The 71,915-nt window shown below is 43.6% G+C and overlaps 3 protein-coding genes across 3 annotated transcripts; all 3 read right to left on the minus strand.

Annotated features, from left to right (window-relative positions):
- Positions 1-2,003: 2,003 nt before the first annotated feature.
- LOC145799633 (uncharacterized) lies at positions 2,004-3,533 on the minus strand. The gene is made up of 3 exons (XM_082889234.1): positions 3,157-3,533; positions 2,284-2,624; positions 2,004-2,194 (listed from the first exon to the last, which is right to left on the minus strand). Exons 1-3 carry the CDS (start codon positions 3,531-3,533, stop codon positions 2,004-2,006), a joined length of 909 nt encoding a protein of 302 aa, XP_082745360.1.
- Positions 3,534-3,559: 26 nt separating this feature from the next.
- On the minus strand, positions 3,560-4,540 carry LOC145799634 (uncharacterized). Its single transcript, XM_082889235.1, has 2 exons — positions 4,228-4,540; positions 3,560-3,909 (listed from the first exon to the last, which is right to left on the minus strand). Exons 1-2 carry the CDS (start codon positions 4,538-4,540, stop codon positions 3,560-3,562), a joined length of 663 nt encoding a protein of 220 aa, XP_082745361.1.
- A 14,488-nt stretch (positions 4,541-19,028) lies between these two features.
- Positions 19,029-57,215, minus strand: LOC145799635 (uncharacterized). The gene is made up of 11 exons (XM_082889236.1): positions 56,872-57,215; positions 56,712-56,763; positions 56,043-56,120; positions 55,354-55,452; positions 53,995-54,075; positions 41,178-41,339; positions 40,527-41,090; positions 40,342-40,440; positions 39,849-40,056; positions 19,313-19,412; positions 19,029-19,119 (listed from the first exon to the last, which is right to left on the minus strand). The coding sequence occupies exons 1-11, from the start codon at positions 57,213-57,215 to the stop codon at positions 19,029-19,031; spliced, it is 1,878 nt and encodes a 625-aa protein (XP_082745362.1).
- Positions 57,216-71,915: the final 14,700 nt, after the last annotated feature.

Below are 71,915 nucleotides of genomic sequence, written 5' to 3' on the forward strand. Positions count from 1 at the left end.
ATATACAAACGGCCTTAGGCCCATTTTAGGATTTTGTTGTACATGTCAAACTGCCTTGGGCCCATTTTAGATCCTTATCAAACATATCAGACGGCCTCAAGCCCATTGCATAATTTTGTCAAATTTATCAAACGGCCTGGGGCCCAATTCATATCAAACAACCTCAAACACATTATTTCCCATACTCATATTTATGCGCATTTCATATTCATGATATCATGATCACCTTTCTGTTCAAACGGCCTTTGGCCCATTACATTCATATTCAAATGGCCGTTGGTCTATCAAAACATTTTAACGTATCAAATGGCCTCAAGCCCAATTCTCACATATTAAATGTGTCAAACAGCCTCAGGCCCAATTCATATCAAACAACCTTGGGCCCAAACCATGTTCTTCACAAAGCCTTATACAAACATTAGTCATATCGAATACTCATTCACAATTCAAATCAGCAAATCCATGAAACTTGTATAAAAGTAGCATTTGGCCAATACTATATCTTTACTAAGATATTACTCACAGTGGTCCATCGATGGATTTGCCCTCGTGGTTGACCCTACACATTTCATAACACATTGGGTCACAAGCAATTCAATCCGTTCTTAACTTGTTTATTTCTATTAGGCCTCTTTCTAATTCTTTTAATTCATTTACAATGCCCAATGCATGCCTAAGAGTGTTTAGAAATAAAAGATAGTGAAAAATAGAACATGAAATAACTTTTCAAAATTTCAAAAATAGGGCACTCTACTCTAGTGCAGCTTTGGTCGCTCGTGCATACTGTAAAACTCTGCAAAAGTATTGGTTGCTTCATTTTCATGCTCGAGCATAGCTTTTCTCACTCGAGCCAGGACTCAAAGATGTGAGTGGTCGCTCAAGCGCAACTCTTCTCGCTCAAGCTAACATCAATGTCTACAAAACTTCTGGTTACCTTTATTTTACATTTGAGCAAGAACTTCCACGCTCAAGCGAAGGTGTTGAATTTTGGAAATTTTAGCTCATTGTGTGAGCTTCAAAACACATATCTGAGACCAAAATCATGCATGACTTACCCAAAAACTTCATAAACATGTATTTGAACACTAATACTTGATGAATTACATTTCTTATACACAAAACTTCATGAATTTGGCAAATCATTGTTGTAACTACCATGCAAGCATGAATCCAAACTTAAACTCTTTTCTATCGTCATCAAGATATGGATTTGAGCTCTATAGCTTCAAAAGTCATGCAACCATGTTCCATAATCCTATAATTCATGGATGCATGTCTAAAATAACTACCAATTCTACATGTTTAACATGCTTCAAGCTCAAATGTACATAATCATGGTGAATACATACATACATGTATATACAAACTTCAATTTCATTATATTAAAGTCAAGTCTCATTCTTATCTTTATTTTGTTTTTGAATTCACATAACCATGATCTTGAACACATAAATTAGAGTTTAACTACTCACTTGAAGCTTCAATTCTTCCAAATTTAACTAATCTCTTGAGCCTAGCTTCCAAATTCCCAAGCTTTGAGCCAAAATCCACAACTTGTGCTCTCTTTCTCTCTCTCTCTCTCTCTCTCTAGAGTGTAATTCAGCCAAGTATGAGAAATGGGCTCAAGTGTGAGCTCATATATTAATCTCCAATGCATTTATAAGCTAGACTAACCAACATTACTAATCCAAGCTTAGTATTAATGAATTAGGCTCAATTAATCATTAAATTAATCTAATTATTTTGATCCGAATCAATTTTTAATTAAATCTCACCGCAGGCTTTAAAAATCATGCTAATCGCAAAACTACGGTAAATTTCTATTTTTGTCGCCTCTACGGCCTTCAATTTAATCTTATTGCAAAAAATCAAACAGATTTTTCTACAGTGAATAGATAGAAATTCAAAAACACATATAGTCATATAATTGGCACTCAAAATCATATCAGGCGCATAATCACAATCATAATTAGGATTAATTAACATAACACAGAACAGGGTTATCACAAATGGATAGGAAGTTGAATAATTGCCAAGTAATTCACAATGTAAGTGAACCACAGAGGATTTACTTGTGACACAACCAAAAGTTGCTCATCTGGAAAGGAATCGTGCAAAGATGATAGGTCACTAGTGTACTCAATCGAAATACGAGAGAGATGATCTGTTACCACATTCTCAAAACCTTTCTTATCTTGACTCTCAAGATCAAATTCTTGTAATAAAAGGATCCATTTAATCACCTAGTTTTAGTCTCTCTGTTGGAAAGTAAATGCCACAAACCAACATGATCAGTGATGGCTATAACCTTAGAACCAAGCAGATATGATTGAAATTTGTCTAGGGCAATGACAATTGCTAGCAACTCTTTTTTAGTGGTGGTATAGTTCAATTGGGCATTATTAAGAGTCTTACTAGCATAGGAAATGACCTGAGACTTTTTGTTTAGTCTTTGGCCTACGATTGCACCAACCACATAGACAGATGTATCACACATGCTTTCGAAGGGTAAGGACAAATCAAGTGACTGTAAGATTGGGGCTACAGATAGAGCAGCCCGTAATTTTTCAAATGCTGCTAGACATGCATCATCAATGACAAAAGGGGTGTCCTTAATTAGAAGACTGCACCAAGGGCATGAAATCTTGCTGAAATCTTTGATGAATCTACAGTAGAAACTAGCGTGCCCTAGGAAAGAACGTACTAGACGTACAAAAGTAGATAGGGGAAGGCTAGAAATTAGATTGACTTTTGCTTTGTCAATCTTTATTCCTCGCTTTGGCAGAATGTGACCGAACACGATACCCTCTTGAACCATAAAATGACTCTTCTCCCAACTAAGGACAAGGTTGGTTTGTATGCAACGCTTAAGAACCTTAGTTAAATTTTGAAGACACTACTCAAACGATGGGCCAAAAAATGAGAAGTCATTCATGAAAATTAAAAAAAAAATATTCTACCATGTTAGAAAAGATAGCCATCATGCTTCTTTGAAAGGTCGTTGGTGCATTACACAAGCCAAATGGCAAACGCAGGTAGGCAAATGTACGGAAAATGCAAGTGAAAGTTGTTTTCTCTTGGTCATCTGGAAAGACTAGCACTTGATTGTATCCAAAATAGCCATCTAGAAAACAATAAAAACTCTGACCCACTAACCGCTCAAGGATTTGACCAATGAAGGGCAATGGAAAGTGATCCTTCCTAGTTATGGAGTTGAGTTTTCTATAGTCAATACAGATGCGCCACCTAGTAGTGGTACTTGTAGAAATTAGTTCACCGCTCTCATTTTCAACCACTGTGATTCCTAACTTCTTAGGTACAACCTGTGTAGGACTGACCCACTTGCTATCAGAGATGGGGTAAATCATACCCACATCTAACATTTTCACCACTTCCTTTTTCACTACTTCTTTCATGTTGGGATTCAATCTCTGTCGCATCTCACGTGAAGGTTTTGCATTCTCTTCAAGATAAATGTGGTGCATGCAAACAGAGGGATCAATTCCCTTCAAATCAGCCACTAACTGCCCCATAGAACTCTTATACTCCTTAAGCACACTTAAAAGGAACACTCTTGCTCACTAAAAAGGTTAGATGCGATAATCATATGAAGAGTGCCATCAGCCCCCAAGAAAGAGTATTTAACTGAAGCTGGAAAGGGTTTCAACTTAAGTTTTGGTGGTGACTCAGTGGAAGGTAATGTTGGCTCACTAGAGATGGTAGGTAGAAGCTCAAATCGGGGTTCCCAGGGTTGAAAGTTCAGGTGAGCGTCAAGATAACCATTGACCTCCTCAATGGATTTGTCAATATCATAGTTCTCAAACCTAAAATGAGTAAGACATGCCTCTAAAGGATCTGTTGAGATGATAGACAGAAGAGCGTCATCAACCAACTTATCAACCACATTAACTACATAACATTCTTCCTCATTAGATGGATGTTAGGATGCGTGAAACACATTCATTTTGACTTGCATGTTTTCAAATGATACTTCTATTACACCTGTTTTACAATTGATGTATGCATTGGTTGTGGCTAAGAAAGGTTGCCCTAAGATGACTGGGATTTGTTTCTTATCAGGTATGATAGGTTCCATGTCAATGACAAACAAATCAATAGGAAAATGGAACCTATCAACCTTAACCAGAACATCCTCAAGTATGCGACGAGGAGTTTTAAGGGAATGATCAGCTAACTAAAGAGTCAATGATATGGGTTTCAACTCACCAAGCCCAAATTCCATACACACTGAATACGGAAGAAGATTGACACTAGCACCTAAGTCAAGAAATGCCTTATCGATCAAGTGATTACCAATGATACAAAAGATGGTAGGTGCACCTGGATCTTTAAGCTTAGGGGCAATGTTGTTGGTCAGAATGGAACTCATTTGTTCAGTGAGTAGAATCTTTTTGGTCAGATCGGTCTTGGATTTACGCTTTTGCGTGCACAAGTCTTTGAGAAATTCGGCATAGGAGGGTACTTGTTTAATCTCCTCCAACAAGGGGAGATTGATTTTCATCTGTTTGAACACCTCCATTATTGCCTCAATAGATGCCTTTTTCTTACTGAAGGGAGAAGAGGCACCTAAACATTGTGGAAATGGTGCTTTTGGCACATAGGGTGCCATAAGCTCGCACGGTGGTCTTGAGGAAAGGCTATTGTTTCTAGTCTTATCACTTTGTTCTGGTGGGTTTGGACTTTGACTACCCCTTTCACCCTGTTTGTCATAGTTTCATTAGTTCGGTTTGGTATTTCTAGACCACTCCTAAGAGTCATGATCAATTGAATTTGTTGTATGTTCTTGTCATTAGATAATTCCACCCCATACTACCCCTTTGGATTTTTGTCTAGCTAACTAGGCAATTGTCCTTCCTTCTTCTTACTTAATGTGTTATCCATTTGGCCAATTTGGGTCTCAAGTTTTGCAATGGGCTAGCCATAAGAATGGACAAGCTGGTTTGTAGCTTGCAAGAGTTGTAACAAATTTTCCTCAAAAGGTAAATTTTTTCTAGGAGGATATTGGTGTGACTATTGAGACACAGAATGGTAGAAATGGATTAGCAAAATTTTGAAAATTCTATCTTGTTGGAGGTGGAACATAGGAATTTCCGTGTGATTGTGAACACCGAGAAAAGTTTAGATGGTTTCTCTATCCAAGGTTATAGGTGTTCGAGAATGGATCATTACCTGATTTAGAGAAACTGTTGACTACATTGACATGCTCTGAATCTAACTTGGGACATTGAAGTGTTGATGGACACTCGGCCTCACAGTGCATGACACTTAAACAAATTGACAAGCCTCTTGGTAAGGAGGTTGTGCAAGTTGCGAAGAAATGTGTCCTATTGCTAACGGTTGATCCAGTTTTTTAGATAACATTTCAACTTGATGAGCAATATCAACACTATGAGTTACCTCATATAAGCCACTTCACTTTATACCACTAGGGGTTGGTTACTTTTCATGCTGACAGGAAGATGCACCGTGCATGGAGTTTTCACTCAGATTTTCAAACAACTCCCAAGCCTCTACGTCACTCCTATTCATAAATGTTCCACCGCAGCCTGAATCGACCATTTGCTTAAATGAGTCGGTTAGACCATAATAAAAGATGTAAACAAGTTGTTATTAGGCTATCTCATGATGAGGACATTGATGTAGTACACCCCAAAACCTTTCCTAAGTCTCATGGAAGTGCTAATTATCAATTTGAGAAAAATTGTTAATGCAAGCAATAACTAATTGGTTTTTCCCATTTAAAAATATTTGTCCAAAAATCTTTGCCTCATTTGGCCCCAGGTTGTGATACTGTTTGCGAGTAAGGATTTTAGCTAGCGCTCAGCCTTGTCCTTAAGTGAAAAGGGAAAGTGTGTGAGAGTTGAGGCATACATAGCATTCAAACATCTAATTATGTTAAGAAACATCTTCATCTCATTAACATAATGCATATGGTATGTTTTCTAAGTAGAAATTATGAAATTATAAAGGAAACTTTGGAGACTTTGAAGAGTTTTAAAGTGGGAAGCCGTAGTATATGATGGAGACTTAGGGAGGTTACTTGAATTGCTAATTTGAACATCTAGGTAATTTAGATAACCTTAAGTGAAGAGCTTAATGGACTTAGTCTAATGAATAGAGCCTTATGGGTGCTTAATAAAAAATAAAGTAGGATTAGTGAAAATTAAACAAGATTGGTTTGAGCCTAAATGAGATTAATTAGACCAAACTAGAAGGTAATTGTTAACTAAGCATGGTTAATTAGAATAAAGCTTGATTAATTAGACTAATAAGGTAATTGTTAACTAAACTAATCAGGTAGTACAAAAGAGAAGGAATTTGAAAGATGGACAGGAATTGAGAGAGTTGAGAGCCTTGAGAGCTCGAGAGAAAAGGAGAAAAAGGATAGAAAAATAAAGGAAAAATCAAAGGAAGCTAGAAGCCTAGAAATCCAAAGAAAATCACATAGAGGTAAAAAATCTAACCCTCTGTCATTGTATGTAATCAAAATACAACTATAAATTCATTTAGGATGAGTTTTGAAAAGATTAATGGAAGGAAAAATGAAATAGATTGAAATGTAGGAAAAGGTTTGATGAATGGATGTGAGAGCATGTTTTGAGTTGTTTTACCAAAGATTTGAGCCATAGAAGTGTTAAGTCATAAGTTTCTACCAATTCATCACCCTTAGGAACCCTTGAATCTTGCTTTGAAAGATTAAAAAGGAAGAGGTGATAGAAAGTTAGGAAAGATATGAATTCTTGATCAAATCTTATCTTTTCATTGTTTTTGCCCCAAAATCACTTATATAAATGAATTTTTATACATCATGCATGATAATTATATGTTTAAGGACCATGCATATCATGTTTGGGGGTTTTAAAATGCAGGAGATCCAAGTAGAACTGCCTAAGAACAGCCTAGAATAGAGCAGGTTCGCAAACTGTAAATTCTGCTCTGCAGATGACCGCTTGAGCAGTGGAAAGACCGGCCAAGCGAATTAAGCCAACTTCTAGCACTTTGTTTCATAGACCTGAGATTTTGGGAGCCTTGTTTTTAGGCTCGAGCCACCATATAACCACTTGAGCTAACTATTTTCATATAAGCCCATCGCTCGAGCACTTAGATGACTGCTCGAGTGGTCTGTCTAGGCCAGCCCAATTTTGACAAACACTCATATGGTCATATTTTCTTTCCTTATTTCTTCTAAGCTTTTGTATACATGATTTATAGTCAATTCAAGACTTGAATCAAGTTAGAAACTGATTAAAACCATGTTTAGTTAGGAAAGAAAAGCAAAGAAAAGATAGTTAATCGTTTTGTTTATGTTTCATCAATGTTTGCATTTGAATTATGTAGGTTGAGTCGTAAGGTGGTTAAGTTGAGCACGAGCCATCTGTGAGTAATATTATTGTAACGTTATGTTCAAAGATCGTTTTAGAAAGCTTAATACTATGCAATGATTTATGAAATTCTATTTTGCACATGAATGAACGAATGTCCTCTATTTTGTTAAAATTATGGATGGCATCCTTAGATAGTCCCAGTCATTAGGGGACAGTCTAAATATACCATAACCTTATTTGAGCTCCATTGCCACCAAAGTGTGGATTGCCTAATTGTACCCGAGTCGATTATTCCATTAAGAGGCTCTTTGGATGTACCATTTATCATGAAATGTTTATGAACGCTAAATGCTATACAAAATGTTTTGTGAATGCTATAATTTGTTCATTCACCATCTTACTATAGTATTATTCATTGGGTTTGGCTCATCTTTTATATATGTATGTAGGTGACCAAGAGGAGGAGCATCGGTCGTGGCCGTGGACTTGTTATGGAGTATTTTATTTTTCTTTTAGTTCTTTTGATATTTTGGAAGGGAAGTTTCAGAAGACAAGCTTTATATGTAAACAAGTTTTTGCGTGTATGGATGTTTCGTTATACTTTCTTTTGTATTTATAAATGATGTAAATTATACAGGATATAACCAATAAAGTCGTGTGCTTCTTATGATACTTATGCACTGCTCTATGCAGCTTTCTTTTTGTACTCCTCTCGGATACGATAGCCCTACAGTTCAGACTCCCGTAGTTCTGAATCTGATTTCACAAGTGCAATGTGAAATAGATAAACATAACTAAGTCCAAATTCGGCAAATCTTTTGGGAAATCAATTTTGAATCAAAATGCCAAAAATGGACTACTTTACTAGATTACAGAGTCACCCCCTAAATATTTCTAGAAAATTTAGGAAACCTACGACTTGTGCCAAAGGCCACGTGTTCGACATCATGAAAGTGCCTCGGCTCGGGAACTTAGGTATGAGAGGGGAAGGTCATGAATTGAGCACCCTACTCACCCGATCAAAGATCGGCCTCTACTAATCATGATGTGATTTTTATTTACATTATATGCTCTTGTTCCGATTATTAGGCTAATTTACAATTTGTTGCACACAAGTATAAACTAATTTGCAAAAGTTGGAACACTTTGATCTTATGTTTGTTTTGAAAAGTGTTTGAATATGCACCACTTGAAAAAGTCATCTCATATATACTTTAAACAAATTACCCCAACTTAAGCAATTAGCTTTCATCCACAGGTGTAGAGAACCCATTTTTTATGGCCCCTACGACTTGGACGTCATCGCTTGCACACCCAATGATGAGTCTATATGCTTGTCAAGTGCTCGAAGTCCTCAGCGGAATGCCATAGCTTTGAGCCTTTGAAACCTTACACCCCTGTTGCCTTTGTTTTGGACCAAACCTAGTGGCCTTTAAGCCTGCAACCTCTGGTGGCATGTCGACCACCTCTCGGGGCAACCGGCCATCGCTCTTAGTTGCCGGCCACTGATGTGGCCTACCGGCCACCAGTGATGGTCGGCCTACCACCAATGTGTTTTGCGGATATTTTGTGACAGTTGTGTCAGCTGTTTGCAAAAATGCTTGCATCTACTCCCACGTGTATGGCTGGATGTTCTCTAGACAAATTCATGTTTTCTATATATAGAGGACCTCCCTCTCATGTTTTAAGGCCAGAAAAAGTTTGGAGCAAAATTTTTCCTCTCTCTCTTGCAAATTTCTACACTCTTGCCTATATATCCTTAACCTTTGCCTATACACTCTAAACTAAGCCTTCTCATCTTTGAGTTGAGGTGTCTTTGAGCTTTGTTGGAGCTCTTGAGGATGTGTTTGCTTGATTTTATTGCTTGGAATTGATTTCCTCTTCCAGAGGTATAAGGCTTTGCCTCTTTACTTGCTTTAACTACTCTTTTTCTTGCAATTTTCCAGGTGTTTTTGGGCTATAAAAACTCTATATTTTTGGGCTGAAACTTGGGTTTTAAGGCCATTAATGGTTGAGCAGTGGTTTATCGTTCTTTGCACTTTATTTTGAAGGCCTTTTCCCTTGCGTTTCCCATCCCTTTACCATCTGATTTTGAGCTTTTAAACACTATTTTTCAAAGTTATTTTAGTAGCCAAAATCATGTTTTAAAGTCCAAATTTGGAGGGGTTAGCCTCCCCTCCTTGTGTTTTGCTTACTAACCTAGCTTGTGCTATGTTTTAGCTTATTTATCTAGCTATTTTTGTCTTAATTCTAGCATATTTTAGGACTGTTTTTAGAATTTTTTTAGCACTATTTTTGGTTGATAGTTTCATTTGAGCTTTGGTTTGCATGCTTGCAGTGTAATTGTCCTCATGAGTTTGGTGTTTTAGGCATTAGACACCATCTTATTTGAGTTGATTACACTTATTTATGGCTTTCCATACTTGTGATCACTCGTAATCATCTATGCAACCTCCCTCCTTTCTTGGCTTTTGTTTTGCTTTGAAAGTGGTTCAAACTACTTGTTTGTTTAAGCATGAGATTGAGATGTCATGCTTAATGGTTTAATCCCTTTGTGGGTTCATTACCAATGGTATGATGTCTCTTTCATGCCCAAACAAACTCTTGGTTTGAGCCCTCTTTCCATTCGAGGACCTTAAACTCACCTTTGGACTCAATGAATTAAAGGATAGTTGGTAATTAAAAGGAAGTAATTAAAATGTGACTAAAATGGTGCAACATAAGAATTTGTTTTGTGTTCAATTTGACGTTAATTGAACACATGGAAGCTTGAGGTATTTCATACTCATTAGTGATGAAATAGTTCAAGTTTTCAAGGTTACCACTTCCCTTGATCAATTCATAAAAGGGAGGAGGTTAGAGTCGTATTTTGTTGCATTTATTAAACTTGCACTCCTTGGTTCATAAGCCATCATGCAATGAAATTGCTTAAGTTTATGATTTGTGGACCAAGCTTACTATTCATTTGATTTGTTCATCATAAGGAGGGGTGACTTGTGCAAACAAACCCTTGAGAATACCCTGTGCATGCTCTATTGCAAAAAGATGAACAATGCAGCAGTGGTCGATAGGCCATCACTGGTGGCCGGCAGGCCATCACTCCTGGCTGATCAGCCACTAATGTAAAATCCAGCAGTGTATTTTTGAGCTGCTATTCTGGAAGTGGACAAAGGTGTAAGTGTTCTACTGCACAACCGAGACCTTCTTGAAGCAAAACAGTGGCCTTTTCGGAAGGAAACCAAGCACGTGCATAAGCATTCCTCGCATACCGAGCATGTTTAAATTTCAATATTTAGTTTAGATATTTGTTGTAATTAATTAGTTGTAGCTAGTTAATTTTGTAAAGTGTTGTAATTAATTAGTTAGTTAACTAGTTGTTCGATTTTGTCTTGTAATTATTTTAGTTAACTAGAATAGTTAATTCATTTGTTGCAATAATTAGTTAAGTAGTTTAGCTAATTTACTTTGTGTTGTAATAATTCGCTTAGCATTAGCTAGTTAACTAGTTAGTTCATATTCGGACTCTCCTTTGTGAGAGCACAATGTTGTGATAACTTGTATGTCTTCCAACCCCATGTCTTTCTCCCTTTTATTTACTAGCTTATGATGGTTAGTTTAGGGACATCATGTTTTGTTTAGCATACTTCATGCTTGCATCCATTTGTATTGCATGCACCGAGGCTCGGTTCATCATTCTAACTTGCATTGTTAGTTTAATACTTCTTTCAATACGTGCTTAGACCACATGCTATCAACTCGATTCATATGCCATATTAGTAGCTGAGCCTAGTAATTGCATATCGCATGTGCTGCATTAGTCGTGTTGCATTAGTTAGAGCATGCATTTTTCTAACCTGTTGTTTTGCCTTGCCTTAGAGTACTAAGTGAGCATTTTTCGCTTTAGCATGATTGTCACACCCCAAATCCGGGTATGACCGGCCGTGGCCCACAGGGCCTTAGCCCATGGCACACGTAAGCCTAAACACGAATCCATAAACACATTGAATAACTATACAATAGTCTAGTAATAAATAACCAAAACTCAATCTAGTGACATGCCACAAGTATAAACGGCAAAACCAACCGTAATCAATACCATCCAAACTTATGGGATATAAACAGCCCACATAACAAAATAATTCTAAATGAACCTCAATAAAAAATAAAAAGAAGTATGCACAAACTTGGCATAACAATCTAACACAAAATAAATGTTTGTCCTAGAGGTCCATGCAATCGAGTCTCAGCTACGCCATGAGTCCACCCTAAGTCCTTCTAACACCTGGAAGTGATAAAAACTAAGTTAGCTGATAGCTCAGTGAGTAGCAACATGGATAGTAAATATAGTTTTGAAAACATGGCTCAATTCCAAAATAAGATATATATCACAGAAACTAGATTGGCATACAGTTTGGTAAATACAATCTATTTCAAAAAAAAAAAGTTCCACAGTTCAACACTTAAAATACTCATGTCTCGCAAGAACATGATAAATAACATTTTCCACTTAAAACAGATTATAACATGAACACCAATAATTTTCTGGGTACCAATGAAAACAAATAATATGCCACACAGTTCTCAAGGCTATAAGCCCTGTTGGATCCAATACCAAACTAAGAGTCATCCTCAGGGTGGCACCTGGGCCTTTTCTCAAAGACGATCCGATTGAAGGTCACCTAGCTTTTTTTTAAGGACTTTTCCTTACAATCGTTGAGCACTAGGGTCATCATGGCCCAACCCGAATCTGTTCCCTAGTGGCCAGAGTCACCACACACAGTGGAATAATTTCCCTGGACTAAATACACATATGGTCCCAATAATCAATACACATCAGTTTTGCAAAACATGGCAGTTCATCATTATAAACATGAGACCAAAACAAATAACTTACGGTATGCCAAGTTCACACATGTTTCAGAAATAATTTGATTCAATTGATAATATAATAATTTATCAAAACAGTTTAGTCATGAAACAACAATTTAATTTTCCAACAATTCAGGGTAGGGGAACACTTATAAAAATATGTAGCATGAAACTACTCACCTGAAAACGATATCATATAATCCTCGAATAAAGTATGAAAGTCCAACTAGTGCCCTGAACCAATATGAAAACTACACGTCACTACTAATGTAAAAATACTAAAAATAAGAACTAAATAACCCTAAACTAAAGCGCACTAACACGGCTCAACCCAACTCACCGTTACTCTTAAATATTACTTAAGTTCATGTTCTCCAAGGTCTAAAATCACCCAAGACATGGGTTCAAATCAAAATTTAACTAAAAATAACTTTAAGATAAAACAGAGTTTTAAACAAGTTTTCCCAATCTATTCGCTAACTTTGAAAATTACAAAACCCACTCCACGCTATTCGAAAAATTTCAAAAACCTCTAGATATCAACTAATATATTCTAAGTTTCAAACCCAATTGGTTTCACTTGATTTGCTTATCAAAATAATTATCTACAATTTATTATATCCAAACAGGTTATTTTCTGCAGCACTTTAAAGAAATTGCCGCTTCTCTTAACATACATGAGCAATCAATGCAAGCCCAAAAATTTAAGAATCTAGACTCGTAACCGGTTCTAATGACGCTGATTTGATAATTTTTGGATTTATACCCAAAGAGAACACACTCCCGAATTTATTGTTTAAAACCAGTTTTCTGGACAGATTTGAACGCATCAGTTTTTATGGATTTTGACTCCCCAAAATTATGAAAAAATTCATATCTGCAATTCAATATGTAATTAATCTACTGTAAAAATTTTAGTTCAAAATTCATTCGTTTGATATGGTTTCTTGATTTTTAAAGTTTGTGATTCTGTGCAGAATTTTTATCCAATGACTTTAGCTGCCTAATTCGCTTTAAAATTTTGCATGATAATAATATACACAAAACATTAACCCAATCAGCCAAACCGTTCCTTTTCTTCCAACAACTCTCGACACCCACAAGCACCATAACTATGTAAACAATAATCTATAATAGAACAAGAATAAACTGATTCTTACCTTAGAGTTGTTCAACCACAAAGTTGCTGGAAACTTCTCTCTCTCTCTCTCTCTCTCTCTCTCTCTCTCTCTCTCTCTCTCTCTCTCTCTCTCTCTCTCTCTCTCTCTCTCTCTCTCTCTCTCTCAGCTGCTGCTATATGTTGAAAGTGTAGTACAAAGCAATTATAATAAGGGTTAAGGTTTTTGTTAGGAAAACTAGGGTTGTTCTATATATATCTAAACAAAACTCTAAATAATTATCTAAACAAAAGGTTTTAAATTATTATCTCTTTATATTATTTTAATTTCTATCTCCGTTAAAATATAAATATTATTAGATCAAAATATGCTTACTAATTTGGCACTTAAATTTATTTTTTATTTTTTATTTTAAATAATAAATCTTGCCTCTAAATTAAAGACTTTCACCATAAATTTATTTTAGCTTTTAAAATTAATTAAAAGACCCTCCAATAATATTTAATTTGCACTTTAGGATTCACCACCAAAATATTTTGAGATTGTAATATTATTATTATTTAATTATTTACTTAATTTTTATATTCGGGTTCTCACAATGATTGCACGAATATGATTGTTGCCATGTCTAGCATGCTTTCCATGAGGCTAAATGCTTAAGCGCCATAAATTGCTTGAATGCATGTGGATGAAGGCTAGTTGCTTGAATTGGAATAATTTAAGTAATGTTTATATGCCATCACTTTTTCAAGTGGTACATATTCGAAACAATTTTCAAATCAAACGTGAATCAAGTGTTCCAATTTTCACAAGTTAGTCTATACTTGTGTATGCGCATCTCATAGTAATGCTAGCCTAATAAACCAGAACAAGAGCATATAATGTACATAAGATTCATATCATGATTAGTAGAGGCAGATCTTTGATCGAGCGAGTGAGGGTGCTCAATTCATGACATTCCTCTCTCGTACCTAAGTTCTCGAGCCAAGAAAATCTTGGTAATGACGGACACGTGGCCTTTGGCACGAGTCATAGGTTTCCTAAATTTTCCAAAAAATATATTTAGGTGGCGACTCTGTATTTGGCAAAGTAGTCCATGTTTGGCAATTTGATTCAAAATCGATTTTTCAAAAGATTTGTCGGATTGGGACTCTTTGGTATTTATCTATTTTACATTGCACTTGTGAGATCAGATTCAGAACTACGGGAGTCCGATACAGTAGGTCTTACTCGTCTCCCAAAAGGGGGCACGAAAAAGTCGAGCTATAGTTTCTAGCAACTCTGTTGGGGAATTTAGAGAAGTTGACTTGAAATTCATGATAAGAAATTTTATCTACACTTATATGTTTCTTTGCATTGCATTTGCATTGGTGCGTTTAAGTCACTGTGTTTGCCATCTTTTATTCCTGGATGATTTGCCGAAGGCTTGCCCGAAAAGCTTGCCAAAAGGCTAACCGGTCACGGGCTCTGCCATGATGGGAACACAACCCTTGGATCTGGACTACCACTGTACCGTTTGATCCTCCTTTCACTTCTCGGTGTTAGGTGTGAGAGGTATATTAGGTAGTCTTGTCGAGGTATCCTTCTGACCATTTGGCCTAGTTGCATATTGAAAAGTCGTAGAGACTGTTCCAAACTAGGACAGGATGCTTACCTGAATACAAGATTGCGTGAAACTGCTTTGTTTGAAGAGTGAATCGTAGTTCTTGACAAAACTAGGACAGGGTATCCCTACCCCCTCATAGGGGTGTTTTGGCTCTCACATTAACTGGTATGTGCTTTACAGTGAAACTGTACAAGAATGCGCGTATCAATTGCAAGTTTGGTATCTGTTTTGGGAGACAGAATTCAGTGTTAAGTGCTGTCTACAACTTTGATTACATCTGTGTGTTGTTAACATCAATAGCTAAGGTGTTGTACGGTTTCTGATTACTGCTTTCCTTTTGCTTTATTTCTTTTTGCTAGGTAGTATAACACCATAGCTTCAGACAATTCTGATATCCCCCAAATGCTCTGGACCCGAGTCAGAAGGCTTTGCAAAGTTGAGGATCTTGTTAGGGGATAGCCCGTGTTTACTTCGCTTCCACCAGTTACTAAACGAATGAGAGTTGGACAAAGTTCACCGGTCTAATTTTTACAACAGTCACCCATCAATTCACCTACATCCAGTCAGGCTCAGGGACAGTCTTCGACATCTAGTCCAGTACAAGATCACTCGCCCATTCTGATGGCACAGTATCCCCCAGTTAGTATAAAGGAATTGATCCATCTCCTTTAACAGGCAGTTGAAACCCTGCAGCAAGACGTTGCTCGTCAAACCGAGGTCACAGCTTGTCAAGTTGAGGTGATAAACAGGCTGCAACAACAACAACCATAACCGGCAGCAGCTTTTACATCTCATGCACCTCCTACAGGTATTCCAGCACCTGGAGCCACTGCCTATATTGCTAATGTCCAAGAGAATCAGGGCAATCCAGCAGAGCCGATCCCACCACAAGCCTCCAAAGCACCTGTGTATCAAACTGAGGCTCCATTTGAATTTAAGGTTGACCCAACTGTACTTAAGGTCAACAAGATGGAAAAGCTATTCAAGAGGGCACAGGGTGTTAACTCCATCCCCGATATAGAAGATGGGTATACCGACCCTGCAGTGACATTGCCAAATCGTTTCAAAACGCCGCACATCGATAGATTCGATGGCTTCGGAGATCCCATGGCTCATATACGGCTGTTTTCAGACATCCTGCGGCTGATAGGCCTAACTAGATTGTAGAAGCTCTCTCTCTTTGGCCGAACCATGTCACGAATAATAACCATAAGCTATGGAAACTTGGAGGATTCTGTGAAGCAGAACTGGGAGGAAATGGCTGAGGCCTTTATTGCTCAATACTCATTCAACACGCAAATCGAGGTCACAACTTTTGATCTTCAGGCAACGTGCCAGGAGCCAAATGAGGGCTTCTAAGAATTGGTGATGAGGTGGAGTGCTAAAGCTTCAATGATGACCACACAGCCTTCTGAGAAAGACCAGATAAGGATGGTAGTCCACAATCTGCACGAGAAGTTGTTGCAGAAAATGATCGTCTTACCTCTGTTCACGTTCACTGAGCTCCATGAGATAGGGGTTCAAAATCAAGATGCCATGAAACAAAGGCTGATTACTGATGAGAAAGAGCAGGCAAAGAGGCCTTTTGTGTGCAGTTCCAATGCAACCACCAATGGTGGCACAGCTAGGCGGCCGTCGGATGTGATTGTTGTCACCACCCCAATCAAAACCACCAATCCCTTTACCAATACAACTCCACAAACTTCAGCCAACTCTGCCTAATCCCAGAGGACCTTTACCTAACTCTACATGACCCTATCTCAAGCCATGAAGGTATTGGTCAAAAAGGGGCACCTCAAACCATTAGAGCCTCGCCCACTACCTGATCCTCTTCCACCCAAACACAACCCAGCCAAGTATTGTGTGTTTAACCAACAGTACAGTCACGATATCGACCAATGCTTCAGACTGCGTCATGAGATTCAAGACCTTATTGGCAACAAGGTGATTGCACCACCCCAGAAACCAAATGTAACTACAAACCCTCTCCCGGTCCACAATCAAGTTCCTCCACCTTAAAATCTAAACCTAATCCATACACTAGCCATCCCCTATGACCGCAGTGTATATATTACCCCTTCCCACCTACCCAGACCGATTGTGTTCATTCCTAAAAGCACAGATTTTTGCATGATGAACATGTCCACACTTCAACCTAAGCCTGTGGTGGTGACAATTGCCGTAGAAGGGAGGTTGGCCTTAGAGGAGAGTATGAGTCCATTGCTTGAGTGTTGTAAGGATTTGTCTAAAGGGGTGCACGATCCATGCTGTTACATTGTGCCAATTGATCAAGTCAAGCCAGAAGTGGTATTTCCAACTATAGTAGAGGTCAATATGGTTAGGGAGGATGGCCCGAGCCATGGTTTGGATGATCTGGCAAAACTTGATGAGGACTTAGACAACCTGCAGTTCTTCAACAAACGAGATCATGGGAATATGCAGATTGACTGGTTCGATTTGAATGTATCAATGGATAACTCTGGGTAGTTGAGTGATGAACTGAATAGGGAGGAAGGAACTGAAATGAAATCGGAAGAAAATGAAGCAGGAATTACTGTAGTGGCCGAAAAGGCCGATAAAAAGGGAAAACTGCCGGAAAACACTGGTATGGAAAATTCAGCTCTGGAACTGGGCGCTATAAGCACTGTGGACACAAAACAGAAAGCTGCGGTAAAGTAATTTGAGCAAGAGGGGGTCAAAGTCAACCAAAAAGCAGTACTGGCCGAATACCCTGTGGGGGATACTTATGATGTGAGAGTGATCAGAACAGAGCCGGACACCTATTCGTCGGCTAACGGAGGTGTATGGTGGAAGGATGACGATCTACATCTGGCTCACACTAACAAAGATTAGGTTGAGTGCCTTCCAGACAACACGTGGTACGCAGAAGAGATAGATCATATGACAAGAAATGGGCTGTATTTTAAGCCACTACACTTAGATCAAGCTAAGGCATCTGGAAAAGATAAAGAGGTTAAGAAACAAAAAGACAAGCAGCTAGAGGAAGAGGCAATGTTAAATTAACTGAAGAAAATCCAAGCTGACATCTCGATTTGGGTCTGCTCATGGCCTCCCGAGTGCATCGACAGGCTATACTGTCAGCAATAGACAAAGCTAAATTGTCCATTGACACTACCCCTGAACAACTTGTGGGATTGGTCTTCCCAGGTGGCACCAAGCCAACCCTAACCTTTTCTAATAAAGAACTGCCGCCAGAAGGCTCAGTTCACAACAAACCCTTGTATATATCTGTTGAGTGCAAGGAAAAATGGGTACGGTGGTGTTGATAGACACTGATTCAGCTATCAATGTCTGCCTTTCCCACATAGCTTATGGTATTGGCCTTAAACCAGTAGACTTCGTGCCCACAACCCAAGTGATTCAGGCATATGATAATACAAGCAGAGAGATTATGAGCACGGTACAAATCAAAGTCCAGGTAGGCCCAACTCAGCAGGATGTCAATTTTCATGTCCCAGATGTCGCGGCCACCTTCAATTTACTGCTAGGGAGGCCCTGGCTACATTATGTGAAAGCAGTCTCCTCTACCTTCCACCAAATGTTGAAGTACCCTCACAGGACGGCAGTGGCGATTGTTTTCAAGAATTCATCCATCCATCTTTCCCCAGAGGTGACTACACCAATGTTGGAGATCATTCATGGTGATGAAGATATATTCCTCTTAGGGTTCACTCTGGCTGAGGCTTGGGTGGTGCAGACCATTTTGGCCACAGATAAGGGCATGTATGTTAGCACCTAATCTATCTATGTCATGAACAAAGTATAGCATGTGCCAGGAATGGGACTTGGAAGAAGTGGCTGGAAAGGTGTCACAACATTGACAGGCGTACTGCATAATCCATTTGCGTTTGGTCTGGGTTATGTACACACCAAAGAGGACTGGCTCAGGAAAAGGAAAGAGATGACGGGCAGTGCCAGAGCCAAGCAAGCATGGAAACACTATGAGCTCTTTCACAGGCCAATCAAGGGAACGTTGAATGGCTGCTTTGTTCAAGAGGGAGAAGATTTTTCCTTTTGTGGCTTTCCCGAGCCTTGGATGAATTCCACAAAATAGCGTGTCCCCCGACTTCAAAATCTTCTTCGACCTGCAGTTGCGAGATAGTGATGTCGAGAAAAAGGCTGAACCAACTGCTGAAGCTGAACAGAGCATGGAAAATGACTGAAATAGCAGGAAACTTAGAGTAGGGGTAACACTGGCATGTCTCCTTACAGCTACTCTGGCTGACTAAGAGAACTTGGAGGATAACCTTACCATCTCCATGATCGGGGACCAACTGGGTGTGAACCCATCCAGCAACATTTTGGATGCATCAGAGGCACCATCTCTTATCTGGCAGCTAGAGGAGGGCTACCTGTCTAGTTCTGAGTTGGGTGATGAGCTATAATCTGATTCCACTGAGCCTGTGGAGTCGGAATCAGATTTCGAATCTTCTGAGTCCGAGTCTGGTATTCCTATGGGTGATAACCGAAATGCCAAGGTCTTGTCCAGGTCTCCTTTTTGCTTTTAAGTCAGTTGTAACTGAAGAGCTGGATCTTATCAATAAGAACGTTGCCGATTTTGAGTATTTCTTTTTGCCGCTTATTTATTGTATTGACCAAGATTTTCAGAATTTTAATGAAAACAAAGAGGAAGGAATTCCTCCGGTTTTGAAAAACTTGATTAATTAGGAGGAGGAGAGGTTTGCAAATCCCCGTGCTGATGAAATCATTGCTATTAATGTGGGTACTGAGAATGATCCGCATCCGGTCCAGATCGGATCCACGTTGTCTTCGAAGGAGCGCGAGCACTTAGTCGCTTTATTAAAATATTTCAAAGATGTTTTCGCATGGTCCTACGAAGACATGCCCGGAATCGATCTTGAGATTGTACAGCATTGGATCCCTCTTGACCCCGAGGCCCTACCCGTCAAACAAAAGTTGCGTAGAATCCGCCCGAATTGGGCATTGAAAATCAAAGAAGAGGTCACCAAGCAAATCGAGGAAGGTTTCTTGTTAGTATTTGAACATCCGACTTGTTTGGCCAACATCATCCCAGTGCCAAAAACGGATGGTAGAATCTGAGTGTCTGTGGACTTCAGGATTTGAACAGAGCCAGTCCAAAGGACGACTTCCCTCTGTCGCACATCGACGAACTAGTGGATTTCACTGCGGGCCATGCATTGCTATCCTTTATGGATGGGTATTTCTGCTATAACCAAATTTTGATGGCACCCAAGGATAGAGGGAAAATTGCATTTACTACGCCATGGGGTACCTACTGCTATCAAGTTATGCCATTTGGGCTGAAGAATGCCGGGGTTACCTATTAGAGAGATGCAACCACTATTCTGCAAGATATGGTCAACCAAGAGGTCGAGGTGTACGTGGACGACATGATTGTCAAGTCCAAAGAAAGAGAGGACCACTACACCACCTTGAAGAAATTCTTTTAATGAATTAGAGAGTAGATGTTGAGGTTGAACCCATAGAAATGTACTTTCGGCAAGATAGTAGGGAAAATGCTGGGCTTTTTTATCACACAGAAGAGCATCGGAGTAGATCCTTCCAAAATCAAGGTCATCCTAGAAATGCCACCACGAATGACTAAAAAGGAAGTTGAGGCACTACTTGTTAGCTCACTCCGTAATTATGGTTTCGAGATTAGATCCCATCAAATATCTCTTTTAGGAACCAAACCTTACGGGTAGGCTAGCTCCTTGGTTGCTTCTCCTCTCCGAATTTGATCTCAAATACATCACCCGCAAGTTGGTCAAGGGAAGAGCTGTAGCGGAGTTCCTAGCAGATCACCAGGTAGAATGGGATGAAGCAGTGGAATACCTATTCCCAGATGACGCCTATAGACACCCCATTTTTGACAGCCCATAAGACTTGGGCGTTACTGATGGTTTACTTGGTGATAAAAGGTGTGCAGGGCAAAGATCCAGTTTCTTCGGCAAGGAGAGAGACAAGTCTCAAATTCACACCCCGTTTTGGACCAAAGCTATTTTGGATGGTTTTTAGACCTTAAAACCCTCTCTTTCAAAACTTTTTTGAAATAAAGTTTCTGCGATGTTCCGAGGCTCGCATTTTGTCAAACATTGTGCTTTTTCGGTAAACCGAGCAGGGACGAAGTGGAAATGAATGAAAGAGAGATGAAATCTTTGAAAAATCTTTCAAAACACCTTGCTTAGGGGTTTGAAGTTGAAGAAAGGAGGGGAAGAGAGAAGAAACCAAGTTGGAAGAGAAGACAGGCATGAATCTGGGTAGAATGGAGTCGAGCAGTCCTCGCTGAATCGGGCTTATTAATCTACATACTTGGATTTTAGCTATAGGGCCACCACCGTTGGAGAGCTCACTTCCGGGGCTTCATTTTTCACTCAAGAATCTCTTAAAGCCAAGTCCGGGTGGGGGAGATATGATCAGTTGAAGTTGGGCATCATCCCGGTTGGATCGAATCTGCGCGGCTTCACCAAAAAGGGCATAACTTTTTTCACATGAGGCATTTTAATGCAAAGTTTGCGCCATTGGAAAGCTAACTTCCGGGGCTTCAATCTAGACACCCACCGGCCACTTTTTGACCTTGGAAGCATCTTTGGCAATCTATTTATCCGACCGGAAATTTATTGTGCCGACCGGCCATGTATTTTAGCCGACTGACCATTTTTGCTGGCCGACGACCTTCCGGAGTATTTTATAGATTGAGTGGTTGCCAACTGTGCCAGCTGGAGGGCACAGAATGGATCCTCCATACACTTTGCTCTTAGTTTGAAGCTTCTAAGAGAAGCTTTAGTCTCTTGGCTCTATAAAGGAAGCTCTCCTCTTCCTTATACCAGGTTAGAAAACTAGTTGGAGCAATACATACAATCCTCCATATATTTATCTCATCCAAGCCTCCAAACCCTAAAATCCTTGCTCCATTTGCACTACACCCTATAGCACCACACCACCACTCCATTCTAGCAGCTTGGAGGGCCTTCTCAGAGCTTTGGAGGCACCTTTTCTCAAGCCAAAAGGGTGCTAAAGTTTGGTCTTCAAGGATGAGCAACATTTCCTCTCTTTTAAGCTTATTTTTGTATCCTTTCTGAGCCATACATGCTTGCATATTTGGGATCCGACCCTAACTGGAACTAGGCTTATTTTGAGCTACTTTTCATGTTTGTTTAAGGGCCTCTCACTGTTTGAGGCCTCCTTGTTGCACTTGCTTCATTGCCTCTCTTGTATGCCATTTTGTTGTGTAGTATTTTTGGCCTATGTATAAATTGTTTTGAGGCATGTCATAAACTGTAAAGTTGCTCATTTTTAGCCCTTATTCAACATTGTTGAAGGGCTCATCACTGTTTGAGGCTTCCATTTTCCACTTGCCTTTATATCTCTCTTTTGGCTCCATTTTTGCATGATTTGTTAGCCTCTTATGCTTCTGTTTTTGAGCTTTGGTCCGAACTATAAATGGCCTTATTTTGACCCCCTCTTCATGTTTCATTAAGGGTCTTTTACTTTTTGAGGCATCCTTTTTGTACTTTGTGTTATAGCTCTCTTTTTGGCCTTGTTTTGCATAATATTTTGAGCATACTTGTGCACTGTTTTAGGTTTGATCATAAACTTAAAAATGCCATATTTTGGGTCCCTTTTGAACATTGTTGAAGGGCCCTCTCTTGTTTGGGTCCAGCAGCTGTGACTTGCTTCTTTATCTCACATTTAGGGCCATTTTTGCATATTGGTTTAGCCCTATTTGTGTTCATTGTTTGGTCTTACTTAAAACTGAAAACATGCTTGTTTTCAGGCTGCCTTGAATCTGTATTCATGCTTCATGTTCAAACAATGCATGCTTTGTATAGCTGTAGGGCATTGTGTGTGCCTAGTTTTGCATTTCGGGTCTCATTCCATGCATCGGGTGCCATGTTTCCATGATTCGGGGCTGTTTTATATCACATTTCAGTGCTGAAATTACATGCTTGTATGCCATATTTCATGCCTCACCATGCCTGGTTAGAGTTTCATACAATGCCTTAGGTTTGGTCCTCGGTTTGCGTGCATGCGTGCACGCGTTTCGAGAGTCTCATTTTCATCTAATGGCCACTGATTTTGGCATGCTTGCGAGCTATCCATGTTAGTTTAAGTCCATCATCGCATGTTGTTGCATTCCATGTTTACTTACATGTTTAGGTTACGCGCCTAGTATACATTGCTCATTTGCATGTTCATGTTGCATACTTAGCCTCCATGCCTAGGCTGCATTTCATTGAGCATGCATCCCTTGCCTCTTGATCAATCATGATAGGGGTTGGGGCCCTTTGATGTATTTTGTGCTTGCATTTCATTTGATATCGAAGTTGCAAAACTTGGCCTCTTCGGCCATCATGCGTAATTGATGGCCCGAGGGTCGAGGGGCATACTCCCTTGAGTCCATTACATGATTGGGAGAGTGGCCATGCATACACTTGCTTGAAATTCCATGCCATACACTGTCCGTTCTTGTTGCTGTCAAAAACCAGATTCCGCAGGAACTTTCTGCCGACCGGCAGTATTCAGTGCCGACCGACAATCCTTCCTGGGCCGGTAGCTTCATCAGCAGCCGACAGATATTTTCAATGGCCGGTGGACATTTCCTTTAGCCGATGGTGTTCCACAGTGTTCAGGGGACCTATCCCAGAACTTTGGCAATTTTCAGAGAAGCATTGCAGTGTAAACCGAGGCGGCAGTGGTATGGTACGGACTTTCCGGGCGAGACGGGTTCGAGCATGCATCATTCGCGCATCCCAAGGCAGGGGCTGTGGCCACCTTTCCTTTTGCATTCATTCTGTTAATTAATTAGAAATTCTGTAATAATTAATGTGTTTATTATTCGGACTGTAATATTTATTTGGACCCTCCGAGTGAGGGCAATTATGTAATAAGTGTGGGTGAGTGTGTGTATGTCTTCCAACCCCACGTCTTTCTTCCCTTTTATTTACCTGCTTATGATGGTAGACTAGGGCATATTTAAAATCAGCATATCTTATGCTATGCATGCATGCATTCATGCATTTGTCTCGCATGCACCGGGCTCGGCGCATCATTCTGACTACATTTGTATTTCAATTCCAAATTGAATACGTGTTAGTTGTAGCATTTCACACGTCATCGTAAATTAGCCGAGCCTATCTCAGTTGCATCTTGCATGTGTTGCATTAGCCATCTTAACATGAACTAGGATCATGCATGTGATTACTAACTAGTTCCTGTTTTGGCTTGGAGTACTCTGTAAGTTCTTTTGCTTTAGCATCCTTGCATGCATGTGAGTGTTGCCATGACATCATGATTACCATGAGGCTAGCTGCTTATGTGATATAACTGCTTCAATGCCTGTGGATGGAGGTTGAGTTACCTAAATTGGAAAAAACGCATTAAAGCTGTGAATTTTAAGCCCACTAGATAGTAGCAGAATCACCTTTTCTAAAAACCCACTTGAGGGTGGCAAAACCTGCATTTTAGCCTACTTGCGAGTAGCAAACCATTTTCAAAACAAACATGAAATGTTTTTTTGTTCCAATTTAGGCGATTTGGTCTATACTTGTTTGCTGTGCGCATAACATAGTAATGCTAGGCTAATAATTGGTTTAAGAACACATAACGTTTTCAAAAACGGATATCATGGTTAGTAGAGGCCGATCTTCGGATCGGGCGAGAGGCGGTGCTCATAGTTGACCTTCCCCAATCGTACCCAAGTTCCTGAACCGAGGCAACTTTGGTGATGACGGACACGTGGCCTTTGGCACCGAGTCAGGGTTTCCTAAATTCCCCAAAATAAAATATTTAGGTAGCGACTCTGTATCTGGCAAAGTAGTCCATGTTTGGCACTTCTTTTTCTAAAAATCTATTTTCTCAGAACGATTTGCCAGATTTGGACTCTTTGGTTCAGATTAAGAACCGTGACACAAATCGAGTCCGAACTGTAGCGTGGTCCCTCGCGGACGTGTTACAGTTTCTGGCGACTCTGCTGGGGATTTTAGAGAGCTTGACTCGAACTCATGATATCCTGTTTTGATTTCATTTATGTGTCTCTTTACATTGCATGTGCATTGGTGCCCCTAGGACACCGTGTTTGCCATCTGCCATTCTTGAACGGTTTGCCGGAGGCTTGTCTTGTCAAGGCATGACCATAAGGCTGACCGGTTATGGGCTCTGACAGTATGGGAGCACAAACCCCGGTTTTACCGGGGCACCCTTTTTGACCATTCGACCTAGTGCATATTCGGAATCTATAGTGACCATCCCAAACTAGGGCAGGTTGCTTACTCGATGCTAAGTTGTTTGAAACCGCTGCGTGCATAGTGAAACCATAGCTCCTGACAAAATAGGACAGGGAAACCCTACCCCAACATAGGGGTGTTTTGGCTCTCTCTTACTTGCTATGTGCTTTTAGAGTGTATCTCTATAGAGACGCATATAATAGTTTGCAAGTCTGGGTATCAGGCCTGTGGGCATCAGCATCAGTATTTGGGGAATCAGTTTTACCCGAGGGTATCAGTTTACAGGCAGATATTTGGGAAACAGTGATCAGTATTGAGTACATTCATCCTAGTATGCTCAAATCCGTTCCAGTGAAATTGTGCTGAGATGCTGTCTGTTTTCTCCTTTGCTAGGTAGTCCTGGAACTATAGCTTCAGAAGGCTCCGATATCCCCGGGGTACATTGGACTAGTGTTGATAGACTTTGTTAGGTCAGAAATTCAATTCAAGGGCAACCAGTGTTCTTTCGCCGAGGCAAGGCAAAGAAAGGCCAGTCAGGGCTCACCGGTTCATCTGATCCGTCAGTCGCCAGTCACATCACCTTTGTTCAGACTCAGCAGACCATGATGGCCCAGGGTTCGGAAGAATTTGTGGCCATGATAGCAGCGTTAAATCAGGGAATTTCCATGCAAGTTGAGACCAGTATTGAAATGCAGCGTCCATCTGGGGCATCTGCCTCACATCCAGCTTTGGGACCCCAGCCAAACTTTGACCCACTTCCGCCAGTTGAAGATTTGCAGTGTCTGAATCCTCGAGAAAGGTTGACTCAAGCTCAGGTGCTCAGACCCCTGGTGCAGCCTAATGAGAGACTTTATCCCCTTGATGTTAATGAGCTCAATCCGACTGCAGTGAAGATTGCGAACCTTGAGAAGCAATTCAAAAAGGCACAGGGCCTTAACTCCATTCCCGACATTGAGGATAGGCACACCGAGGCTGCCGTACGGCTCCCAGACAGATTCAAAATGCCATATATTGACCGTTTCGACGGGTCTAGAGATCCAATGGTACATATCCGACTTTTTTTGGTTGTCTTAAAGCCGATGGGACTGACTAAGCCACAAAAACTCTCTCTGTATGGAAGAACCCTGCCGGGTGTAGCAGCCACTTGGTACGCTAAGTTGGAAGATAAAGTGAAGCAAGACTGGGAAGAATTGGCTGAGGCCTTTGTTGATCAATATTCCTACAATACCTAAGTTGAAATGACCATGCAAGAGCTTGAAACAACCCGCCAGAACCCAACAGAGCCTTTTGTGGAATTTGTTGCAAGGTGGAGGGCAAAGGCAGCACAGATGACAGATCGCCCTTCTGAGAGGGATCAAGTGCAAATGATGGTGCGAAACCTCGAGCATGATATGTTGCAAAAGTTAATAGTCGCTCCACTATTCACTTTCAAAAGTTTGCATGAACTGGGGGTTCAGGTCGAGAATGCGTTCAACAGCGGGATCATTCCCGAAACAAGTGAACCGACAAGGAGGGCGATTGCAGGGAGTACCAATGCTGGTAGTAGCGTCATTCCCAAATCCACCGAGATCAATGCAGTCGCCACAGCCAACCTTTTTGCCAAACCAAGCCTACAAACAACCGGCCCAGCCCGAGCTCAGGGCAGAACTTTCACTCCCCTCTATATGAGCCTGACTAGCGCACTAAAAGCCTTGATGGAAAGAGGGCATCTCAAACCCCTCGATCCTCAACCTCTGCCTGACCCACTTCCAGCCAGACATAACCCCTCCAAGTACCGTATGTACCATCAGCAGCGCGGTCATGGCACCGATCGTTGCTACCGCCTTCGTCATGAGGTCCAAAATCTCATCGACAACCAGATGATAGCTCCACCTTCAGGCCCCAATGACCAAGTACATTATCCACATCTCAATCTAATCCACACATTGGCCGTCCCTTACGACCCCAGCATGTACATCACCCCAATCCATCTACCCAGGCCTAATGTGTTTATCCCAGAGAGCCTGGACTTATGCATGATGGGTGCATCTGAACCCCAATCATCTCAAAACCACGAACCTACTACTTCCGAGCTGATGAAAATGATTGAAGACCTTCAAAGAACTGTGGTAGATCTGGCCTTTGGGGTTTTGGCCCCATCATCGACCACATCACATACCAGGGAGTTCATGTCAAAAGGCTCCTCAGGACGGGCTATATTTGAAGAAGGCCAATCCCTTGGCAAAGTGGAGGCAAGTGGTAAGAACAAGGTAGGGGCAGGCATTGGTCCCCATGAACACCTTCAGTGGGATATTGAGGCTTTGAAAGCCGAAAGGCTAAACAAACAGCAAGTACTCGCAGTTGTTGCAAAAATTGTAGATGACACTTTCGCTACTCAGAATAAGAGCAATCTGAATCAAGGGGAAATCCGGGAGAAGGGCCGCTGTACCAGGAACGTTCCTCTCAGCTCTAAACCCTTGCTCGAAAGAGATCAGCAAACCCAGTCAGCGCCTACCAATCCCTTTGCTGGTGCATCCAGCAGAACTCCACAAACCTCAAAACACCCACCTCGAGGCTAGAGGGTGTTCGCACCACTGTACATGTCTTTATCAGCAGCCTTGAGGGTCCTGATTAGAGAGGGTGATCTGAAACCCCTGGAGTCACGACCACTGCCAAATAGACTTCCTTCCTCCCATGATCCGACCAAATACTGTGCCTTTCATCAGCAAGTCAGCCATGTCACTGATGGTTGTTTCCGTCTTCGCCACGAAATACAAGATCTGATTGACAATAAGGTCATCGTCGCACCAACTCAACAAAGTCTATCGTCATTGGATCAATGAACCTGGGGGATAATGCGGTGCGATCGGGGGATGAACCACCTGCGGGCGGTGCTTAGTTTGCTTCAGATGTGGCGTTTGACACGCACAGTTTTGAGCAATGTGCGAACACTAATTTTTGTACTTTCTGACTTGGGTATTGGGTCAGTTTTGTTGTTTTGTATATGGTCAGTCCTTTTGTACTAAGTTGGTCAGGTCTGTCTTGTTGTATCAACTCAGTCCTGTTTTGTTAGAGTCAGGTGATCCCGAGGGTGTTACCTCGGGCATCGCTATTTTGTTTTGTGTCTGTCTTTTCGCTTTCTTTTGAGTCTGTTTCTGCCATGGAGCCAGTTACACCAATAGTTATGAATGAAACAGCAGTGGTTTTTCATGCTTTTGTGCTTGCTTCTGCCTTGTGCCAGTTGTGCCAGAAAGTTTGAATGAAACAGTAGTACTTTTTGCCTACTCTTTTGCACCCCAAAATCATTGCATTGACCTAAGTTTTTCAAAACTTTTTGAACACTATGGTGAAAACGAACAAGAAGGAATTCCTTGGATTTTGCAAAAGTTGATCATTTGAGAGAAAGAGAGGCATGTTAAGCCTTTAATGATCGAGATCATGCTTGTTAATGTGAGTACTGAGAAGAATCCTGGCTTGATCCAGATTGGCCCCACACTGTCTTCAGCGTAAGCGACTAGTCGCCCTCATAAAAGATTTAAAAAAAATGTTTTGCGCGATCCTGCGAAGACCTGTGTGGAATCGCTCTTGGGATTGTGCAGCCTAGGATCACTCTTAGCCTCGAGACTCGACCCCTCATTTTCAAACCTTGAACTTGGATTCAGAAGGTTCAACGATCAACCACAATGTGAGGCCTGTGTGGCCTGATTTGAAGTAGCCCATGAATTAGGGGCAGGGAAGTCAGATAAAAAAGATCAGATGTCATCTAAAGAAGCTTGCAAAACTAGATCAGAAGCACCCCTCGAACTAGGGGCAAAAGATGCCAGATTGTGCTCGAAGAGCCGAAGATGGATCATTCCACAAATCAATGAAGATCGGCAAGAATGCCAAATCCCCGAGGGAGGAAAGAATAAAGTATTGCTGAAGAAAAACTGAGTTCCGATCCACGACACTAGGGGCAAATTCAGCCTCCATTGGATGGACTCCTGCATCGTCAGTGAACAACAGCCGTCCTCCTAGATTCATATGACTTCAGGATCTCAAACCATTCAACATGGACAAAGCTACACTTTTACCCTTGAGAGGCTCGCTGGGCCGAAAACCCGGAAGGGCGACCTAGGCAAAAGTTAGAGCAAGAAAAAAAAGAAAAAAAAGAAAAATACGAAAAATGAAAAAAAAGAAAAAAAAAGAAAAGAAACAAAGAAAAGAAAAGAAAAAAGATGAAAAAGAAAAAAGAAGAAAAGAATTGAAGAACATAGCTCGTAAGGTTGAAAACCCGCAAAAGGCGGCCTTGGCAAAAGTTAGAGCACAAAATGAGAGGTTAAATACCCGAGTGTACCTTAACCCCGAACTACGTAAGGCTTGATTCCCATCTTTGGGATACGTAGGCAACTTCATTCTGAAGTCCAGCCGTAAAACACTTCAAATTGATTGTGCCCATGTAATGGTTTTGGTCATCTTCGGCTTCTCTGTATCCAAGAATTTGGTTGTGTTCGTCACTCTGAGGACTGACTACAATACGCTGCGATGCTATCCAAACAAGGGGCAACTTTTCGTTGCCATACAGTGTGCCGCGGTGCCATTCAAACAAGGGGGAACTTTCCGTTGCCGTGCAGCTCTTTTCAAGCAAGGGGCAATTTTCCTTCGGATCTGAAGTTGCGCATCTCAAGAGTAGGTTCCGTGCTTGTTGAGCATTGGCCGTTTGCAAAAATAGTTTTTGAGAATTTTTACTGAGGTTGATTATTCTCTCGAAAATTATTCCATTTTTTCAAAAAACTGGACCATTTCTTGGACCCAAAAAAAGAAAATTTTCAGTGCTCATAGCCTGACTTGCATGATTTTCAAATCAAAAATCGAACAAGTATGTTAATCTGACTCTCATTCTGGTCAAAATTGTTTTACTAAAAAAAACCAAAACAAAAAAAATGGTCAAAATGATGAACTAGGGGCGCAGTTGAGTCAGATGTTCTGTTTTTTCCCCATTATTAACATGCTTGCCAAGAAAGGTACCATACCTGCCGAAAAAAGGCATCACTGAAGCTAACCGCAAAAGGGCAGAAAACTCTCACATCTTCCAAGCAACGAGGTATCAAGCCAAGTGTGAAGCACGAACTGGAATGGGACGAGATATCCCATTCCCTCATCTGGGCAGATCGGATCACGTCCAAACTCCCCAGCAGAGCGTCGTCAACCGATGTCAGCTGCAGATTTGCTACACACCCAATTGTAGCGCAACCCCTCTGTGGGAGAAACTCACTGTTGTGAACAAGATTGAGAATCCGGTAGAATACCAGGGGCAAGAGCCCACAATTTCCAGCTTATCCATCAACCACCCAGGGGAGGGATGAAAAAATGAGAGATTGAAGAATAGAGAGATGTGAGATGAGAGAAAAAGTGAGAAAATGGCTTTTTTAGAAAAACAGAGCCTGAGGGCCGAGTGATGTGAGAATCACAAATGAGAAAGGGTGTGAAACAATACCTGGGGAAACAGGCTCCATGTGCACATTTTAGTCTTGTGTTTTATTTTGTCTGTCTCGATTCTTGTTTTGAGTCGCTTCGAGTGATTACTCGATGTGTTTAGGTTGTTTACCTTTGTTTTTCCCTTGTCGAGTCGTTTTGGCTGTGGCCAGTCGTCTGCTCAATACCCGGTTAAGAACTCATTTCTCAATTTCCAAAAAATCATCTTGTGCTCAGAGTGCTGTGCCATTCTCCACATTTGTGCAAAACAGTATTTGTTCTTTCATAAAACTACAGGGTCCACCCCCGATAAGTGTGAATAGTAGAACAAGGACCTATATGAAGCTATGTAGGTTCTAGACTGCAAAGCAAAAGAAAAAAGGAAAATTTGGAGCATCTTAGGGTGTTCCAGCTTTGGCAAGATCCGAGACTGCATTTCAGGTGCACCTTCCCAGACCTCGCCATTTCTCTGGAGTATGAGTGTATCTCGACCCCAAGTGTAAGCCTGCTTCAAGTCAGAATGGCAATTAAAGCAGCAGCAGATGTTATCTCTTGCCAACATAAACAAGGTGTGCCCTTTTTGAGCTGAGTGTGTTACAAAGTCCTCCGAAAGGTAAATCGGAGGCACCAGAGTACATGTTTGATGCCCTTCCATTGCATAGAATGTGCACTTTCATATACACTTCTGTGACATTGTAGACACCCCATTTTTGACCGTCCTCAAGACTTGGACGTCACCGTTTGAACACTCGGTGATTATCCATGTTTGTGTTCGTTTGGAGTTCCCGGAGGTCTCGGCTCGCGCGCCCCGCCTCAGGATCCCCGAACTCGACCGTTTAGTGTCTGGTTTTGCACCAAACACTTGCATCTTGCCTTTGAGAGGCCGGTTGGGGCTTGTAGACCATCCCCACCCATCACCGGCAGTGGCTAGATGCCACCGGCTGGTTTTTGCTGCCACCGGCAATTTGGTTTGCCGGTCGGCACTATTTGTTGCCGGTCAGCACTTTTTTGTGCCGGTCGGCACTTTGTTTGGCCAAGATGGCATTTTTTGCCGGCCGATTGCTGTTCATCTGCTTTTGTAGATATTTTAGGACAGCTGTATTGATTTTGCTCCCCTCCATACACGTGTATGGAGGGATCTCCCTCTTGCAAAGCTTGTCTTGTAAGCTTTACAAGAGGCATATAGAGAGGAACTCTCTCTAAGGCAAGGAAGAGGCTTTAGACATTTTTGAGAGAGGAAAATACAGAGGAGAGCTCTGGTTTTCTAGGGTTAGGGTTAGATACACTCACCTATCTCTCTTTCCCTCTCATTTTGCACACTAGGTGTTTTGTGTCTCACTATTGCACACAAACACCTAGTGTTTCACCTTCCTCTAGGATCTGAGGTTCTAAAGAGTGTGTTTTGAAGTTTTGGTCTTGGATTCAAGCTCAAGGAGGCCATTGGAGCATCTTTGTTGAAGAAGGCATCAAGGGTGAGAAACTAGTCTTTTTTTTCCCCTTTTTTGCATTGATTTTATACCTATCTTAGAACTGTTTTTGTGATTATTGTATAACATAAAAAAGTTCTATTTTTAAGCCCTCTTTATTGTTTATTAAGAGTGTTTTGTTGTTTGAGGGGTGTTGACCACCCTTAGGCCTCAAAAGGCCTCATTTTGAGCCATTTTGTGCTAGCTCCGGGATTTTGGTGTTGAGGTCTCTTCACCACTGAAATCTTGAGGGATTTCAGCGGTGAAGATGATGCTTTGAAGTCCCAAGAAGGAGAGAGCCACCCCCTCTCCTTGTTGTCCTTAAAAAGGGCATATTTTGGCCTCCTAAGGAAGCCTATGCTTGAGTGTGTGTTGAGCATGTTTGGTTTGTTTTTCATGCTTATATATCCATGGTATAACATGATTTCAAGTTGGTTTTGGAACTCCATGCATGTTTAGCATAGTTGCCATGTAATGCCTTGTTTATGCCTTAATGTGCCTTAGGTTGTTAGCCTTTGTTGGAGCATGTTTTAGGCTTAGTCTTGTGAAGATTATGTGCTTATTTTGCCATGTTCTAGGTCTGTCCATAAGTATTTGGGTTGATTTTAGCATGCATTATATAGCTCTTTTGTATTTGGGCTTGTTGGCCTTGAGTATGTGCATGTGTAGCATGCCATCTTTGCATTGTTTTGATGATTTGGAATCATCCTACATGCTATTTCAGTCCCATTTCCATGCTTGTTGGATTGCCTTGCATGTCTCTTTAATGCTTTGAAAGCATGTGTTGCAATGCTCCATGTTTTGGCCATGGTGTATGCCTTTGTATTTGGGCCACTTAGATGCCATCTAAGGAGTCCTTTGGCCTTGTTTTAACATGCTAAAAAATCTGTTTTTAGTTGTTTAATGCATGCCATGTTTGGTCATGATAAGTGTAGTTCAATGCATTATTGATTTGCCTTGAACACTTGGACTACTCTTTGCATGTTTTGGCTTGATTTATAACTTGATTTGGCATCATTTTATAACATGATTTTAGGGCTCATGTTGCATGCTAATTAGTCCATGATCCCTCCTTTCAAGTGTGCTTGAATGTTGTTTGATTCATGCTTAAGTGTTGGTCCTTATGTGCATGTGTGTGTGCATGCCATTTAGCTCTCACTCTTTAGCACTTTTGGCTACTGTTTTTAGGCCTATTTTAGAGTCGCTTAATTCATGTTTAAGTCCATCTTTGCACTCATTTGTATTGCCATATGCATGCTTGTATGCTTGCATAAGTGTTTTGCCATGCCATGTTGCATCCTTAGCTTGTATGCCTAGGTTGCATTGCATCTTGCATGCATGCCTTGTTCCTTGAATTGGTGATAGGAATTGGGCCTAATTTGTTTGATTGGTTTGCATGCATTTGAAACCAAAGTTGCATGCTTGGTTCCTTGGGCCATCATGCATGGAAATGCGTGATTGGTGGCCCGAGAACCGAGGCACATGTCCCTTTGAGTCATTACAATGATAGGAGACATGGTTGATGCATACATGCCTTGAAATATGCTGCCATGCCTTGTTTTGCCCTTTGTTGCTGTGAGTTGCAGGTTCTGCAGGAATACTCTGCCGACTGGCAGTGTAATGTGCCGACCGGCACAATTTTCTCTGCCGACAGGCCCTACTTTGTGCCGATGGCCATACAACACTGCCGGTGGAAATTTCATCTAGCCGGTGATGATACCCTCTGTCCAAGGATGTAGTCCTGAGGTTTTGACAACCTCCAGAGGAGGAAGGGGAGGAAAACAGAGGCAGCTTGCGCATGGTGGCGCGCTTCCCGAGGCGTTTTTCCGCTTTATTTAATTAGTTAATTTGCTAATTAATTAATTTGTAATATTTAATTAGCTTGCGTAGTTAATTAATTTGTAATATTTATTCGGTCCCTCCGAGCGAGGGCAAACCTGTAATAAGTGTGCGTGCGTGTGGTGTATGTCTTCCAACCCCCACTTCTTTCTCCCTTTTATTTACCTGCTTATGATGGTAGATTAGGGCACATTTATTTTAGCATACCTTATGCTATGCATGCGTGCATTCATGCATTTGTTGACATGCATTAGGCACGGAACATCATGCTAACTACATCAGTACTTCAATTCCAAATTGAATATGTGATAATTGTGCATTTTCACATGACATGTCTAGGATTAGCCGAGCCTATCTTAGCGACATTTTGTATGCGATGCATTAGGCACTTCACATGGACTTGGATCATGCATGTTTGCTAACAAGTTCTTTGTTTTGGCACGGAGTACTAGGTAAGTATTTCCGCTTTAGCATATCGCATGAGTGTGAATGTTACCATAACAGCATGCTTAACATGTGGCTAGATGCTTATGTGTTAAACTGTTTTGAATGCCTGTGGGTGAAGGTTGGATTGTTTGAGTTGGAAAGACTCGTTGAAATCCGCATTTTAGCCTACTTGCGAGTAGCAAATTCCAAAGCATTTTCGAAATGAACGGATATGCAATGTTTCTTTCCAAATTAGGCAATCTAGTCTATACTTGTTTGCTGTGCGCATAACATAGTAATTCTAGGCTAATAAACGGAATAAGAACACGTAAAGTTTTCAAAAACGGATATCACGGTTAGTAGAGGCCGGTCTTCGGACCGGGCGAAAGGGGGTGCTCATAGCTGACCTTCCCCGATCGTACCCAAGCTCCCGAGCCGAGACAACTCCGGTGATGACGGACACGTGGCCTTCGGCACCGAGTCAGGGTTTCCTAAATTCTCCCATTTAAAAATATTTAGGTGGCGACTCTGTATCTGGCAAAGCAGTCCATGTTTGGCACTACTTTTTCAACAAAATCTGTTTTCTCAAACGATTTGCCAGATTTGGACTCTTTGGTTCAGATTAAGAACCGTGACACAAATCGAGTCCGAACTGTAGCACGAGCTCCAACGAGGGCGCTGTTACAGTTTCTGGCGACTCTGCTGGGGATTTTTAGAGAGTTTGACTCGAACTCGTGATATCCTGTTTTGACTTCATTTATGTGTTTCTTTGCATTGCATGTGCATTGGTGCGCCTAGGAACACAGTGTTTGCCATCTGCCATTCCTGAACGGTTTGCCGGAGGCTTGTCTTGTCAAGGCATGTCCATAAGGTTGACCGGCTATGGGCTCTGACAGTATGGGAACACAAACCCCGGTTTTACCGGGGCACCCTTTTTGACCATTCGACCTAGTTCATATTCGGATCCATAGTGACCATTCCAAATTAGGACAGGCTGCTTACCCGATGTTAGGTTGTTTGAAACCGCTGTGTGCGTAGTGAAACCCTAGCTCCTAACAAAATAGGACAGGGAAACTTTACCCCAACATAGGGGTGTTTTGTTCTCTTTACTTGCTATGTGCTTTTAGAGTGCTGCTCCACAGGAATGCACGTGTCAGTTTGCAAGTCAGAGTATCTAACCTGGGGACACCAGTATCAGTATCAGTTGTGAGAATCAGTTATCCGCGGGTATCAGATTCAGTATTTTGGGAACAGTGATTTTTGGGAACAGTGATCAGCAGTAGGGTACAGTTGTTTGGCTACACCCGTGATTGATCAGTTTGGGCTGAAATGCTGTCTGTTTTTCTTTCAGTTCAGAGAGTTGCAGAGTTGATACAGAACAACCAGTGTCTCCCCTTTGCTGAGGCAAGATTTATGGCGACACAAAGTTCAGAAGAAATTGTGGTTATGACATCCGCACCGGAGCAGGGAACCACTCCGCAGAGTGAGGCCAGCATCAGTATGTCACACCCGCCCAGGATGCCCGTTGTGCACCCGGTTTGGGCTCCCCAGTTATACCAGGCTCGTGAGCCCACCACCTTCGAATTGATGGGGATGATAGGCGATCTCCAAAGGTCTGTGGCAGACCTCGCCTATGGAATGTCGGCTTCACCGCCAGCGGCGCCATACGCCGGGAATTTTGTACCACAGGAGCCCCCGCTACTGGGGCGGATTGTGATAGAGCTCAGCCAGCCAAAGGTGGCTTCCGGCTATAGCTACGACATGTCAGCACCAACCCAGACCCTCGATCAGGCTGAGGCCAAAGGAAAAGACAAGGCAAAGGTAGACGCCGACCCTATTGAACAACTGCTGTGGGCAGTCGAGGCTTTGAAGGCCAGAGGGATGAACAAGCAACAAACATCTGCAATAGTGACCAAAGCTGTAGATGATGCTTTCCCCGCTCCAATCAAAGGCAGTTCAAGCCAGACAGAAAACCGGGATGGGCCCCGTCATGCCCAGACAATTCCAATAGCTCCCACCCCTGCATCGGGAAAGGTTCAAAAAGCCAAGGCAGCGCCAGCTGATCCTTTCGCCAGCGCATCTGGCAAGAATCCTCAAACTGCAAAGTACCTGCCCCGAGGGCGCAGGGTCTTTCACGACCTTCACATGCCTTTGTCCAGGGCATTGTTAATATTGGCAAAGAATGGGCATCTTAAGCCTTTGGAGCCCCGGCCACTCCCGAAGAATCTCCCCGCCACTCATGATGCTACCTTGTACTGCGCGTACCATCAACAGTCCGGTCACAGTACCGATGGATGTTCCCGCCTTCGTCATGAAGTGCAGGATTTGATTGATAACAAGGTTATCCTACCACCCACCTCAGGCAAGCCCGTCACCACTCAGTTGTTGGATTTCGAGGGCTCAGATACTGCGAGTATGTAAAGTGAACCGCCTGCGGGCAACATTTGGTACATTTTTGGATGAAGCGTCTGGCACGCATTTTTGAGCATCGGTGAAACCGAGTTTTGTAAATCATGGCTTAGATGTCGAGTCAGTCTTTTGTTTTGAGTCTGTCTCTTTGTTTTGAGTCAGTCTTTTTTGCTTAAGGGTCTGTCTTGTTGTATCGAGTCAGTCCCCGTTGTATATAATACTAGGTGATTCTGGGGTTGTTGTCCCGAACGCCATTTTGTTATTATTTGTTTTTGTTTTGAGTCTGTTTCTGCCGAGGGGCCAGTTGCACCAACAAAGCCGATTGAAACAGCTGTTGCTATCTCAACTCCATGCTTGCTTTCAGCATAAGTGCCAGAGAATTTGATTGGGCTGACAGTACATCTCGCCTGCTCTCCTGCGCGCCAAACTCATTGCATTAACCTAAGTTTTTCAACAAAAAAAACTTTTTGAACACTGCGGTGATGAAAACGAAGAGGAAGGAATTCCCCGGGTTTTGTAAAATTTTGATCATTTTGAGAGAAAGAGAGGCGTGCTAAGTCTTTTTATGAATAAAGCCATGCTTGTCGGCATGAGTACTGAGAAGGACCCTGGCCTGATCCAGATTGGTTCCACACTATCTTCGGCACGAGCGACTTCTCGCTTCCTTAAAAACTTTCAAAAACAAATATTTTACGCGGCCCTGCGAAGACCTGTGTGGAATCGCTCTTGAGATTGCGCAGCCTAGGATCGCTCTCAGCCTCAAGATTCACCCTATTTGTTTTCCGAGTTTGAACCCTTTCAGAATGTTCAGAAAGCTCAATGGACAAACGCCATGAAAGGCCCGTGTGGCCAGTTTTGAGGTAGCCTTCTATCAAGAAGCATCAAGGCCGAATCAGAAGGAGTAGATCTCGCCGGGAGAAGCTCGTAGAGTAACCCTGATGGATTCTCCGCAAATCAGTGCAACAGCCGTTCTCCTAGACACAGAGAGGCTTCAATTTCAAGAAACCATTTGGCATGGACTTGCTACACTTTTACCCTTTGAGAGGCTCGCTGGGCTGAAAACCCGGAAGGGCGGTCCAGGCAAAAGTTAGAGCAAGAGAAAAATACAAAAAGAAAAAAAGAGAAAAAAGGAAAGAAGAAAAGAAAAAAAGAGAAAAAAGGAAAGAAGAAAAGAAAAAAAAAGAGAAAAAAGGAAAGAAGAAAAAGAAAAAAAAGAAAAAAGAAAGAAGAAATAGAAAATGAAAAGAAGCTCGCAAGGTCGAAAACCCGCATTGGGCGCCTTGGCAAAAATGAGAGCCTAAAAAAGTGAAGGTTAAAATACCCGAGTGGACCTTAACCGGAACTACGTAAGGCTTGATTCCCATGTTTGGGATACGTAGGCAACTTCATCATGAAGTCCAGCCCCCAACGCTTTCATAAGCGTCTCAGTCCATGCAATGGTTTCGATTTCATCCCAAGGTCCAGTTGCCAACACCTTCCAAGGTGACTGTGTCCATATATTTGTTGTGACCGTCTTCGTCATCGCTGTGTCCAAGAGATCAACCACCGCCAATGAAGACTGTCTGTGGATTGCTGCGGCACCATCCCAAACAAGGGGCAACTTTCCGTTGCCACCACCCGCCGCGAGCCGCCATTCAAACTAGGGGCAACTTTCCGTTGCCTCCCACCCTCCTTCAAACCAGGGGCAATTTTCCATTGCCTCCGATCCGAGGTTGCGCATCTCGAAGGGTAAGTTTCATGCTTGTTGAGCATCAATTGTTTGAAAAATAGTTTTTGAAAATTTTTACTGAGGTTGACTATTTTCTCGAAAACTATCTCATTTTCCAAAACTGGACCATTGTCTTGGACCCCAAAAGGAAAATTTTCAGTACTTGCAGCCTAACTTGCATGATTTCAAATCAAAAATCGAACAAGTACGTTAATCCGACTCTCGTTTTGATCAAAACCGTTTTAGTAGAAAGCAAAAACGAAAGAATGGTTAAAATGATGAACTAGGGGCACAGTTGAGTCAGGCATTCTGTCTTTCCCCCGTCATCAACATACTTGCCAGAAGAGCGCTCTGCCTGCCGAAAGAATAGCTGTGAGCTAACGGCATCGGGCGTGAACCCACACCTTGCTATTTATCCATCAATCACCCCGGGGAGGGATGAAAAATGAGAGATTGAAGAATAGAGAGGTGTGAGTTGAGAGAAAAGAGAGGAAAAGGGTTTTGAGAGAAAATCCGAGCTTGAGAGTTGAATGATGTGAGGATCACAAATGAGAAAGGGTGGGAAACAATACCCAGATTGAACTGGCTCCTCGTGGTCCGAGGTCCCCCATCTTCGTTTACGCGTCTGTGTGTCGTGTCTCTTTCATTTGGCGGTCTCGTCTTTTGTTTTGAGTCTCTCCCGAGCGTGTCTCGTTGTGTTTAGGTCGTGTACCTCTTTGTTTAAGTCCTCCCCGCTGTGTTCAGTGGTAGGCTCGATATCCCGGTTTGAAAAACCCTCATTTGATTTCAAAAATCATTTATGCTCAGGATGCCGTGCCATTCTCTACATTCGAGCGTATTTCGACTCCAACCGGTTCCGTCTTTGAGCTCCGTCTTGTCAGATTGGGCCGTTTGTTCAGAGTTTGCTGTGTGTAGAATGAACCGAATGCTGTGTTTTGGGCTGTATGCAGATCAATCCCCAACAGAGTAAGGGCTGTGTGTTCAAGAATCAGGCAGTGGGTTGCTTGGGTGTATTTTGTTGTTGGCTGTTCAAGTTATCTGATTATTACAGTGCAAGTGTTCAATTTTCAGACAACCAATCAGTTCCGTTTACATTGAGGTGTAACATGATGAGATGCGATGCAATGCATGAGATGTGTAAATGTAAACACTTTTTCAGATAAAAAGTCCGTTTCATTTCATTATCTTTTCAAGTGTACAAGTTTTGGAAACAAAAATCTGCCTGCGGCAGTACAAGGTAATCTATCTACCAACGAAAAGAAAAGTACAAAGAGGAAAAGATAGCAAAAATCTGCATCTGTGTCAAGCACTCCGAAGGGCTGTCAGTCCATCCTGGTCCTCTTCCTGGACGAAGGTCCAGGAGCATCGTCAGCGTCGTCGTCAAAGCCCGAGCTAGAACCGTCTCTGGTCTCCTCCTCCGATGACCCTGCCTCTGCCTCTGACTCATCGTCGTCGTCGTCGTCCGGAACTGGAGCTCGCGAGCTGCTCCCGACGTGAGTACGCCCACCCCTAGTGCGGGGAAATATCCTGCCCTCCTTGTCTCTCCCCCGAGCAGGGACAGCAGGTCTAGCTGGAGCACCTCCTGCCATGGGAATCTGGAAAGGAGGCTGAAAAAGTACACAAAAGTGAAATGCATCAGTATACTGTAGACAGTTTATCAGTGCAGAATGCAATGTTGAATACAGTGTATGAATGCCGTGGGCAGTTTATCAGTGCAGAATGCAGTGTGTGAATACAGTGTATGAATGCCGTGAGCAGTTTATCAGTACAGAGTACAGTGCAGAATGCAGTGTATCAGATGCTGCGAGATCAGTATGTCGGGTGTTGTGCCGTGCATCAGATTATACAAAGCAGTGTATGAATGGTTTGAGGCCAGTGTCAGAAGGACGTACCGGTATGCTGTAGACAGCCAGGAGGTCAAATGTCCGCTGGAGCATCCCCATCATCGAGGCATTCATCGCCAACGACTGACGGGTGTACTCAGAAGAAGCCTGCAAAGGTATCAGATGCATTAGTATTCTGTGGAATATCAAGTAAACTGAAATGAAATAACTGTACGAAGTGCAGTGATACATACCGGCGGAAGGTCGGGGACGTCAATGAACTCATGACCAGCCGGTGGAGGGGCGAAGGGGATCTGATAGGTCGACCCACCCTGCCCCTGGAAAGTCAGTACAGCAGGCAGGGCAGGCCAGCCAGCTCCTCGTCCACCCCGCACTCCGCCCCTGCCACGGACCCGGGCCCTCCTCGAAGATCCAGCCCCTGCTCCCGCTCCGGCCCCAGCCGCCGATGCTACAGGCCTGGCCCCCTCTGCTCGACGACCGCTCAAGGGGCGCATCAGGTACGTCCGCACGTACTCCTGATAGTCGCCGGTGCCTCGGAAGCCGGCCTCCTCCCAGCCGATGGAGTAATCATCCAGCTGCTCAGGGGTCAGCCCCTCGGTCTCCCTCATCTCTGCAGGAGGGTGAACCGGGACTATCTGCTCAGGTAACCCGCGGGTCTGGCGTAGAAAACGCTCCCCCAGGTACCAAGCCTGACAGACAGGGCCCTCAAGCAAGATCCGGAAACGCGAGGTCTCCTCAGCACCAGGGAACCGACCCCGCATAGCCGACGGCAGCGAAGCCCATGGCCGCCATGTGATCTGAAAGTGACACACAGTTTGTTATCTACTGTTATTGAAATATGCAGTGGGAAAGCGAAGCCTAAATGAACTGTAAGTAAAGCATACCTCAGCCGGGGTGATGGTGTCGAAATATCGGCGGAAGAAGCCGAATGTCTCCCGCGGTCGCCGGGTGCATCTCCCGTCAAAACGACTCGAGAACGGGACAGCCGGAGGAGGCTCCGCGACTGGTACGGGTGCAAGCCTAGGGAAGTAGGCATAAACCCACAACTGCAAAAGAGATGTCAGTATGGCCATCAGATAAAGCAGGATATACAGAATAAAGCAGAAATGGCAGAGCCGTGCGTTGAGCCGTGTATTGTGTACAGTGTACAGTGTGAGCAGTGTACAGTCTGTGTAAAGCAGAATGTATGTGTGTGCCGTGTGTACAGTATACAGTAAGTGTAAAGCAGACCGCAGTGTGTGCAGTGTACAGAGTACAGAAAGTACGAGACAGAAATGAAAAGCGGAGAAGAAATGTACCTCCCAAGCCCGCCAGTAACCTCCGAGCAGCTGGCCGCTGCCGCGAGAAGCCGAGCTCATATAGCCGTACAGGGTGGCCAGGGCGGCGCCGCCCCAATCGTAGTGCAGAATGTCCCGGACGTCCACCAGTGCGCTGAGGAGGCAGAGAGGCACGGTGTTCGCCCGGTCGGCGAAGATAGTAGTCCCGAACAGGAACATGAGGAAGCCGCGGGCATACCTCTCCACGTCCTCCTCGGTCATCTGAGTCTCCTCCCCCAGTGCGGGCTGGACCCTGAACTGTGCCTCGAACCAGGAATATCGGACGAAGCCTGGACGAGCTAGCGGTGGGGCCTCCCCCAGTAGATGGACCTGAGCGGCGGTCCACTCATCCATGTCGGTGTCGAAGGGGATCGGATCCCCCCCTACCCCGATGCCTGTGAGCATCGAGAAGTCATAAGGGGTCATCGTCATATCCCCCGCAGCAGAAAAGTGGAAAGAATCGGTGGTGTCCCACCACCTCTCCGCCAGAGCGGCAAGAAGAGGTCTGCAGGTGGACAACCTGGAGAGCCCTCGGCAGAAGGTGCCGAAGCCCGCCCGATCCACGATGCGCTGGACCGCATCAGGGAGCTCGTCATACCACTCCCGCGCACCAGTATTCCCATACCCGCGAATGGTATGGGAACCCTCCTGCAAACAGAAAATGACAATGGCAAGACAACATTCAAAATCCAGTTTTGAAAAGACAGATATGGCATGTATGCAAGTTTGTCAGTTTCAGGCAAATATCGGGTGCCGGTGTGCTTACAGTAAAATACGTGTGCTGTGTCAGCGTGTTTAGGTGTTTCAGAATAGATGTGGCATGTATGCAAGTTTGACAGATTCAGACAAATACTGGGTACCAGTGTGTGTGCAGTAGAATACAGTGTGTGCCGTGTGTTTGGGTGATTCAGGGCTAGTGCAGTGTGTGTGCATGTGTCAGTCTCGAGCAGATATCAGTTGTATGTATGTTTACAGTCAACTATGGTCTACGGCATATCAGATTTCAGCAATTAAAGAATATAGCTAACTATGGCAGTTTTGTATCCTACATTGCAGAAAGTAAAGCAGAAGATGAAGAGTTACCTCGGGAGTGCCGAATGAAAGGTGGGAGGTAGGCTCGCGTAGTAGTAGCTCAGGGGCCGCGTACCTCTCAAAGCTCCGGAACTGACGCAGGCCGTCTGGGGGCAGAATGTGGATCACCGGCCGGTAGGTCGCCGGGTCGAACGGGCGCTCGCTCAGTGGTAAGAGCTCGACCCCGGGATCCATCTCGTGGTCCGGGGGAGTCCCGACACGTGGAATGTCGTCCGCCATGTAGAGAATAGTGTGAAAATGGCCGGAAAAGGGAAAACCGAGCCGGAATACGAAGAGTCAACTGAAAAGTCAACTCCCGAGAGGGTCAGAAATGGCCGGGGAGGCCGGAATGTGAAGAGGCACGGAAATGAAGAGGAAAGTGAGGGGAACAAACCCCGAGAAGGCGAGAACGCCGAACGAGGCACCGAAACGAGAATGTGATCGGTGGAAAATGTCCGAAACGCGAAGAGGATCGCGAATCCGACGACGAAACGAGCGTAGAACGCGAAGAAATGGACAAAAAAATAAGAGAGAAGCACTCTAGAGAGAGAGGGCAAGAATTTTCGGCGGTGGAAAAGTGAAGAATAGGGTTTTCAAGCCCTATTTTATAATGCCCGAAGTGAAAAGACAGAACTGCCCCGATTCAGCAACTGTTTGCCGGTCGGCAATGTTTTGTGCCGGCCGGCACTTTTTTGTGCCGATAGAATTGTTTTTGTGCTGATGGCCAGCCGGTGGCCTCCCCTTTCTGCCGGTGGGGTTCCCACAGCCTTGTTTAGGCCATTTGAATTGTTTTGGGTCTTCATAGCTCAAGAAAGTGCAAGAAAGTGCATCTCCGACGCTCAACCGACCTCCGTTTTGACCGCAGGCCGTGTCTCCAGTGCGTGGCACTCGAATTCATGCAAGGTGTATCCTTTTTGTATCCTTTTGAATTCAAAAGTTACCCCATGTGTGTTGCACAAGTTCATCACACTACTTCTGTGCATTACATCGCGCTGTCGTGCGTCACACATTTGCGTTGTTATGCGCGTGTTACATGCGTTGCAACACGCACCCCTTTGCATTGTCGTGCACATCTCCCATGCATCATCATTGCATTTCCATTCCATGCATTGTCATGCATTTCGGAATACTTGCGTTGTCGCGCATTTAAGCCCATTTACACTCCGTGTGGCATGCACGTCACACTTGGCATCGCACTGTTTTGTGCATCACATTTTCTTCGCGCTATTTTGCGCATCGCACTATTTTGTGCATTGCATTTGTTCGCGCTATCTTGCGCACCTCAATTGCACTTGTTAGTGCATTGCATTTGTTCGCGCTATCTTGCGCACCTTACTTGCACTTGTTAGTGCATTGTATTTTGTTCGCGCTGTTTTGCGCATCGCACTGTTTTGTGCATTGTATTGTTCGCGCTGTTCTGCGCATCGCACTGTTTTATGCATTGAATTGTTCGCGCTGTTCTGCGCATTGCACTGTTTTGTGCATTTCAAATTTTGCGCTGTTCTGCGCATCGCACTGTTTTGTGCATTGAATTGTTCGCGCTGTTCTGCGCATCGCACTGTTTTGTGCATTGTATTGTTCGCGCTGTTCTGCGCATCGCACTGTTTTGTGCATTGTATTGTTCGCGCTGTTCTGCGCATTGCACTGTTTTGTGCATTTCAATTTCGCGCTGTTTTGCGCATCTCATTGCATTTTGCATGCATTCCATCGCACTGTCCTGTGCACTCGCGTTGCCTAACGCATTGCGCTATTTTGCGCATCATGCCGTCGTGCAATACCCCGTGGTCTGGCGAGACCTTAAACACGCACGGTCTGGCGAGACCTTAAACACGCACGGTCTAGGAGACCTTAAATCCTTTGGAGGTGCGAAACCTTCAGCGCATTGTCACGCGTCTTGTAAATACCACCGTGGTCTGGCGAGACCTTAAACACGCATGGTCTGGCGTGACCTTAAACACGTACGGTCTAGGAGACCTTAAATCCTTGGAAGGTGCAAGACCTTTATCGCATTGGTGTGCACACTATTGCTTTGTACATATCTTAAGCCGCGTGTTGTCGCGCATCTCATGCAACATGCATTTCACTTGCATCATTTGCATTTCAAAAAAAACAAACAAAAAAACATGCATTGTCATGCATACATTTTGCATCCCGGTCTAGGAGACCTTAAATCCTCTGAAGGTGCAATTCCTTCGGTGTTTGTCGTGCCCGAACGACTTTTCGGTGGTCTGGTAAAGCCACCAGTCTGTGCTTGCGATGAGTTCCTAGAAGACCAACTGGGACGGTGGAAACTAGAGTTCGAACGGCTTATGCCTAGAACGCAAAGGTTCGGGAGTTCCGAGACTAAAGTCTGGTTTAAATACCCAGGGGTTTACCCTCGGCTTGAAATCTGTATGGAAGCCCCATAGGTTGAGGCGGCATGTCTACGCCTCAGTTCTGGATACTGAACCAACCTAGTATATCACCCTGTTGGTAAGATAGGGAAAGTTGCAATCATAGTCATTGCATCATAGTGCATTGTCATGCATTTGCATTGTAGTTTGCATGCATTCATTGCATCACCTTCCGCCTATGGCTTGCGCCTTTCCAGGTTGAGCTTGGTCCGGTATGTGTCCTTACATTTCATGTTAAAACACAGTTCTGTATGTGTATCGCGCCGATTCCACGTTGATATGTTGGTTGAGGGTTGCGGCACCTTTTCTGTGTTACACATGGCTCGTATGTATACATGCCTTTCCTAGGCAAGATTTGGTTTGGCTTGTATGCCATATCCATTGTATCCATTCCATTGCATATTTGTAAATATTGCATTGTAGATTGCATGCATTCATTGCATCACCTTCCGCCTATGGCTTGCGCCTTTCCGGGTTGAGCTTGGTCCGGTATGTGCCCTTACTTTTCATGTTAAAACACAGTTCTGTATGTGTATCGCGCCGATTCCACGTTGATATGTTGGTTGAGGGTTGCGGCACCTTTTCTGTGTTACACATGGCTTGTATGTATGCATGCCTTTCCTAGGCAAGATTTGGTTTGGCCTGCGTGCCATATCTATCCATTACATTGTAGTGTAATTTTTGCATCCGGCATTAGGATCGTAGTCCTTTCTCCAGCGGGTTGTTTCCCCACTTATGTCAATTCCACCCAATACTTGTTCTTGCGTCTGTCTACAATACTCATAGTTCAGTTGACCGTTCTATGGTAGACAGACTTGTTACCTCCATCAATCTATTTGACATAGGTGTGGTTTCGAACCGTTCGTGATTGGATCACGATTCAAATGCTTTGCATATAGCTTGCATTGTTTCAAATACATTGCATCTTCATTTGCATTGTTTATACATTGTTTTGTATATATTGCATATCGTCTTGCATCCATTTTGCATTGTCATGCATGTTGCTAACCATATTGTACCTGTTAAGTTTGTTTTCTTTTCAGGCACGATATTGTATGTACGGTTCATTTGAAGCTGGTGCAACCAGACGAGCCGCACAGGTATTGTATCTCCCGAGTGAGACGTATTGAGAATTCCATAATTCTCTTACATCCTTTCTGCATTGTAGTGTAGTTTGGTATGCTAGCTTAAAATTGTCGCATGTTTGCTTCATTACAGCTTTCTTTGCATGATCATAAGTTATGCTCGGCTCTGTGCATTGTCTTGCATTTTGCCCCTGCCTCCGGGCGCATACCTTGTTTGTCTTGCATGTTTGTCTAAGTCTTCGGCCTTGTCAAAAATGGGTCGTCTCTGGGCTTTGACATTCACCCCCGTCATTGTTATGACTTCCGAGTTCTGTCAAAGAGGGGCAACTGTAGACACCCCATTTTTGACCGTCCTCAAGACTTGGACGTCACCGTTTGAACACTCGGTGATTATCCATGTTTGTGTTCGTTTGGAGTTCCCGGAGGTCTCGGCTCGCGCGCCCCGCCTCAGGATCCCCGAACTCGACCGTTTAGTGTCTGGTTTTGCACCAAACACTTGCATCTTGCCTTTGAGAGGCAGGTTGGGGCTTGTAGACCATCCCCACCCATCACCGGCAGTGGCTAGATGCCACCGGCTGGTTTTTGCTGCCACCAGCAATTTGGTTTGCCGGTCGGCACTATTTGTTGCTAGTCAGCACTTTTTTGTGCCGGTCGGCACTTTGTTTGGCCAAGATGGCATTTTTTGCCGGCCGATTGCTGTTCATCTGCTTTTGTAGATATTTTAGGACAGCTGTATTGATTTTGCTCCCCTCCATACACGTGTATGGAGGGATCTCCCTCTTGCAAAGCTTGTCTTGTAAGCTTTACAAGAGGCATATAGAGAGGAACTCTCTCTAAGGCAAGGAAGAGGCTTTAGACATTTTTGAGAGAGGAAAATACAGAGGAGAGCTCTGGTTTTCTAGGGTTAGGGTTAGATACACTCACCTATCTCTCTTTCCCTCTCATTTTGCACACTAGGTGTTTTGTGTCTCACTATTGCACACAAACACCTAGTGTTTCACCTTCCTCTAGGAGCTGAGGTTCTAAAGAGTGTGTTTTGAAGTTTTGGTCTTGGATTCAAGCTCAAGGAGGCCATTGGAGCATCTTTGTTGAAGAAGGCATCAAGGGTGAGAAACTAGTCTTTTTTTTCCCCTTTTTCGCATTGATTTTATACCTATCTTAGAACTGTTTTTGTGATTATTGTATAACATAAAAAAGTTCTATTTTTAAGCCCTCTTTATTGTTTATTAAGAGTGTTTTGTTGTTTGAGGGGTGTTGACCACCCTTAGGCCTCAAAAGGCCTCATTTTGAGCCATTTTGTGCTAGCTCCGGGATTTTGGTGTTGAGGTCTCTTCACCACTGAAATCTTGAGGCATTTCAGTGGTGAAGATGATGCTTTGAAGTCCCAAGAAGGAGAGGGCCACCCCCTCTCCTTGTTGTCCTTGAAAATGGCATATTTTGGCCTCCTAAGGAAGCCTATGCTTGAGTGTGTGTTGAGCATGTTTGGTTTGTTTTTCATGCTTATATATCCATGGTATAACATGATTTCAAGTTGGTTTTGGAACTCCATGCATGTTTAGCATAGTTGCCATGTAATGCCTTGTTTATGCCTTAATGTGCCTTAGGTTGTTAGCCTTTGTTGGAGCATGTTTTAGGCTTAGTCTTGTGAAGATTATGTGCTTATTTTGCCATGTTCTAGGTCTGTCCATAAGTATTTGGGTTGATTTTAGCATGCATTATATAGCTCTTTTGTATTTGGGCTTGTTGGCCTTGAGTATGTGCATGTGTAGCATGCCATCTTTGCATTGTTTTGATGATTTGGAATCATCCTACATGCTATTTCAGTCCCATTTCCATGCTTGTTGGATTGCCTTGCATGTCTCTTTAATGCTTTGAAAGCATGTGTTGCAATGCTCCATGTTTTGGCCATGGTGTATGCCTTTGTATTTGGGCCACTTAGATGCCATCTAAGGAGTCCTTTGGCCTTGTTTTAACATGCTAAAAAAACTGTTTTTAGTTGTTTAATGCATGCCATGTTTGGTCATGATAAGTGTAGTTCAATGCATTATTGATTTGCCTTGAACACTTGGACTACTCTTTACATGTTTTGGCTTGATTTATAACTTGATTTGGCATCATTTTATAACATGATTTTAGGGCTCATGTTGCATGCTAATTAGTCCATGATCCCTCCTTTCAAGTGTGCTTGAATGTTGTTTGATTCATGCTTAAGTGTTGGTCCTTATGTGCATGTGTATGTGCATGCCATTTAGCTCTCACTCTTTAGCACTTTTGGCTACTGTTTTTAGGCCTATTTTAGAGTCGCTTAATTCATGTTTAAGTCCATCTTTGCACTCATTTGTATTGCCATATGCATGCTTGTATGCTTGCATAAGTGTTTTGCCATGCCATGTTGCATCCTTAGCTTGTATGCCTAGGTTGCATTGCATCTTGCATGCATGCCTTGTTCCTTGAATTGGTGATAGGAATTGGGCCTAATTTGTTTGATTGGTTTGCATGCATTTGAAACCAAAGTTGCATGCTTGGTTCCTTGGGCCATCATGCATGGAAATGCGTGATTGGTGGCCCGAGAACCGAGGCACATGTCCCTTTGAGTCATTACAATGATAGGAGACATGGTTGATGCATACATGCCTTGAAATATGCTGTCATGCCTTGTTTTGCCCTTTGTTGCTGTGAGTTGCAGGTTCTGCAGGAATACTCTGCCGACCGGCAGTGTAATGTGCCGACCGGCACAATTTTCTCTGCCGACAGACCCTACTTTGTGCCGATGGCCATACAACACTGCCGGTGGAAATTTCATCTAGCCGGTGATGATACCCTCTGTCCAAGGATGTAGTCCTGAGGTTTTGACAACCTCCAGAGGAGGAAAGGGAGGAAAACAGAGGCAGCTTGCGCATGGTGGCGCGCTTCCCGAGGCGTTTTTCCGCTTTATTTAATTAGTTAATTTGCTAATTAATTAATTTGTAATATTTAATTAGCTTGCGTAGTTAATTAATTTGTAATATTTATTCGGTCCCTCCGAGCGAGGGCAAACCTGTAATAAGTGTGCGTGCGTGTGGTGTATGTCTTCCAACCCCCACTTCTTTCTCCCTTTTATTTACCTGCTTATGATGGTAGATTAGGGCACATTTATTTTAGCATACCTTATGCTATGCATGCGTGCATTCATGCATTTGTTGACATGCATTAGGCTCGGAACATCATGCTAACTGCATCAGTACTTCAATTCCAAATTGAATATGTGATAATTGTGCATTTTCACATGACATGTCTAGGATTAGCCGAGCCTATCTTAGCGACATTTTGTATGCGATGCATTAGGCACTTCACATGGACTTGGATCATGCATGTTTGCTAACAAGTTCTTTGTTTTGGCACGGAGTACTAGGTAAGTATTTCCGCTTTAGCATATCGCATGAGTGTGAATGTTACCATAACAGCATGCTTAACATGTGGCTAGATGCTTATGTGTTAAACTGTTTTGAATGCCTGTGGGTGAAGGTTGGATTGTTTGAGTTGGAAAGACTCGTTGAAATCCGCATTTTAGCCTACTTGCGAGTAGCAAATTCCAAAGCATTTTCGAAATGAACGGATATGCAATGTTTCTTTCCAAATTAGGCAATCTAGTCTATACTTGTTTGCTGTGCGCATAACATAGTAATTCTAGGCTAATAAATGGAATAAGAACACGTAAAGTTTTCAAAAACGGATATCACGGTTAGTAGAGGCCGGTCTTCGGACCGGGCGAAAGGGGGTGCTCATAGCTGACCTTCCCCGATCGTACCCAAGCTCCCGAGCCGAGACAACTCTGGTGATGACGGACACGTGGCCTTCGGCACCGAGTCAGGGTTTCCTAAATTCTCCCATTTAAAAATATTTAGGTGGCGACTCTGTATCTGGCAAAGCAGTCCATGTTTGGCACTACTTTTTCAACAAAATCTGTTTTCTCAAACGATTTGCCAGATTTGGACTCTTTGGTTCAGATTAAGAACCGTGACACAAATCGAGTCCGAACTGTAGCACGAGCTCCAACGAGGGCGCTGTTACAGACATGCGTGCCGCGCATCGTTATGATTCATGCATAGAATATGCTTGCTTTCGATTCTGCATAGAATTTGCTTTCAATATTGCATAGAATATGCTCCTGTTTCTTGCATAGAAAATACTCGTATCTTTTGCATAGAAAATGCACTCTTCCATACTTGCATAGAAAATCCACCTCATTTGCATAGAACATGCATTCACTCGCACTATCTTGTGCACTTATACTTTGTATCTCACTAGCACTGTCTTGTGCATCTTGTGGTTGTATCTCACGCGCACTATTTTGTGCATTGCATTTCAATCGCGCTGTTTAGCGTATCGCACTGTTCAGTGCATTTCAAATCAATCGCGCTGTTTAGCGTATCACACTGTTTAGCGCATTTCAATCGCGCTGTTTAGCGTATCGCACTGTTCAGTGCATTTCAAATCAATCGCGTTGTTTAGCATATCACACTGTTTAGCGCATTTCAATCGCGCTGTTTAGCGTATCGCACTGTTTAGTGCATTTCAAATCAATCGCGCTGTTTAGTGTATCGCACTGTCTTGTGCATTTCAAAATCACTCGTGCTGTTTAGCGTATCGCACTGTTTAGTGCATTTCAAATCAATCGCGCTGTTTAGCGTATCGCACTGTCTTGTGCATTTCAAAATCACTTGCGCTGTTTAGCGTATCGCACTGTCTTGTGCATGTCAAAATCACTCGCGCTGTTTAGCGTATCGCACTATTTAGTGCATTTCAAATCAATCACGCTGTTTAGCGTATCGCACTGTCTTGTGCATTTCAAAATCACTCGCGCTGTTTAGCGTATCGCACTGTCTTGTGCATTTTAAAATCAATCGCGCTGTTTAGCGTATCGCACTGTCTTGTGCATTTCAAAATCACTCGCGCTGTTTAGCGTATCGCACTGTTTAGTGCACTTCAAATCACTCGCGCTATTTTGCGTATCCCACTATTTTGTACAGCTACATTCGCGCTATTTTGCGCACCTCAATCGCACTGTTTTGTGCAGTTTATCATTCGCGCTATTTTGCGCATTGCACTGTTTTGTGCAGTTTACATTCGTGCTATTTTGCGCATCGCACTGTTTTGTGCAGTTTACATTTCGCGCAATTTTACGCACCTCAATCGCACTTTCTTTTGCATTTCAAATCACTCGCGCTTTCTTGCGCATCGCACTGTTTTGTGCACCTTACTTGCATTTTACAGGCATCCTATCGTGCTATCTTGCGCACCTCACTTGTACTTGTTAGTACATTGCATTGTTTTGAATGCAAACTGGCTTCGCGTAGCGTATAAGTCCAATTGTCAAAGTCTTCTTTCATATCATTTGCATCCTGCCCCTGAACTACGCTGGTTTGATTCCTTGCAAAGGCATACGTAGGCAGCCGGCGGGCACAACCATTCATTCATTCGTATTTTGTTTGTTTGTCCAAGTCTTCAACCTTTTCAAAAATAGGTCGTCTCTGGGCTTTGACATTCACTCCCGTCATTCTTATGACTTCCGAGTTCTGTCAAAGAGGGGCAACTATAGACACCCCATTTTTGACAGCCCATAAGACTTGGGCGTTACTGATGGTTTACTTGGTGATAAAAGGTGTGCAGGGCAAAGATCCAGTTTCTTCGGCAAGGAGAGAGACAAGTCTCAAATTCACACCCCGTTTTGGACCAAAGCTATTTTGGATGGTTTTTAGACCTTAAAACCCTCTCTTTCAAAACTTTTTTGAAATAAAGTTTCTGCGATGTTTCGAGGCTCGCATTTTGTCAAACGTTGTGCTTTTCGGTAAACCGAGCAGGGACGAAGTGGAAATGAATGAAAGAGAGATGAAATCTTTGAAAAATCTTTCAAAACACCTTGCTTAGGGGTTTGAAGTTGAAGAAAGGAGGGGAAAAGACAAGAAACCAAGTTGGAGGAGAAGACAGGCATGAATCTGGGTAGAAGGGAGTCGAGCGGCCGGTCGGCCATCAAAGTGGCCGACCGACAGTCAAACTGGCCAGCCGGCCATCACATTTGGCCGATTGAAAAACAAGGCGGCCGGTGGGCAGGAGACTTGGTCGACAGGCTACCCCCTTCCTCAGGAACACATCCACAAGCTCTTGGTGCAAAACCAGACACAAAGCAGTCGAGCCAAGAGATTCTGAGGCAAGGCGCGTAGCCGAGGCCTCCAGGAACTCAAGACGAACACAAACAAGGTTGATCACAGAGTGTTCAAACGGTGACGTCCAAGTCTTGAGGATGGTCAAAAATGGGGTGTCTACAAGAGGCAGTTTGTGATCTTTCGGTTCAGGATTGTACATCTTGAGGATTGATTCCACGCGTGTTAGGTGGCATTCCTTTTCGAAAATGGTTTTGAAAAGTTTTGATAAAAGTTGATTTTGTTCAAAATTTTATCTTTTACAACTTAGGCTATTTTGGACCAAAAGGAAAATTCTCCGTGCTTACAGCTTTAATTTCATTGATTTCAACATAAAAGTTTTCTAACTCTCTGATACAAATCAAAGTTGCTTTTATTACATCGGAAAAAAAAAACTTGAAAAAAATGGTCGAAGCAATAAACTAGGGGCACTGGTGAGTCAGGTGCTCCTACGTCCCTTGCTCATGCTTGTGGAAGCTTCTGAAGCCAAAGTGGGCCCGGTTTGTGCCTCGTCCTTGAGCTAAGTCAAACACTTGCCAGAAAGGGCGCAACTAAAACTAGGGGTAGGGACCAAAAGATCTCTCATCCTCTAAGTAGTGAGGTACCTAGCCAAGTGCAAACCACAAATGGGGAATGAAACCGAGTACTCTACCCCTTCTTCTGGGCGGGTCTGATCATGCCCAAACTGACGTCTGAACTGGAAAGAAAAGTAGAGCATGTAGTGCGTCAGGACGATCAATTGTATACTAGGTTGCCAAGCCATGTTGTAACTCATCTCGGTCAGATTAAGCCAGGGGCAACGCCAAGCTATGTCAGCAGCAAACCTGTTGCACATCCGTCGCACCACCACCCCTCATTCGGGAAATCCACTTGTCGGTGGCAGAAAAAATAGCCTCGAGTTGAGTACTCAGAGCAAAAGTCCACTACCTTCAGCTTATCCATAAGCCACACCTAGGGAGGGATGAAAGAAAAAAGAGATTGAAGATTGGAGAGATGTATCTTGAGAGAAAAGTGAGAAAACGGCTTTGAGAAAAAAATAAAGCATGAGTGCCGAGCAATGTGAGAAACAAATATGAGAAAGGGTGGGAAATAATACCTGAAAAAGTAGTAGACTCTCCACAAATCCGATAGTCTCTCACCGATGAAAGACGTCTAAGCCGATCAAGGTCTCAACTAGCACCAAACCCACGCAACTCTTGCCTTCTCCTCGGGCCACTTTGATCAACCTAATGTTGGACCCGCCAAAGCTAGGTGCAAGAAGGAATTGAGCAACCATACATAAGCAGAGGGCAAGTTGCCAGAAACAGCACCAGAGGAGGTTACCTCTATCACCGATATCAAAAAATCGATAAATCAAGCTGGGTATGTCCAGCTCTCCGTTGTGGGCCAAAGATCTAGCCTCGTGTAGAGTGAGCCCACACATTCGACCCAAAGCTTAGGCGTGGCCAAAACGGGGCTAAGGCATGATTTCTTCATCGTATCAGGATTCCATTAGTGCCTCAAATTCTTCAATTGTCGGGCATATTTCTTGTCTCCCGAAGCAAAAGACATGTGTAATCGGGTCCCGGTATCAAGCCGCGACATGAAGGAACGGAAAACAAAGCGGAGTACGGCTCAACGAAAAAAGTGCATTTATTTTGAAACCTTAGAAATTTACCTTTTCCATGTCGTCTAAAGTCACAATCCAATCAGAGAGCTTTTCGACAAAAAATGGCTTCATTTGTGAACGAAATTGCAGCTGAAATGAGGTTTTGAAGAGAAATCATGAAACTGAACCTTTTGTAGAAGATAAGGCTGTAAGTGGAAGCCAGCTGTCAGCAATCTGGCGATTCTCACATTTGTGGCTGGCAGGCTACTTTGGTGGCCAGCTGGCCACCCTCTATGGCCAGCAAGCTCTATTTCTGACCGGCAGCCTTCTTTTCAGGCCTGCAGTCCACCTGTGTGCTAAGTAATGCTGGAAGCTTGTGTTTTGTCTTGATCTTTGAGTGTTTTAAGGTCTCGTTTTGAGTCTTTTTGGTTTTACCAAGTTTGTTTAATCATATTTGAGTTGTTTTTGCTTTGTTTATCGAGTTGTATTTTGTATTTCGTATTCTGGTTGTTGGTCGACTCATTACCTGATTAAGAGCATTGTTTCAATCAAGTGCTTTATTGGCCAATTCAATTCCATGTCCATTTTCATGCAAATATGGTGCACATGATTCAAAAATAATAACATTTTTTTATAAAAACTGCGATGTTTTATTCCGATAATGTTTTTTTGACAAAAGAGGAGTACAAGTTTCAAAGTAAAAAAAAAAACCCATCTGAAGCTATACATGTGCTAATGCTACTAAACAAAAAAGAAACTAAACAGAAACTAGAAAAAAAAAAAAAAATCAGCACCAGTCGCCTCAAGCCCGAGAGGCCCTCTTCGTCCTCTTCCTCGGAGGGGAGGACTCGGGGCCACTATCTCCATCGGCACCGCTATCTGAATCCGTCTCTGAACCAGAACCTGAGCCGATATCGTCTCTGCTCTCTACCTCAGAGCCCGCCTCGCCAACACCTCATCACTCGGATCCCGAGCAAGCATCACCGTCCCCACTTTTAGGTGACTTCGAATGTCGACACAATGCCTCCTCCGAGCCACTAGTCTCAGCATTGTCATCACTCAAGATGGGCTCTGAAGGACTACTCTGCCCTCAAATGCCCATTTCTCTATCTCGGCCATGAACTGGGGCCTGTCACTCTCTCCTCCCTACTGCTAGAAGAGGTGTTGCTATTACTGCCAGTGCAATCGATACAAATGGGATCTAAAAAAGACAATTGTCAACATATCAGCTAGTTACAGTGTGTGTGTCAGATGCAAGCATAGTATGCAAAATGAGTGTATGCAGAAATCAGTTACAATGTATGATTACAGTGTGTGAGTACAGTGTGCCAATGCAGAGTATTAGTGCAGTTCAGGAAAGACTACAATTGCAATGCTAGTGTATCATTGGAAAGATGATAGCATGAAGCGTGAACTAAAGGAAATTACCAGGATACCATGGAGACCAAGAAGCGTATCCCTCCTCTGCACCACGCCCATCAAGGAAGCTATCAGCTCGAGACTGTCCCCTGTGTACTCTATCGATGCCTGCAAATGCATTTGAATGATCAGTGTTCGTAATAAACATATCTGAAATGAAATGTGGAGTGTCAAGCGTATGGAATGGTCCATACTTGAGACGAACCCCAGATCCCGACAAGCTCTTGTCCAGCCTCAGCCGGCTCGATCGAGATCTGGTAAGCAACCCCAGCATGCCTCTAGCATGTGAGCATTGTGGGAAGCTTTAGCCAACGAGTGCTCTGCTCCGCCAGCGGAATCCCTCTAGCACGAGCCCTAGTCGCCCTAGTCGCCTATCTTACCGCAGGAGCCCTTGCTCCCTCACCTCTATGAGTGCCTGTCAGAGATGGCATGAGGTGGGTCGGAATAAAGGTTGCGTAGTCACCCTTTGCTCTGAAGTAATCAGCATCAAAGCCTACCATGAACTATGTAACTGCATCAACAAATAGGTTGTCTGCCGGCCTCATAGACTCTGGCGGTGGCATTGGAACAATCAGATCTGGTAAGCCTACAGTCTGACGGACAAGCCACTCACTCAAGAACCAGTCCCGGCAGACCGAGCCCCCTACCAAGATCCGAAAAAGAGAGGTGGCCCAGGCCTCGGCGTACCGGTCTCATACCCCAGCTGGTATCATGGCCCAATGCTGCCACTCGATTTGTAAACAGAGAGTGAATAGATTTTTAGTTGCTGTTAGTTCCTAAAATGTGAATCAGAACAGTTTTAAAGAAAATGACTATGTTTCGGGTTACCTCGTGGGCTGCTACAATGTCAAAATAATGTCGGAAGAAAGAAAACATCTCATGACTCCGGCACTGACACCGGCCACCATACCACCTCGAGTAAAGAACCATTGGGGGAAGCTCCTCTATGGGCTCTAGGACGAGGGCTGGGAAATACACATAAACCCATAGTTGCAAGGAAAATACAGTGATATGTGATCAACAGAGCATGAACAAATGCAGAAAGTGCAAAGCAGAAAACACAATGTATGAACAGATATAGAAAGTGCAAAGCAGAAAGCATGCATCCTGAACAGATGTAGAAAATGAAAAGCAAAAAGCACAGGGTATGAACAGATGTAGAAACTGCAAAGCAGAAAGCATAGGTGTTGAACAGATATAAAGCAGAAAATGTAAGCGAAAAATGTAAAGTGCAAAGAGGGAACTAAAGTGCACACCTCCTGAGCTCGCCAGTAGCCTCCGACCAACTCTCTCCTCAGACGGGAGGTAGAGCTCATATAGTCGTATAGGGTGGCAAGGATAGCTCTGCCTCAGTAGTAGAAACGTACCTGGGGAAGAGTCACCGGGGCACTCAATAGATACAAACCCACAATGTTCCACCTGTTCAAAAATAAGGTGGTATCAAGGACAAATATTAGGAAGGCTCTGGCGTACTGCTCTATCTCCTCTAATGTCTTGGGCTCACTCCCTCAGAACTGCTCCGCAAACCAGCTATATCTGAACATAGCTGATAGAAACAAGAGTGGGCGCGCTCCCAGTAGCTCGATCCAGGATGCCTCCCACTCCCCCATCTCGGTGCCAAAAGGGTTCGGATCACCCCTTATTCCTAAGCTTGTGATCATGGCAAAGTCGTAGGGATTCATCGTCTTTTCCCTAGTAGTAGAGAAGTGGAAGGAGTTTGTGGTGTCCCACCACATCTCTGCAAGTGCTCCAAGAGGGGGGCGGCTCGCAATCACCCGTGTCAGGCCGAAGCAGAAAAGTCTGAAGTCGGTCTCATCAATAATGTCATGAACTCCAGCAGGGAGCTCATCATACCAATCCCTAGTTGTCATCACCCCGTATCCCCTATAGGCACTGTGGGAGCCAAATAAATAGAAGTGTTGGAAGGTGCGTACCCCAGAAATCAGATATTATTCGGCTCCATATTGCGTGACTAGGATGCCGAATACGTTAGGAAGGCCGAATAGCCGGAGATCAGTATCTCCGAATAAATAAAAGGGGAATGGGATAAAAGTAGGCTCAGGCCCTGAGGCCCAAAAAGAAAGTATAAATACAAGAACCACAGATTTAGAAAGGTATGTAAGAATCACTTCACTTAACTTAGTAAACAAGCTATCCTGAGTGTCTGAACTGACCTGTCCGTCGGAGTGCTAATTCCGGCACCCCCGACCGGAGTGTTTGTATCTTTTCAAGTGACTAGCTGAGGATCACTAGCGTCTCCCAAGATCTGAAGAATATTTCCAAACCAATTCTCCACAACTGGTGCCGTCTGTGGGAATACTCAAATACATCCATGGCAAGCGTGACTAAAGATCCTCCGATAGCCACTAATGAGACCACACAGAGAGATGACCTCACTCCAGCAAACTCACTTGGACTAAAAACCATCGTAGCAAGACTTGCCTTGGACCTCTGCTCATCTTCAAACCCAACGCAAAAGACAATACAAGTGACCATGGCACAAGCTAGGCAAACCAAACAGAGGTTGGACAACATCATCGTCGAGAACAAACGCCTTCGTCGCGATCTGGCCTCGGAAATAGCAAAATTCAAACAAATAGTGCGCCAGGCTTCTGAGCGACCCCCGAGGGCAGATGATCGACGATCTCGAGCCCAACAGCAAGAAACTGACGGCCGCTATGCATCAACAGATCATCTTGAGGAGTTGCAAAGGACGAACGTCTCCAACAATGCGTCCAGAGGAGTGCGATCAAAACACCTGCCCTTCCGAAGGATGCATTTCTGCTTGACACCGTCCACATGATATACAACCTGCCAGCAGCCCCGGCTGTGCATGCAATCCAATCACATCCAGGCCCCCAACAGCAACTCACGCCAGCAAGGCAAACGCCAATTATCACCTTTGACGACTCTGATTTGATTGGGTTAACACTCCCTCACATCGATCCATTGGTTGTTGAGCTACGCATAAACCGGTTCACCATCGAACGCATTCTTATCGACCAGGGCAGTAGTTCGAAGGTTATGTATTATAAAACCTTTATCAAACTCGGATTCAACGAGTCAGACCTGACCCCAGCTCCTTATCCACTATTCGGCTTCAATGCCAATCCAGAGAACCCATTGGGAAAGATCAGCATACCCATTTGAGCAGGTTGTAGAACGGTGGATGTGGAATTCTTGGTCGTCAGGCTACCATCGCCGTACAATCTCATCATGGGGCGATTGTGGTTGCATACCTTGCAGGCCGTCCCAAGCACCTATCATCAACTGCTACGTTTCCCAACAGAACACGGCATTGAGCAAATCTGCGGCTCCCAGAAATCAGCACAAACATGTTATCTCCTTGCCGCCAAAATGCCAAAGGAACTACAAGTAAACTCCATTGAGGTGCCGAATCGGGAGATCCTTGATGACGTTGGGCAGCATCCAAATGAGAAGGCCACGGAAGGTTTAGATCGAGTTGACATCGATGAAACCCAGAAAAGTCTTCATGATAGGCGTTTCTCTGAATCAGGCCGACAGGCAGCAACTGATCTCTTTCTTGCTCAACAACCTCGACGTCTTTGTTGTGGATTCCGTATGAAATGCCAAGAATACACCCGTCAGTTTCATAGTACCATCTGAATGTCGATCCCAAATGTAAGCCGATCATTCTGAAAGGTCGGCGGTCAGTTGCGGAGCACACTGCCCCCGTTGTTGAGGAGGTAGACAGACTGCTTGACGCCGGGGCAATTAGAGAAGTCACTTACCCTACGTAGCTCTCCAATACAGTGGTGGTGAAGAAGAAAAATGGGACTTGGTGAGTGTGCGTCGATTTCACGGATCTAAACAAAGCTTGCCCCAAAGACTGTTTTCCTCTATCCCGAATCGACCAGCTTGTCGATGCGACGGCACGCCATCAACGTATGAGCCTCTTCGATGCTTATAGAGGCTACCATCAAATCGCCATGCATCCAGATGACCAGGACAAAACTGCATTCCTCACCCTAAGAGGAACCTACTGCTACAAAGTTATGCCTTTTGGGCTGAAGAATGCAGGGGCAACCTACCAAAGACTGGTCACCGCCATGTTCAAAGAGCAACTCGGCCACACTATGGAAGTATACATCGATGATATGGTGGTCAAGTCCAAAGAAGAACAGAATCATATAGTCGATCTAGAAAAGACATTCAGCATCTTACGCAAATACAGAATGAAACTGAACGCTTCCACGTGTGCGTTCGGAATCGGCTCTGGCAAATTCCTGGGTTACATCGTCAATTACCGAGGAATCGAAGCCAACCCGAGGCAAGTCACAGCAATCTTGGAACTCGGCTCCCCCCGTTCAGTAAAAGAAGTGCAAAAGTTGATGGGGATGGCCACTGCACTCAACAAGTTCATCAGCCGGTCTACAGATTGCTGCCGACAATTCTTTCAGACACTACGGCAGGGTAAGGCTATTGAATGGTCCGCCGAATGCGGAACAGCTTTCAACGGACTCAAGACCTACCTCCGTTCAGTACCTCTCTTGACAACACCCGTCGCTAGTGACCCGCTAATTCTATATCTGGCAGTTTCCAATAGGGCTGTTAGCATCGTACTGCTAAAAGAGGAGGAGGGGGAGCAACGACCAGTGTATTATGTGAGCAAGGTAATGGTTGACGCCGAAACACGCTACCTTCCGCTGGAAAAACTCATCTTAGCCCTAGTCATGGTAGCAAGAAAATGAATGCATTGGGGTGTTAACAGATTATCCCCTCCGATCAGTACTACGGAGTACAGAAACATCAGGACGTGTTTCAAAATAGGCTCTTGAACTCAGCCAATACGACATTCAGTTTTTACCTAAAACCGCAATCAAGGGGCAGGTGTTGGCCTACTTTGTTTCCGAATTCACCGGCGAGCTTGCTAACCTCAAACCTGACGAAGTTCGACCAAAGCTGAACTGGAGAATTTATGTCGGGGATATTTGGCAATTATACTGTGACAGATCGTCTAACCAAAGGTGCAGCGGTGCCGGAGTTATAATCATGTCTCCAGACGGCGCAGTAATTGAGCAGGCCGTCAAGCTTGGCTTCGAAGCATCAAATAACGAAGCCGAATACGAAGCCCTTCTAGCCGGTCTGCGGAATGCGCACCTTCTCGGCGCTCGGCGTCTGCTTGTGTTTTGTGATTCAAAATTGGTAATCAGTCAGCTAAAGGGGGAGTACGTGTCAAGAAATGACCGTATGGCGGTCTACATGAAAACCGCCAATTCCTTGCTGGCAAAATTTGACCATCACGAACTGAACCAATTAACACGCGACCATAACACACACATGGATGCCTTGGCGTGCCTAGCCTCCGCCATCAATTCTGAGATCAAACGGACCATCGAAGTAGGTTTCATCCCGGAGCCGAGTATTGGCCCTTTGGAGGAAATCCATGTCAACGTTATAGAATCCGCACCAAGCTGGATGGACCCCATTGCTGCATTCCTCTCTTCTGAACAACTCCCAGAGGACAAAAAAGAAGCACACAAGCTGCGAAATAAAGCCATGCGATACTATCTGGATCCGCAAGGAGGGCTTTATAAAAAGTCCCTCTCTGGTCCATATTTGGAATGCGTGCACCCTGACAAAGTGGAGGAGCTTCTGACAGAGATACATGAGGGCAGTTGTGGTGCCCATTCTGGCGGACTCTCCCTGGCCCATCGAGCTATAACACTGGGGTATTATTGGCCGACAATGAGAGCTGACGCGGAGAGTTATGCAAAAAAATGCGAACAGTGCCAAAAGTTCTCCCCATTAACCCATCTGCCTGCCGAAGGGTTAAACTCTATCACCAGTCCCTGGCCGTTTGCTCAGTGAGGACTTGATATCGTAAGACCATTGCCGAGGGCCCCAGGGAACAAGCGATTCCTAATCGTCGCGACAGATTACTTCACAAAATGGGTCGAAGCGAAGGCTTTAACACATATACGAGATGCCGACATTAAACGCTTTGTATGGAGAAACATCATAACACGATTCGGCATTCCGATAGCTCTTATCTCAGACAATGGCACCCAGTTTGATTGTGGCGTATATCGAGAGTTATGTAGCAAATATGGCATTCGGCCTTACTACTCTACACCAGCCTACCCCCAAAGCAATGGTCAAGCCGAAGCCTCTAACAAATCCATCTTGGACGGCATCAAAAAGAGGCTAAAAAAAGCTAAAGGCAAATGGGTCGAAGAATTGCCGAGTTGTAACAAGCCCGCGGGGGACCTCGCCACAGCTCGGACTCGACTTTCGTAGTCACGGTTCTTAATCTGAACCAAAGAGTCCAAATCCGGCAAATCATTTTTGAGAAAACTGATTTTTTGAAAGAAGTGCCAAACATGGACTGCTTTGCCAGATACAGAGTCGCCACCTAAATATTTTATTTTGGGAAATTTAGGAAACCCTGACTCGGTGCCAAAAGGCCACGTGACCCAATACCCAAGTCAGAAAACACAAAAACTAGCATTCGTAAAATGCTCGAAACAGTGCGTGCCAAACGCCACATCTAGAGTAAACTGAGTGCCGCCCGCAGGTGGTTCATCCCCTGATCACATATTCGTACTATCCCTCGAGTTCACTGATCCAGTGGTGATAGACTTTACTGAGCTGGCGCGGCAATGACCTTGTTGTCAAACAAATCCTGTACATCATGGCGCAGACGAAAGCAGCTATCGGTCTCATGACCGGTTTGTTGGTGGTACGCACAGTACTTAGTCTGGTCATGCTTTGCAGGGATAGGATCGGGTAGGGGCCGTTGTTCCAACGGTTTCAGATGTCCTTTCCGGAGTAAGACCTCTAGAGCCTTTGACAAAGGCATATGAAGTGGAGTGAAGACCCTCATGACTCGAGGTGGATATTTTGTTTTTTGTGAGCTACTTCCGGATGCATGGGTGAATGGGATAGCTGTTTTTGATGCAGTGGTGGTAACCATGTCTACTTCAGAAGATCTTGCACCTGCATCACCACTGGTGGTCGCATTCGAACTGCGGGAAAACGCCCTCCTAGGCTGCTCCTTCTCCTGGTCAATGAGGCCCTGCTTCATAGCATCCTCAATTTGTACCCCCATCTCATGTAAATCTGAAAAGGTGGGGAAAGGAAGAACGATCATCTTCTGCATGAGCTTGGGCTGGAGATTGCGCACAATCATCCGAATCTGATCTTTGTCAGTGGGCCTAGTGGTCATCATCGAGGCCTTGGCCCGCCATCTGGCTACAAATTCTGAAAAGCTCTCCTTGGGTTCTTGCCTCGTTGTCTCGAGATCCCGGGTCGTGATCTCGATTTGCATATTGTATGAGTACTGCAGGATGAAGGCCTCAGCCATCTCGCCCCAACTTCTCTTGACGTCATCCTCCAATTTGGCATACCATGCGGCAGCTACACCCGACAGGGTCCGGCCAAACAAAGACAGCTTCTGCAATCTAGTGAGGCCCATTGGTCTTAGGACGTCTGAAAATAGTCGCAGGTGTACCGTGGGATCCTCAGATCCGTCAAAACGATCGATTTGCGGCATCTTAAACCGGTCTGGCAGCGTCACGGCTGCGTCAGTGTATCCGTCCCCAATGTCCGGAATGGACTTCACACCTTGAGATTTCTTGAACAGCTTTTCAAGCTTGTGCATTTTTAATGCCACGGGCTCCACCTCGGGCTCGAAGGGAGAATCTGATTGGTTGATAGGAGTGGGTGCCTTGGATAGTTGAGGCAGAATCGGGGGTGGAGCTGGCCCGACTGGAATGTCCGTATCATCCTGGACATGGGTTGCCTCCCCGAGTATAGGAACTCTTGGTGGGGGAGGAGCCTGGTGTGAAGTAGATACTCCAGTTTGCTGCTCCAATCTGGCAATTGTCTCTGCCTGTTGGGCTATGACCACAGCCTGTTGCTTGGCGAATTCTGCTTGACGGACAGTGTCTTGCTGCATGGCTTTCACACTATCCTGGAGTTGGCGCACCATCTCTTCCAGACTTGACATACTGTTCTAATCTAACTGAGCAACCGGTATATCTGTGTCGGCAATAGGTTCGGAAATCTCAGCCTGACTGCTCAAAGATCACTGATCTGGTAGCTGTTGTACTGGTGGTCTGTGCCTGACTAGCCTTCTCTAGCCCTGATTACCCTTGAACTGAATCTCTAACCTGACAAAGTCTATCAGCACAAGTCCGATGAACCTCGGGGAATATCGGAGCCTTCTGAAGCTATGGTTCCAGGACTACCTTGCAAAAGGGAAAACAGAGAGCATCTCAGCCTAATTTCACTGGAACGGATTTGAGCATACTAGGATGAATATACCCAATACTGATCACTGTTTCCCAAATATCTGCCTATAAACTGATACCCTCGATTAAAACTGATTCCCCAAATACTGATGCTGATGCCCACAGGCCTGATGCCCAGACTTGCAAACTGGTATATGCATTCCTATAGAGATACACTCTAAAAGCACATAGCAAGTAAGAGAGAGCCAAAACACCCCTATGTTGGGGTAGGGTTTCCCTGTCCTATTTTGTCAGGAACTAGGGTTTCACTATGCACACAGCGGTTTCAAACAACTTAGCATCGGGTAAGCAACCTGTCCTAGTTTGGAATGGTCACTATGGATTCCGAATATGCACTAGGTCGAATGGTCAAAAAGGGTGCCCCGGTAAAAACCGGGGTTTGTGTTCCCATACTGTCAGAGCCCATAGCCGGTCAGCCTTATGGTCATGCCTTGACAAGACAAGCCTCCGGCAAACCGTTCAGGAATGGCAGATGGCAAACACGGTGTCCTAGGCGCACCAATGCACATGCAATGCAAAGAAACACATAAGTGAAATCAAAATAGGATATCACGAGTTCGAGTCAAGCTCTCTAAAGTCCCCAGCAGAGTCGCCAGAAACTGTAACAAGCCCGCGGGGGACCTCGCCACAGCTCGGACTCGACAATCGTAGTCACGGTTCTTAATCTGAACCAAAGAGTCCAAATCCGGCAAATCGTTTTTGAGAAAACTGATTTTTTGAAAGAAGTGCCAAACATGGACTGCTTTGCCAGATACAGAGTCGCCACCTAAATATTTTATTTTGGGAAATTTAGGAAACCCTGACTCGGTGCCAAAAGGCCACGTGTCCGTCATCACCAAAGTTGCCTCGGCTCGGGAACTTGGGTACGATTGGGGAAGGTCACTTCGTGAGCACCCCCGCTCGCCCGGTCATAGACCGGCCTCTACTAACCATGATATCTATTTTTGAAAACATTGTATGTTCTTATTCCGGTTATTAGCCTAGGTTACTATGTGATGCTCACAGCATACAAGTATAGGCTGGATCGTCTGAACTGGAACAAAACATTTCATGTTCGTTTTTTGAAAATGGTTTGCTACCCGTAGGTAGGCTTGAAACATTTGATGATTTACTCTAATTCAGATAACCCAGCCTCCACCCACAGGCATTCAGGCAGTTATATCATATAAGCACATAGCCTCATGGTAAGCATGCTGTCATGTTAACATTCACACGCATGCGAGATGCTAAAGCATAAATACTTACATCGTACTCCGTGCCAAAACAGTAAACTAGTTAGCAAACATGCATGTCCTAGTTCATGTTAAAAAAAAAATGGCTAATGCATCACATGCAAAAATGCAATCTAGGCAGGCTCGGCTAACCTAAGCATGGCATATGAAATGCGATCAACTATCACATAGTCAATTTTTGAATTGAAGTACGAATGCAGTTAGCGTGATGTACTGAGCCTAATGCATGCAGTACAAATGCATGGATGCACGCATGCATAGCATAAGGTATGCTAAATTAAACGTGCCCTAATCTACCATCGTAAGCAGGTAAATAAAAGGGAAGAAAGACGTGAGTTTGGAAGACATACACACACTCACGCACACTTATTACAGATTTGCCCTCGCTCGGAGGGACCAAAATAATAATACAAATTAATTAACTACGCAAGCTAATTAAATATTACAAATTGCTTAATTAATTAACAAATTAACTAAACTAAAGAAAAACAGTAAACCGCCTCGGGGCGAGGGCCAGATGCAACACATGCTCGGGACTGGCTCGGAATCGCACTGCCATGCATAGTTTCCCTCTGTTTTCCCTGCTCTGCTCCTCTGAAAACTGCCAAAGTCTCAGGGATGCCTCTCAGGACACTGGGGGATATCATCGGCTGAGCAGAATTTTCACCGGCAGTAGCATTTAGTCACCGGCACAAAATAGATCCACCGGCCATCGATTGACTGTCGGTCGGCACTAAATACTGCCGGCCAGCAATAAATTCCTGCAGAACCTGCAACTCACAGCAGCAGAGGGAAAAATCTTGCATGGCAATGCAATTCAAGCAATTTATGAACCTATCACATTCCTTATCATGTTAATGACTCAAAGGAGGATGTGCCCCGATTCTTGGACCACCAATCACGCATTTCCATGCATGATGGCCCAAAGAATCAAGTGTGCAACTTCAATTTCAAAATGCATGCAAACCAAATAAACACACAAGGAGGCCTAACCTCTATCATACTCATCTCAAGAGGCAAGGTGATGCATGCAAGATGCAATGCAACTTAGGCATACGAGCTAAGGATGCGACATGCCGATACAAGCAAACATGCAAGGTGAGCATGCAAATAAGCAAAGGATGGTCTTAAACATGAATTAGGCAGCTCTAGTTAGGCCCAAAACAGTGGCCAAAATGCTAAGTGCACGGAGGCAAATGACATGCAAACATGCATAGATACATGGTCCAAGACTTAAGCATAATGAAGCCGCTTTTCGACGCATTTGAAAGGCACAAACATGGACAATTTTCATGCGAATTTCAGAGGTGATAGGTGATGCGAAACAGCCCCGAAACATAACGAAACAACACTCAACGCATGGAATGAATCCCGAAATGCAAAATTAGGCATATGAAATGGCTTACAGCTATACAAAGCATGCATAATATGGACATGGAGCATGAGACAGAAGCAAGACAGCCCTGAGACAAGCATTTTTACAGTTTATGACATGGCCAAACAGAAAGCAAAGATAGTGCTAAAATGGCATACAAAAAACGGGGCTAACACATGGATTTCAAAGCAAGTAGCACATAGAGTATCCAAATAGTGTTGAGCCCTTCTTCAATGTTGAAGAAGGGCTCAAAATAAGAAACTTCACAGTTTATAACATGCCTCAAAAAAGATCACACACAAGCCAAAAATATTATGCAAAATTATGGCATAAAGAGGTCTAATGAAGGAAGTGCTAGCTACTGTCCTCAAACAGCAAGAGGTCCTCAATCAAACATGAAGAGGACCTCAAAATATGATGATTTGAAGTTTGGGTCGGAGCCCAAAGATGTAACCACAAGGAGCTAAGATATAGGCCAAGAAAATGCACAAAAGAGGGAAAGTGGGACTCACCCTTGTAGAACCAATCTTTAGCAACCTTTGGACCGAGTTTGGGAGCTTTTAACCTCTGGAGGACTGCCCCAAGCTGTTGGAATGGGCGTTGGATGCCTTGTGCTATGAGTTGATGAAGAAATGGCCCAAGAACAAGGGTGTTTGATGGTTGAATGAGAGAGATATGGAGAGAGATTGAGGGTTGTATGTATGTATATCAGATATACATGGTATATCTCTGGTTTTTTTTGCCTCAAACCATCTAACCTAGACAAAGGGAGAGGAATGGTGCTTATATAAGGCAAGGGAAGCACTTAACTTACAAGCTAAGTAAAGGGAAAGGGTCAAAGGGGTTCAAAGGGGGGTGCAAGGCTTCTAGAGGAAGCTAAAACAGCTGGCCAAGCTTCTCCAAGAAGCTTGGCCAAAGGGTTCAAGCTTCTAAAAGGTTAAGGGGTTCAAAGGCTCACAAGGTGCAAAACAAACACACATGTGCATGGGGGATCGATTTTGTGCATTCCAGCTGGCACAGCTGGAATCCACTCAATCTGCAGAATGCTCCGGAAGGTCGTCGGCTATCAAACATTGCCGGTCAACACAATAAAGTGCCGGTCGGCACAATAAATTGCCGGCCGGATAAATATAGTGCCGGTGGATGGCCGGTAAGGTCAAAAAACGTCCAGTTGGTGTGCAAATTGAAGCGCCGGAAGTTACCTTTCCAATGGCGTAAACCTTGCATCAAAATTCCTCCTATGCAAAAAGTTATGCCCTTTTTTCGTGAAGCCGCGCAGATTCGATCCAACCGGGATGATGCCCGACTTCAACTGATCATATCTCCCCCACCCGGACTTGGCTCTAGGAGATTCTTGAGTGAAAAATGAAGCCTCGGAAGTAAGCTTTCCGATGGTGGTGGCCCCATAGCTAAACTCCAAGTGTACAGATAGATAAGCCCAATTCAGCGAGGGCTGCTCGACTCGCTTCTACCCGGATTCATGCCGAACTTCTCCCAAACTAGTTTTCTCCTCTCCTTTCCTCTTTTCTTCAACTCCAAAACCCTAAACAAAGTGTTTTGAAAGATTTGCCTCTCTTCTAGCCGAAGAAACTGATTCTTTGCCCTGCACAATCTCTCAACACCGAGCAAACCATCAGTAGTGCCCAAGTCTTAAGGGCGGTCAAAAATGGGGTGTCTACAGTTGCCCCTCTTTGACAGAACTCGAAAGTCATAACAATGACGGGAGTGAATGACAAAGCCCAGAGACAACCCATTTTTGACATGGCCGAAGACTTGGACAAACAAACAAAATACCGATAAATAAATGGTTGTGCCCACAGGCTGCCTACGTATCCCTTTGCAAGAAATCAAACCAGCGTAGTTCAGGGGCAGGATGCAAATGATATGCAGGAAGACTTTGATAATTGGACTTATACGCCACGCGAAGCTGGTTTGCACTCAAAACAATGCAATGTACTAACAAGTACAAGTGAGGTGCGCAAAATGGCGCGAATGTAGCTGTGATGAAGCAATTATGCAAAATAAATGCAACATTTTAAGCGAATGCTATGCCAGCAAGTAGACATGAACCAAACTACATCTCATGCAGAAAGGATGTAAGAGAATTATGCAATTCTCACGAACATGTGCGTTAGATACACAAAAGTGAACGAAGTGTGATAGATACACTAAGTGGACAAACATGCGCGTTAGATACACAAAAGTGAACGAAGTGTGATAGATACACTAAGTGGACAAACATGCGCGTTAGATACACAAAAGTGAACGAAGTGTGATGGATACACTAAGTGGACAAACATGCGTGATAGATACACAAAAGTGAAAAGAGTGTAATGGATACTCAAAGTGAACATGCGATAGATACACAAAGTGAGCATAGTGTGATAGATACACAATGCGAGAGTGTGTGGTTGATACGCAAAGCGAACGGGTGTGATTGATACACAAAGCGAGCATGTGATAGATACACTATATGAAGCAACATGTGATACATACAGTAGTTGAGCGTGTGATAGATACACTAAGCGAGTATGGTGAGCATAGTGTGATAGATACAGAAAGGGTGAACACAAAGTGTGATAGATGCACTAAGTGAACAAGGTATGATAGATATACTAAAGGTGAACACAAAGTGTGATAGATGCACTAAGTGAACAAAGTATGATAGATATACTAAAAGGGAACACAAAGTGTGATAGATGCACTGTGTGAACAGAGTGTGATTGATACACTAAAAGCGAACACAAAGTGTGATAGATGCACATTGTGAACAAAGTATGATTGATATACTGAAAATGGACACAAAGTGTGATAGATGCACTATGTGAACAGAGTGTGATTGATACACTAAAAGTGAACACGAAGTGTGATAGATGCACTTAGTGAACAAGTATGATAGATATACTGAAAGCGAACACGAAGTGTGATAGATGCACTTAGTGAGCAAGTATGATAGATATACTAAAAGGGAACACAAAGTGTGATAGATGCACTGTGTGAACAGAGTGTGATTGATACACTAAAAGCGAACACAAAGTGTGATAGATGCACTATGTGAACAAGTATGATTGATATACTAAATCAATGAAGCGTGATTGATACACTGAAAGTGAACACAAAGTGTGATAGATGCACTATGTGAACAAGTATGATTGATATACTAAATCAATGAAGTGTGATTGATACACTGAAAGTGTGATACAGAAAACGAGAATGTGTGTGATAGATACACAAAATGAAAGAAATGTGATTGATACACTAAGTGAAGAGAGTGTGATTGATACAAAAGCGAATATGTGTGTGATAGATACACAAAATGAGAATGTGTGTGATAGATACACAAAATAAAAGAAATGTGATTGATACACTAAGTGAAGAGAGTGTGATTGATACACTAAATGAGAATGAAGTGTGATTGATACACTAAGCGAATGAAGTGTGATTGATACACTAAAGTGAGTGTGTCTGATTGATACACAAAAGTGAATGACCTTAAAACGGAACTTCTTTGAATGAACCGTGCATACAATATCGTGCATGACTGAGGAAGAAACTTGATAGGTATAATGCATTACAATGTAAGTGAAGTGGATGCATAACAATGTAAGTGGAAGAGTGCATAACCTTGAAGCAGGATTGATCTTGCGCTTGAGGTAGAGGTACACTCATATTTCGGAGCATTGACAAGGCCCTGAAGAGGTACGTCCGGAGTACAATCACGGAATTTTCTGAAGTTGACACAAACTCAGATACTTCGATTTTCGCTCTTTTGCTTTTGCTTTGCAGTCTGGAACTATCATAGCTTCAGATAGGTCCTGGTTTCACCGTTCACACTTATCGGGGGTGGACCCTGCAGCTTTATGGAAAAAAGAATCTTGTTTTGCACAAACGTGAAGGATGGCACAGCACTCTGAGCACAAAATGATTTATTTTTGAAATTGAGAGATGAGTTTTCGACCAGGTATTGAGCCTACGACTGAACACAGCGAGAAAGACTCAACAACGGAAAACAAAAGGTAAACAACCTAAACACGTCGAGACACGCTCGGAACGACCCAAAGCAAGAATCGAGACAAACAAAACAAAAGACACGACACACAGACGTGCACAGGGAGCCTGTTTCACCGGGTATTATTCCCACCCTTTCTTATTTGTGATTCTCACATCACTCGGCTCTCAAGCTCGGTTTTTCTCTCAAAACCCTTTTCTCGCTTTTTCTCTCAGCGCACATCTCTCTATTCTTTAATCTCTCATTTTTCATCCCTCCCCTGGGTGGTTGATGGATAAGCTGGAAATTGTGGGCTCTTGCCCCTGGTATTTTACCAGACTCTTGTTCACAACAGTAAGTTTCTCCCATAGAGGGGTTGTGCTACAACTGGGTGTGTAGCAAATCTGCAGCTAACATCGGTTGATGATGCCCTGCTGGGGAGTTTGGACGTGGTTAGATCTGTCCAGATGAGAGAGTGGAATATCTCGCCCCATCCCAGTTCGTGCTTCGCACTTGTCTTGATACCTCGTTGCTTGGAGGATGAGAGAGCTTTCAGCCCTTTGTTGTTGACTTCAGTTGTGCCCTTTCTGGCAAGTAGAGTGCCCTTTCTGGCAAATGCATTGACAACAGGGAAAAGACAGGAAGCCTGACTCAACTGCGCCCCTAGTTCATTATTTTGACCATTTTTTGTTTTGGTTTTCTACTAAAACAATTTTGACCAACATGAGAGTTAGATTAACACACTTGTTCGATTTTTGATTTGAAATCATGCAAGTCAGGCTATGAGCACTGAAAATTTTCCTTTTTTGGGTCCAAGAAATGGTCCAGTTTTTGGAAAAGATGGAACAATTTTCGAGAAAAGTAGTCAGCTTTAGTAAAAATTCTCAAAAACTATTTTTGCAAACGGCCAATGCTTAACAAGCACGGAACCCACTCTTGAGATGCACAACCTCGGATTTGAAGGAAAATTGCCCCCTCGCTCGAAGAGAGCTACATGGCAACGGAAAGTTGCCCCTTGTTTGCACGGCACCGCAGCGTATTGAATGGCAACGGAAAGTTGCCCCTTGTCTGAATGGCCCCGTAGTGTATTGTAATCAGTCCTCAGAGCGATGATTGCAACCGAACTCCCGGATACAGAAAAGACAAAGATGACTAGAACCATCACATGGACACAGTTGAATTTGAAGTGTTTTAGGGTTGGACTTCGGAATGAAGTTGCCTACGTATCCCAAAGATGGGAATCAAGCCTTACGTAGTTTGGGGGTTAAGGTACACTCGGGTATTTAACCTCTCCTTTTTAGGCTTTAACTTTTGCCAAGGCGCCCGATGCGGGTTTTCGACCTTGCGAGCTTTGTTTTTCTTTTCTTTTCAATTCTTTTCATTTCTTTTCTTTTCATTTCCTTTTTTTTTTATTTTCTTTTTTGTTCTTTTCTTTGCATTTTTTTCTTTTTTTGTATTTTTCTCTTGCTCTAACTTTTGCCTGGGTCGCCCTTCCGGGTTTTCGGCCCAACGAGCCTCTCAAAAGGTAAAAGTGTAACAAATCCATGCCAAATGGTTTTAGGGTTTGAAGCCATCCGTATCCAGGAGAGTGGCTTCTGATCTAGCTTTACAAGCTTTCTTTGATCTGATCTTCTTGATCTGACTTTCTTGCCTCTTGTCCGAGGGCTGCTTCGAATCTGGCCACACAGGCCTCATATGGT

The sequence above is a fragment of the Camellia sinensis genome, chromosome 9 (genome assembly GCF_055761805.1).
Source record: "Camellia sinensis isolate YWXY chromosome 9, ASM5576180v1, whole genome shotgun sequence".
NCBI classification, from domain to species: domain Eukaryota; kingdom Viridiplantae; phylum Streptophyta; class Magnoliopsida; order Ericales; family Theaceae; genus Camellia; species Camellia sinensis.

Excerpts from the sequence above, each read along its gene's own strand:
- LOC145799633 (XM_082889234.1), bottom strand. The coding sequence starts at position 3,533 with ATGGGGCAGTTAGTGGCTGATTTGAAGGGAATTGATCCCTCTGTTTGC. Across the intron at positions 2,625-3,156 it reads ATTGGTCAAATCCTTGAGCG|TCTTCTAATTAAGGACACCC; the intron begins GTTAGTGGGTCA and ends CCCTTGGTGCAG. Across the intron at positions 2,195-2,283 it reads AGCCATCACTGATCATGTTG|ATAAGAAAGGTTTTGAGAAT; the intron begins GTTTGTGGCATT and ends TTGAGAGTCAAG.
- LOC145799634 (XM_082889235.1), bottom strand. The coding sequence starts at position 4,540 with ATGGAGGTGTTCAAACAGATGAAAATCAATCTCCCCTTGTTGGAGGAG. Across the intron at positions 3,910-4,227 it reads GTGTATGGAATTTGGGCTTG|TTAATGTGGTTGATAAGTTG; the intron begins GTGAGTTGAAAC and ends AATGTTATGTAG.
- LOC145799635 (XM_082889236.1), bottom strand. The coding sequence starts at position 57,215 with ATGACAACTAGGGATTGGTATGATGAGCTCCCTGCTGGAGTTCATGAC. Across the intron at positions 56,764-56,871 it reads GCTATGTTCAGATATAGCTG|GTGGAACATTGTGGGTTTGT; the intron begins GTTTGCGGAGCA and ends ATTTTTGAACAG. Across the intron at positions 41,091-41,177 it reads ACACCATCACCCCGGCTGAG|ATCACATGGCGGCCATGGGC; the intron begins GTATGCTTTACT and ends TGTCACTTTCAG.